Here is a 72,089-nt window from a genome sequence, read left to right as displayed (position 1 = left end):
TAGCTCTTCTCTAAATGTTTGATAGAATTCACCTGTGAAGCCATCTAGTCCTGGGCTTTTGCTTGTTGGAAGATTTTTAATCACAGTCTCAACTTCAGTGCTTGTGATTGGTCTGTTTATATTTTCTATTTCTTCCTCGTTCAGTCTCAGAAGGTTTTGCTTTTCCAAGAATTTGTCCATTTCTTCCAGGTTGTCCATTTTATTGGCATATAGTTGCTTGTAGTAATCTCTCATGATCCTTTGTATTTCTGCAGTGTCATTTGTTACTTCTCTGTTTTCATTTCTAATTCTACGTATTTGAATCTTTTCCAGTTTTTTCTTGATGAGTCTGGCTAATGATTTATCAATTTTGGTTATCTTCGTAAAGAACCAGCTTTTTGTTTTATTGATCTTTGCTATTGTTTCCTTCATTTCTTTTTTAATTGATTTCTGATCTGACCTTTATGATTTCTTTCCTTCTGCTGATTTTGGAGGTTTTTTTGTTCTTCTTTCTCTAATTGCTTTAGGTGTAAGCTTAGGTTGTTAATTTGAGATATTTCTTGTTTCCTGAGTTAGGATTGTATTGCTATAAACTTCCCTCTTAGAACTTCTTTTGCTGCATCCCATAGGTTTTGGGTCGTCGTGTTTTCATTGTCATTTTTTTCTCGGTATTTTTTGACTTCCCCTTTGATTTCCTCCATGATCTCTTGGTTATTAAGTAGTGTATTGTTTAGCCTCCATGTGTTGGTATTTTTTACAGACTTTTTCCTATAATTGATTTCTCGTCTCATAGCGTTGTGGCTGGAAAAGATACTTGATACGATTTCAATTTTCTTAAATTTGCCAAAGCTTGATTTGTGACCCAAGATATGATCTATCCTGGAGAATGTTCCATGAGCACTTGAGAAGAAAGTGTATTCTGTTGTTTTTGGATGGAATGTCCTATAAATATCAATTAAGTCCATCTTGTTTAATGTATCATTTAAAGCTTTTGTTTCCTTATTTACATTCATTTTCGATGATCTGTCCATTGGTGAAAGTGGGGTTTTAAAGTCCCCTACTATGATTGTGTTACTATCAATTTTCCCTTTTATGGCTGTTAGTATTTGCCTTATGTATTGAGGTGTTCCTATGTTGTGTAAATATTTACAATTGTTATATCTTCTTCTTGGATGGATCCCATGATCATTATGTAGTGTCCTTCTTTGTCTCTTGCAATAGTCTTTATTTTAAAGTCTATTTTGTCTGATATGAGAATTGCTACTCCAGCTTTCTTTTGATTTCCATTGGCGTGGAATATCTTCTTCCATCCTCTCACTTTCAGTCTGTATGTGTCCCTAGGTCTGAAGTGTGTCTCTTGTAGACAGCATATATTCAGGTCTTATTTTTTTATCCATTCAGCCAGTCTATGTCTTTTGGTTGGAGCATTTAATCCATTTACATTTAAGGTAGTTATCGATATGTATTCGTTCATTTTCGTAATAAGCATGTATTACTTTTTATTCCATTAAAATCTAGATATTTTGAAATATTCAGATAGATAGAAAACTACAAAACTTAATGAAACGGGCCCACCTTGTAAGTTGTATCCAGAATAGATGTTAACATTTTGACAAATCTGTTTCATCTCTGTCTCTTTCACTCTCTCTCAATGAAAATAAAAAAGTGATACAGCTAAAATCCCACTCCCCATTCTTTTCTGCTTTCTGCTTCCCAGAGGTAAGCACTACCCTCAAAGTTCATGTGTATCATTCCTGTGAACATATAATATTTTCTACATGTATATAGATCAGTATTATTTTATTTTAAATTTTCTCACAAATTATGTTATTATCATTATGTTCATAATCATCAACATCACCTTAGCTAAGCTTTATCAAGCAGCTTCACCATTATCAATTCATTTCATTATACTGTACTCTCCCCCTATATAAATGACTTGGATAAATTTTATATATGGTAGTGTTTAAGATGTATGTAATGCTACCCCAAATTGAATCTAATTTGCACTTTATTTAATTGCTCTTAACGCTAAGATGTTCTCTTTTGGTTAATTTATTATTATTTTGTGTGTTTGTTAATTCTCTGTTCACTTCTTTGACATATTCAATATATTACGCATATAATATATATATATATATATATATATATTCAATCTTACATCAGCAAAATATCTAGATAATTAACACCGTTTTCTTTTTACATTTGAATATATGGCATTGCGTAGATAGAGAAATAATGTCCTTCAGGTGTCACGGGTTTATAATTTTGCTCTGGGAGAAAAATTCTTATTGATGTTTGAGATTGAAATATTCATACCAAAGAAAGCTCTTATATGGCAGTGATCTTTATATATAATGTATATATATATATACATTATATATATAAAATTCATCGCCAGACAAATATTAAGTCACGAAACATCTCATGGTTTAAGTTGAGAAACTAGGTTTGATTCATAATGGCTTTCCAATGCTAAATGGTGGAATCTATTTAATAACCTAATAACAAAAACAAAATGAGAACTGTCCTTATCCTTCCATTTTCATTTCGACCCCAATCTCACCCCTATTCTTAGTAAAGTTTCAAGGCCCAATGTCACCTTCAATTCTTGTTGAATTTCTTATCGTTTTTGTTTCTTTCACCTATGGCATCACCTCTCAACCATACCTGTATCTACATGGCCTCTCAGATCTAGTCACCATGTGCCACTTAAAACCTTAAAAGAAGAGGATGGGTAGCAGTAAGCTGAGAGGAAAATGAAAGGTAATGGAGGGAATACTGATCCATTTGATCATTTTCACAGAAGTAGCCTGAGGATTGCTGGGTCTATATGAAATAATAACTTGCAAAAACTTCCATCAGATGTGAAGCTATTTAAACAAGAGAGTATTAATTCCTTAGTGACCTAATTTAAAGAAACCATACTTTAGACTCAGAAAAATAGGGAAAAGAGAATGTTTTTACCCTAACCTGAGGCACCTTAGGATTTAATAGCCTTTCCCTTCTTTTTATAGTTTTTGAAGAAGACAGACAAGGAATCTAATGTGGGAATTTGCTTTTAGACTTTATCAGCTATGATGTTATGTTCTAGCCAATTAGGAGAATCTTATAAAGAAATAAAATTTGTGTGTCTGCTGCTAGCCTAAAGTAGCAAAACGTTTAATCTTATTTAGTCATCAACAATCACGTTAGATAATTTGTAATGATGAGTTATCTATCACTTGCTGTTACGTGGCAAGACTAACATTTATACCTTTGGGGTCTAAAATTCTTTTATGTTAAAATAATTCATTCTGTGGAAAGGGATAGTTAAAGACTTTTATCTCACAGACTTTTCATTGTTCCAAGGAACATTATAAGCTATATTCTCAATATGTCTATTTCATATTTTTATTTTGAGTGGTACTTTTTTATAACAGTTAGTAGAAGTCTGAACTTCGGAAATGTGATTTCCCATTCCCATTTCTTCAGTACGTTTCAGTTTAGTGAATCTCAAATTATGAAATCTATGCTTTTTCAGTTGACTGAAGTCATCATCTTACAGAGGTTAGGAGAACAGGCATTGAAGCTGAATCACTGGTCTGCCTCTACGTTGTGTGACTTTGAAGAAGTTATTTAACCTCTCCTTGCCTCAGTATATGCGTCTGTAAAATGGAATTAATACCTACTTCTAGGGTTATTCAATGAGGATTAAATGAGTTAATAAGCATTAAGTATTTTGAACAGAATGTGGCATAGAATAAATTCTACATAAGTATTAGTACTAGGTTTATTCTTCATAGTACCATCTTGGTTTCTGACATTTCTTTACAGAAATCTTCAATTTGCAAGTTTGAGAGTATCTATTTAATAGAACAGAATCCTTTTAGGTACAGATTTTCTATAGTTTCAATAATTTTTCTTTTCTTATTTTATTTCTTTTCCTTTTTTTCTGTTTGTTTTGTTTTGTTATTTGATTTACTTGTAGGTCAGAATGATCAACAAGGTCGGGAAGTTTGTTGTTTGCTCCATTTTAATTTGAGGAATAAAATACGCATCAATTTTCTCCTGTGAGAAGAGTGTTATTAGTTGAATTTGTTAGCCAGAATGCTAGTCACTAAATTACCGTTTACATTGTTTATTTGCCCTTGCAAGTTTCTGGATTGTTTCTATTGCTATGTTTGTTTTCTTAGCCATGAATTTGCCTTCTTTCCAACACCCATGATTTCGTCCTGGCATTTAGTTCTTTTGGGATTTACTCATTGACAGCTGTCAGAATTTAATATCACTGTCAAAAACACAATGAAAATGTAATCTGCATAGCAGAAGGCTCAGAAATATGAGATGTTCAGGAAAAGTAGAGAAGTTCTTAACAACATATCTTCTTAACATATCTAAGCTTGATGCTCTTCTATTTAGATTGTGAAAGTCCACTTAAGATGGAGGGAAGGATAAGAACAAGCTGCCTACAAATATTAGAGGAATGCCTATAAAGTTAGATTTTTCATTTGCTTCTTACTCAATGATGAACACTTTCCTATTACTTATTAAATCTGGGAATATTGAGAAAAAGTTGGAGAAATAAGAAAAATCCCTTTCACCTGACCCCTTTTGATCCCTGAATATCTCCTGCTTTTGAAATTCAACTAAAATCATAATAATGTTATTGGCTATTTATTTATGCACATACAAGAAGGCAAGCACTGTGTTAGATAGACATTTTGCATACTTTAGAAATTTTATTCCCATTTTACAGAGGTCAAAATTGAGACTCTAGAGGTTAAATATCTTGCCCAAAGTCATGTAGCCTAGTTAAGTAACAGAACTGCAATTCCACAACTGGCTGTGTTCTTTCTGTTTCACTTAGTAATAGTGACATAGAGAAATTTGGAAAATATGACCTAGATCTCAGAGCATTGCATACCCACTGACATTTTCATCAGTTCTTCTCTCATGCACACAAAGACACAAATACTTACACATGCCTCAAATGAGTTTACTACTATTATTTTCCTACAGAAATATCTCTCTTCACTTAATCAAAAATTTTACTTTAAGCTTCAATCCATTATTTATATATTTTTCAAAATATAGTGATACTACAGTAAGACAGATTATTTAGAGACTATACATGTGTGTGTTTGTGTGTGCGTGTGTACACTTCCCACACACCCCCACTTCTGGTCTCCCACCAGAAGAAACAGAACACTAAACACTTCATTTTTCTCCTGGAAAGCAAGTGTGATTTTCTCTGTTTTAAGAAAACTAAGTAAAACAAGGTTGTAGAACTTTCCAAAGGCCAAACAATGATCAAACTAAATCTAAGAATCTTAATGCTGATGATAAGTCCAGTAACAAACCTTTATATACAAAACTTTACATCATCCACTTTTTCCACATATGATGCACTTTTTTTCCTTTTTTGCCTTAACAAAGAAAGATGTCTATAGTATAGCTGGAATATAATAAAAATGGTAATACAGGTTTGAACAAATATAAAATTACATATATCCATCATTATAATACGATACAGAGTATTCTCACTGCCCTAAAAATCCTCTGGGCTCTGCATATTTATCTCTCCTCCCTCTCCACCCCTGGCAACCACTGATCTTTTTATTGTCCCCATATTTTTGCCTTTTCCAGAATGTCATATAGTTGGAATCATACAGTATATAGCCTTCTAAGACTGGCTTCTTTCACTTAGTCATACGCATTTAAGTTTCCTCCATGTCTTTTCCTGGCTCGATAGCTCATTTCTTTTTAATAGTGAATAATATTCCATTGTCTGGATGTACCACTGTTTATGTATCCATTCACCTACTGAAGGACATCTTGGTTGCCTCCAAGAGTGTACAACACCAAGAATGAACCCTAAGACAAACTATGGACTTTGGGTGATTATAAAGTGTCAATGTAGGTTCATCCTTGGTGAAAAAAAAAAAAAAAAGTACCATTCTGGTGAGTGATGTTGATAATGGAGGAGGGTATGCATGTGTGAGGGCAGGAGGTTTACTGGGATTTCCCGTATACATCTGTACGTCCCTCTCACTTTTGTTGCAAACATAAAACTGCTCTAAAAATAAAGTCCTTTTTAAAAAAAGGTAATATCTTTGGGGAAGTAGATATACAATTAAGTTAATGTTGAACAGGAAAACGATTTAAAATATAAATAGCTACATAAAATAACATCTTTAAAATATTAATAACAGGTTGATTTCAAAGAAGCAAAAGTAATATCAAGATGTGAAAGATGGACAGAGGAAATTCAATATAAATTTAAACAGAAAAATATTTAATGTCTGAAACCAAAATGAGATCTATTTAATAACTAGTCAGCTGTGGCACATAAATTATTGCAACTAACAACTGGGGTAATTTATGCTCCCAACATTAATTTCAATTAGTATATATTCAGGTATAATGGTAGATCATAAGAGACAGAGAGAGACAGAGAGGGACTATGTTTTTGTTTTGCCTGTTGCAAGGGCAAGGGAGCAGGAGAGAAGAGTTCGAGAAATAGACATTGTTCCAGAAGCCTAAAGATAGTCAGTGAGCCATTTCAGGCTACCCACATACACATCTGGTAAGATAAGCAGATCTAGCAACAGTTCCCAACAGATCTCATTAGTGATTTTGAAAGGGATTAGATATTAATCATCACCTCTATCTGCTTCCTGCAGAACACAGTCTGCTTGATACAATCTGCATGACTCATAAAGGCATTTGAGTCAGGTAAAATATGAAAGAAAACACATTTATGTATGGAAGCTAAGCTCTCTTCAATGCATGTAGAAGGACTTTCAGTTTATAGCTCTCATTATCATTATCACTGTAGGGAGTTACTGCAAACACTTCCATTGACTGTCCAATGACATAACAATATATCATGTGTTTTGATTTAAGAAAACTAGGGCATATAAAGTTATTACAAATGAGATTTAATTCAAAACAATAAATCTTGTAAATGGATAGCTTTTAAATGCAAGCCAAATTTTCTGAGAAATTGATGTTTCCAATGATAGGCGACAAGCGGTTTATAACTTTGGTCCAGTCTGCAAATTTGGGGAAATATTTATTTTAGTGTAAGGAATCTGGGGCTATAGCTAAAGTAATCCCCACTCCTCAGTAGGCTGCCAAAGCTGCACAGACTTCTCACCATGCAGGGTTTATTTTCAGCACAGGAAAAGACTGAACCAACAACCCAGGCTGTCAGAAGGACAGCAGGGGAGGAACCATGAAGGAAACATTTTTAAAATCGTAAACACCCCCTACTCACTATACATTTGACAATAAACTGTCCCCTGCAGGGAACAAGATTATTTAAAGTGTGGTCCTCCAAAAAAAAAAAAAAAATGGGTAGAGATCATTCCCAGTTGTACTTCTAGTGTTCTAAAATTGATTGCAGCTGCCTACTTATTGGATAGAGACTGAATTTGGCAGTTGCAATCAAGGTTGCCAAACATCTTATAGAATATTAAATAGAAAAATGCAAGTCAAGAATTTTAAAACCAAGGAAAGGAAGGAAGGAAGGATGGATAGAAGGGAGGGAGGGAGGGAGAAAGGAAGGAAGGAAGGAAGGAAGGAAACCAGTCAAGAATATATGAGCTGCTTTTTGCTTTGTGTGATAAGGACAAGCTATTCAAATACTGTAAAAAGAAGAGGAATTGAGAAAATAAAACCTAAAAATGGTAAATACACAATGAATCATCTCAATTTATCAGCCAAATCAATTGTGCATTACTTGAACACTAAGAAACGAATCAGTAAAAATTCAGGAATTGTTGGATGAAAAGGCATAGTGGGGGACTTTTCTTGGAATTGCTTTTGCATAGTAAACACTCTCTTTACTTATATTGTATGTTCAATGTTGACCACTGCCACTTAATTGTATATTATGGATCAATAAAAATAACAAAGTTTTCTAAAGACACTTTTATTAACACTCAACATATGTTTGAAAAAAATGGCTCTACTCATTTCAAAGACAGTCCCAAGGGATAGCTGGGGAGGAGAATGTTAGCCAAAGTCTTTTCTACCCCAATCCACCTTTGATAAAATAACACAGATAAGATGAAAATAGTCAATTGTCAATTTTTCTATTGTTATAACTTTGCTGTCCTTTTGATCCAAGTTTGTTTTGCTGATTTAACAACATGGATATTCCTTAGGCTAATATAAGCATTATATATAAATATTATATACAATATATTGTGTATATATAGTCAGTTCTGCTACAATGCTATAACATAGTGTATGTGTTCCAAACATCACTGCACTATACAAATTGTGCAATAAAAACTGCAGGGCTCATGGGAAAATGGGGTTGGGATGAAGTCTTTAAGTGTTGTGTGCCTATTCCTATTTTCCCCATGAGCCTTATAGTTCTTACTGCATGATATATATAGTGCAGTAATTTCTTTTTATATATATATATAAATTTATTTATTTATTTATGTTTGGCTGCATTGGGTCTTCGTTGCTGTGCGTGGGCTTTTCTCTAGTTACGGAGACCGGGGGCAACTCTTTGTTGCTGTGCACAGGCCTTCCCACTGCGGTGGCTTCTCTTGTGGAGCACAGGCTCTAGGTGTGCAGGCTTCAGTAGTTGTGGCATGTGGGCTCAGTAGTTGTGGTTCGCTGTCTCTAGAGCACAGGCTTGGTAGCTGTGGCACACGGGCTTAGTTGCTCCGCAGCATGTGGAATCTTCCCGGACCAGGGCTCGAACCCGTGTCCCCTGCATTGGCGGGCGGATTCTTAACCACTGCGCCACAAGGGAAGTCCATATGGTGCAGTGATTTCTAGGAACACTTATGTATTGGAATAAATTCATATTTTCAAAACAAGCATTATAGCAAAAACTCCTGGATATGTATAGAATATATCCAACCCAGGAAAAAGGCCCTCCTTTCCCTACCCTAGGATTTCAAACCTAGCATGCTCGTTCATCCATCAATCTCTTTTATTGAAATAATAATCATCACAGTTTTGAGTAAACACTAAGGTCACTTCTTTCGTATAAGCAGAGTACCCAGAAGGCTAGTAAATAGACAGCATCTTTAAAGTAGAATGACCCAAACGTTTCTCTTCTGATTTATTACCAAGTAAATGATATTCTATTGATACAGAACGGTATATACCTTAATCCAAATTGCTCCACAGGGATGCTGAATAAAATGTAGATTTGTGAATGGTCAGTTCTTGTTTCATATACAGCTTTTTCTTAATATATAATTTCATTCCATCAGCTGGGCTTAAAATTGTACATGGATCTTGCATCATACTAAGCATATTTAGAATAAAATTAGCTTAAATCTAATACTCCAATTTTAGAGTCTCACAGGGGAAGGGAGGATGAAAGAACTGAGAGGAGTGTTAATGCACAAGATGCGAGCAAATGATAACATTAATTTTAAAAGCTTAAATTACACAGGGCGAGAGAAAAAAATTACCCATATCAACTTCCATAGTTTAAATGACAGGAGTTAATATAATTTGTTCAGTTTTATCTTTGCAGCTGTTTTCCCTAAAAGGGAGGATAGCTTCTTAGAAAAAGCTTTATGCTAATCAATGCTAAGAGGTAAAGCAACAGGAACCATCAGCTATTGCTAGTAGGTGTATACAATGATACAACCACTTTGGAAAACTGACTGGAAGCTTGTAATAAAATAAACATATATCTACCTTATGAACCAGCAATTCTACTCTTAGGTTTATATCCAAGAAAAGGGAAAAGATATGTCTGAAAAAAACAACACAAAACAAAACATTTCGTTCAAGAATTTTATGGGAGTTCCTTGGCGGTCCAGTGGTTAGGACTCAGCACTTTCACTGCCATGGCCCTGGTTTGATTCCTGGTCGGGGAACTAAGATCCCACAGGCCACATGGCACAGCCAAAAAAAAAAAAAATGTGTTCCAAATAACAAAAATTTTTTAAAAAGTATGTTTATAGCAGCTTTATTTACAATAGCTAAAAACTAAAGATAACCCAAATATCATGATATGGGAAAATGGGTAAAAACTATGATATAGTCATGTCATAAAATACTCCTCAGCAATAACGAGAAATGAACAACACAAAGCAAAGTGATGAATCTTGTAGATATTATGTTGAGCAAAATATGCCAGACACAAGAGTACATTTCATACGATTACATGGATATAAACTGAAGAACAGGTAAAACTAATCTACGGTGGTAGAAATTAGAATAGAGGTTGCTGCTGCTATGTGATAATAAATTACTATGACCTAGAAATCTATGAGACAAATGTAAGTATGTGATGTGAGGTTGAGAAAGGAGTCTATCAATTCATGAGAAGTTGAAGGCCTGAAAAGTGGTCAGAAATGATGTTTTCTACAAAAACTTAAGCCATGTGGTAAGGGAGAGATTGCATCTGGAGGAGAAAAGAAAGATGGCAACCTGGAGATGAAGTAGTTAAAGCATCCTTTATCTCTTCAAACAAAAAAAAGTCTCTGGGTGCTCTGTACTTGATTTCTGGGTTTCAGGGTAATTAAGGGAGGCCTTTGAATAACCTATTTGTCTAAGCAATCTCAGAAAGGCAAGAAGGAGATAACACATGAGGCTGAAGAGATAAATGGTTGAACACCAACAGGCCACACTCCAGAGATAATGCAATTACCCCGGAATGACAGCTCTTGTTTTTAGCCTTTGTGAGATGGAAGGCATTTAAAAGACAGGTATCTGGCAAGCTAGTGAAGAGGCCTTGCCAGCTTCATATACTAGCTACAGACATGATATGGTAATATATTACTTATGATGAGGTCTTTAAAGAGGTGATTAAGTTAAAATGAGCCCATTAGAGTGAGCCCTAACCAAATATGGCTGGGGGTTTTATAAAACAAGGAGACACAAGGGGTGTGTGTGTACAGAGGAACTACCATGTGAAGAGGCAGCAAGAGAGGGGCCATCTGTAAGCCAAGGAGAGAGTCCTCAGAGGAAACCAACCTTGCTGGTACCTTGACCTTGGACTTCCAGCCTCCATAAGTGTTAGAAAAAAAATTTCTTTGTTTAGGCCTCCAAGTCTGTGACATTTTGTTATGGCAGCCTTAGAAAACTAATGCAGATAATACATATATACAAGATATAAAAAATGATTGAGTACAACTCATCTTTTGAGATTGGAGATTAAAAAATTGGTACAGCCACTATGGAGAATAGTATGGAGGTTCAATTAAAAAACTAAAAATAGAACTACCATATGACCCAGCAATCCCACTCCTGGGCATATATCTGGAGAAAACCATAATTCAAAAAGATACATGCACCCCAATGTTCATTGCAGCACTATTTACAACAGCCAAGACATGGAAGCAACCTAAATGTCTATCAACAGATGAATGGTTAAAGAATATGTGGTACATAGATATAATGTAATATTACTCAGCCATAAAAAAGGATGAAATAATGCCATTTGCAGCGACATGGATGGACCTAGAGATTGCCATACTGAGTGAAGTAAATCAGACAGAGGAAGACAAACATCACATGATATCGCTTATACGTGGAATCTAAAAAAATGATACAAATGAACTTATTTACAAAACAGAAATTAAGTCACAGATGTAGAAAACAAACTTATGGGGACTCTCCTGGTGGTCCAGTGATTAAGAATCCTCCTTCCAATGCAGGGGACGTGGCTTCAATCCCTGGTCGGGGAACTAAGATCCCACATGCCACGGGGCAACTAAGCCCACACACCACAGCTAGAGAGCCCAAGCACCACAAGTACTGAGCCCACACACTCTGGAGCCCACACACCACAACTAGAGAGAAGCCCAAGCATCTCAACGAAGAGCCTGCATAGCACAACAAAAGATCCCGCATGCCACAACCAAGACCCAAAGCAGCCAATTAATTAATTAATTAATTAATTAATTAATTAAAATAAAATTTAAAAAAACACAAAACAAATTTATTGTTACCAAGGGGGAAAGGGGGGATATAAATTGGGAGATTGGGATTGACATATACACACTACTATATATAAAATATATAACTAATAAGAACCTACTGTATAGCACAGGGAACTCTTCTCAATACTCTGTAGTGACCTATATGGGAAAATAATCTAAAAAAGAGTGGATTTATGTATACGTATAACTGATTCACTTTGCTATACAGCAGAAACTAACACAACATTGTAAATCAACTATACTCCAATAAAAATTAATTAAAAAATAAATAAAATTTTAAAAAATTTAAAAAATTAGCCAAACTAAAAATAAATAAATAAGTAAAAGGTCCTTCAGTTGGGAGGTAAAATCAGAGGCCTTCTAAGAAGGAGAATATTATTTCTTCTGAAAGCAGCTTAAACAGGATTTAGAATATTGTATAATTTCAAATACAGAGAGCTCATTTCTTTCACAATGTTTGTTATTCAGACACCATCCCTTACAAATTGATAAATTGCAAGTTTACAAGTAAAATGAACATTTCTATAAATGATTAAATTTGAAACAAATAGCAATTCTAATCAGTCTTGAGCCCCTTAACTAAATAAACAAATAAGAAAAACTAGTTTGAAACAAATAGCTAATAAACTTTTAAAGTCAATACAAAGTTGCTATGCCTAACTCTGTGAGGATCCTTTTAAAGTAAAAATTACTAGACTGGGAAGAGAGAAAGTGAAGTTAAAGTGAGGAATTTTTTATAACTTCCCCAGAAGTCCTATGTGTCTAGAAACCCAGTAGGCGGACGGACGGGTTATTAGAAGTCCCAGAGAGAATTTTAAACCATGCAGGTTCACGGCAAATCCAGACACATTTTGGTTATTTCTAGCTGAAGGGTCAACCTGCCATGGTTGTTTCTTTGCAGGAGGGTCTAAGCATGAGCTTCACGGAAGGGAGAATACCTGGGCACATTGAAGCAGGAAGTTAGTCCCTCAAAACTGTGATCCTTAAACTCTTGGGAATAAAACCTCTCTGGCCACCCATCTTGTCTCCTTCACAGGGAATCTGGTTAAAAAATGAGCTGGCCCTGAGAGGAGAGGGTATTAGGGTACACAAACTTTATCTAAAACAATGGTTTTTGGATAATGAAAAAGTATAACAGCATATAAGAGTTTGTATTCTCCATTTACAAGGCCTTGTTGCTAGAGATTAGGGGATGTGGAGAGAGGTTTTAAGAAAACAATAGAAAAAAGTAGATCATCTGTGACCTAATAATATAAGAAAAACCTCCAATTAATAGCATGCATTTACCGAGCACCTACTGTGCACCAGGCATCTTGCAAGGTGCTGCATATACTAAGACCAAGAAGGCATAGTTCCTGAGTTTATTTCTTGAAACAGATCTAACATGACTTTCCCCAAGAGAAATTGAATAAAGATAACCATGAACTATTGACCCCCTTATAGTTTTCATCTATTGTCCTACCCTCTGGACACTTCAAGAAAAATCTGTTTTTAGCAGTAAAACAGTAAAGGAAGTAGGAAGCCAATGAAGTTTCAGAGATTTTTTAAAATATACATTCAAACTACAGTGATACTACATTCTTTACTTCATACCCTTTTAATACAAGCCACCTTTAGCACCCATTTATTCACTCAGGAATCATCTATTGAGATTCAATTGTGTGGTCAGGCATGGGGCTGGGCACTGAGTATATGATCAAGCACTTAATGGAGCTCATAGTCAAGATTAAAAGAAAAAGTCAATGGCAGCATGCCAAACCAAGACATCATTTATAGGTATATAAAAAGTAACCCTTGACCATTAGAAATTAAAATTCCAATTTATAAATTTTATTATATTCTCTAAATAGATTTTGTTTGAGTTATATTCTATGGAAATAGATGATTCCTTTAAAAAGAAACACTTAGTAGCTGAAATCAGAACTGTTAACTGAACCAGCTGTTAGATAATCAAATTGTTCACAACTATTCATTTCCCTCCTTGTAACAGAGTCATGCATTCCCATGCTCACCGTGTCACTTGCAAGGCCTACTTGAAGGTGAAGTGCACTTCCCCACCCAGTTATCAGGGGTGGCCATATGATTTGCTTTGGTCAGTGGAATGTGGGTAGACATGATATATGCCATGTCCTAGAAGAGGCTTTCAGTGGGATCATATGCTTGGCTCTGCCTCTCGCTATTGCCCTTGCCAACAGAATGACGTGTATAAGATAGTGGGTGTTCTTTTAACTAAGGTCTGAGAATTAGAAACAAATGCTGACCTCCAGCCAAAATATAACATGAAGAAGAAATAAGCCCCTGCAACTTGGGGACTGTTTATTACTACAGTAAAGCTGACTAACACCTGACTTTTACTTAAATTTCAGTTGACATAATCCAGGGTAGTTTCACAAGTTAATATGCTAAGGTAGAGGTAAAGAGGGGAGAAGTTCATCCTTCTTCAGAAAAGATCAGCAGACCAGAAAATCGAAATTTAAAATGGCTATGTGATCCATGCTAATCGAGACCGTTGAAAAATATTATTAATGGGAATAAGTAAATAGCTAGCTAATGATTTTTTAGCTTTCAAAATTATACCAACTCGTCTGTTTTCTTTAAATGCTTAGTATTTAGGTATTTTGTAATAAATGATGGAGGTCCAGTTTAAAAGTTTAATTTTACTAATTTAAGATTTAATATAGTTTTTAAATAAAATTAGTTTTATATCCATTATAGGGAGCCCCTAAATACATTGATTACAGCAGTGTTTCTCAGTGTGTGGTTGAAAGACCACCTGCATAGTAATCACTGGAGATGCTTACTAAAAATGCGACTTCACAGCCACCCCTCCCCTCAGCCTTTTTGAATCAGAATCTGGCAGTGAGTGGACAGAAAGCTCTTAAAACATTTTAAGAACCTCTCCAGTATTTCTGATGCAAACTTGAGTTTCAAAATCACTGTTTTAATTTTCCTATTATTGTTCAGATCAGTGTTAGTGAATTCAGCTATCCCCCAGCTTCGACCTAAGTGCAGTTTCAATTGTTTTGACTAGAAAACATCTTGAGTTGCATTAGCATAGATAATGTTGTAAAACATAAAGTTTTGCTTATAGATAAAAAATATGGTGCTTGTAATTGTTATTAATAATTATGCTAGGGGTGAAAAAAGGAAGAGTCTGGGAAGCTTCTCTTTGAATTGTTTGTGGAAAAGTGGAACCACTTAAATTACTTAGATGTCCAAGGAACGTCTTAACTCGTTTTAATAACCCAGCAAAAGTACACTATGAGCCCTGCCAAATGAAGTCCTCATTCCCTGAAAGTGTCTCCTTGTTGATTTGTGAGATATTTTCATTATTCCTTTAATGACTGAATATAATTCACTCCTCAAATGCACTGACCTCCTAAATTATAGTCAGGGACCTAGACTTGCAGAAATTTGAAGTTAGAAAGGACTTTAGAGATTACCTAGCTCAGTGAGCTCATCTAATAGATGAATAAACTGAGATTTGGAGAGATACAGGATAGCTTAACTGTAGACTAGCTACCAAATTATTCACTACAATAATACTGATAATATTTTTATAGCCACGCACTAGGAATAAAAGTCCAGTAACTCTAGACCACAGAATTCTAAAAAGCTTTATTCCTCAGGATAAAACCAGGAATCTGAATTTATTCAACAAACAAGTAATAAGCTTCTACTCTGTGCCAGGGACTTTGTTAATCCCTTAGCAGGCAAGGATAAATAAAAGATAATTCCTGCCCTCTGAGAAATGATAATTGGTTAGAGAATAACGGTTATTACTCAGTGCATGACAGGGACTGTTATTCTCTGTTTATAGATGGAGAAACTGAAGCACAGAGAGGTCATGCAACCTGCCTGAAGTCTCACAGCTAGCCTAGCAAGGGGTTGTGTTAGTTTACTAACACTGCCATAACAAAGTACCACAAACTGAGTGGCTTAGAACAATAAAAATGTATTGTCTCACAGTTCTGGAGGTTAGATTCTGAGATCAAGGTACCCGAAGGATTGGTTCCTCCTGAGAACTGTGAGGAAGAAGTTGGTTCCATGCCTCTCTCCTAGTATCTTGTGGTTTCATAATCTTTGGCCTTCCTTTACTTCTGCTGCAGCACCGCAGTTTCTGCCTTCATCTTCACACGGCGCTCTCGCTGTGTGTATGTCTATGTCCAAATTTCCCCATTTTTATAAATACACCAGTCATATTGGATTGGGGGCTGTTGGTTTGCAACCTCGGGAGTCCCCGGGTGAAATTTGAAACTGGTCCACAAACTTGGAGGACAAGAAGAGACTGAAGAAAGAGTTAGACCACCCCAGATTGGTAGGTGGCAGTTTTAATAAGCAAAGGAACTTACATATGGGGTTTGTCTTGGGCAGCCACAAGACAAGTAGATCTCTGCACCCACAAGCAAGAATCTTTTGTTTTTTAAGTATTTGCTTATTTATTTATTTATGGCTGTATTGGGTCTTCGTTTCTGTGCGAGGGCTTTCTCTAGTTGTGGCAAGCGGGGGCCACTCTTCATCGCAGTGCGCGGGCCTCTCACTATCACGGCCTCTCTTGTTGCGGAGCACAGGCTCCAGACGCACAGGCTCGGTAATTGTGGCTCACGGGCCCAGCTGCTCCGCAGCACGTGGGATCTTCCCAGACCAGGGCTTGAACCTGTGTCCCCTGCATTGGCAGGCAGACTCTCAACCACTGCGCCACCAGGGAAGCCCAAGAATCTTAAAAGTTTATATAGAGGCCTTAATGTGGTTGTCACATGCCCAGTCCAAATGGTCTCAACAATATCTTATTCTCTCAAGGCTGCATTCTTGAGATGGCTCCGAGCATGTGAATGGTGGGCTTAACATAGATTCCAAGGACAGGGGAGGGGATAAGGAGGCTCCAATTGTCCAGGTCCAACTCATGAGTCAACAAACAGTCACATCCTCTCGATGACCTCCTCCAACAGCGCCCCCCTTCAGTATGACCTCACCTTAACTAACTCCATCTGCAATAACTCTATTACCAATTAAGGTCACATTCTCAGGCACTGGGTGTTAGGACATCAACATATAAATTTGGGGGACATAATTTAACTCATAACAATCTACCCTTTAGCCTTCAAAAACTCATGTCCTTGTCACATGCAAAATACATTCACTACATTCCTACATCCCCAAAAGTCTTAACCAATTCCAGGATCAACCGGAAGTTGAAAAACTCATTCAAATATCATCTGCATCAGGTATGGCTGAGACTCAGGGTAAAATTCATCCTGAGGCAAAATTCCTCTCCATCTGTGAACCTGTAAAACCAGATAACAAGTTGTCTATTCCCAAAATACAGTAGTAGGACAGGCACAGGATAGACCTTCCCATTCCAAAATGGAGAAATCAGAAGGAAAATGAGGGTCACAAACCCCCAGCAAGTCAGAAAACTAGCTTGCAAATTCCGTTAGCACTTAAGGCTTAAGAATAATCATCTTTGGCTTGAAGCTCTGTCCTCTGGACCCACTAGGGTTTCATCCCTGCCTCCTCTGTGCCAGGTACAGACCTTGTATCCTCAGCCCTGGGTGGCAGCCTGCCCCATGGAACAAAGCTAGCCTCTGAACCACTTTTGGGGTCCTTTTGCTGAAGGATAACACAATTTTCAGCCAAATATCTTTATAGACCCATTTCCTTCCTATATAATCTCAGAAGTCCAGCAACTTTCCTTCATTTCCACCCCTCTGTCCCCTTCAGTCCAAGCTGGCAACATTTCTCCTGAGATGGTGATTGGATACAAAAGGCACATGCCTAGTCTCTTTAGCAAATAGTTGTCCGGTCACACCCTTAGTGTTCTTTCCACAGCACACTTTTTCATTTTTTTGGGTAATATGGATAGGTTGAGAATTTTCCAAACTTTCAAGTTCTGGTTCCTTCTTGTTTAATATTTTCTTCAATCTGTCTCTCTCCTCTCACATATACTACAAGTGGCAAGGAGAAATCAGGCAACACCTTCAACACTTTGCTTAGAAGTCTCATCAGCTAAATACCTAAGTTCATCACTTATAAGTTCTACTTTCCATCGAACAAAACACAATTCAGCCAAGTTCTCTGCAACTTTATAATAAGGATTGCTTTTCCTCCAGTTTCCAATAACATTTTCCTCATTTCTACCTAAGATCTCACCAAAAGTACCTTTAACATTCATTGTTCTAACAGCATTCTCCTCATGATGATATATGTATTCTCTAAGATGATAGGCGCTTTCTCTATAAATCTCTTTTCACTCTGAATCTTCATTAGAATCTCCTTTAACATCCATATTTCTATTAACAATCTCTTCAAGGAAATCTAGGCTCCCTCCATCAATAGCCTCAAAACACTTCTATCCTCTACCCATTACCCAGTTCCAAAGTCACTTCCACATTTTGAGATATTTGTTACAGCCGCACTCCACTGCAGCACCAAAATCTTAGTTCACTAGGGCTGCAGTAACAAAGTACCGCAAAGTGATCACTTAGAACAACAGAAAATTATATTCTCACAGTTCTGGAGGCTAGAAGTCTGAGATCAAGGTGTTGATAGGGCTGGTTCTTTCTAAGGGCTGTGAGAAAGAAATCTGTTCCATGCTGCTCTCCTAGCTTCTGGTGGTTTGCTGGCAATCTTTGGTATTCCTTGGTTTATAGAAGCATCATCCCAATCTTACCTTCGTCTTCATATGGTGTTGTCTATTTGAGCATGTCTTTGTCCAAATTTCCCCTTTTTCATAAGGTCATGAGTCATATTGGATTAGGGGCCCACCCTATTGCAGTATGACTTCATCTTAAGTAATTATTTCTACAATGACGTTATTCCCAAATAACATCATGATGTGGGCACTGGGGGGTCGGATTTCAACATATGAATTTTGAAGTGACACAATCCAACTCACAATAGGGGTAAAGGCAGGATTTCATTTCAAACAACCTAGCTCCAGAGTTTGTACATGTAACCATTCTGCTAGGTATGTGCTATAGTAAAAGTCATAAGAACTATATGGACCCAGATAACGAAGCAATTCCATCTAGCGAACAGTGGTTGGGGATTGGAGTATGCTTTCCAAAGAGGTAATGGTTGAGTTGAATTATGAATTATGAGTTAGAGTTCACCATACAGAAAGAAATGCATGAGCAAATGCACAAAAGTGAAAACGTACTTGGTACACCACCACCTCTCACTCATACTACTGCAACAGCCCACTAATTGGTCTCCTTGTTTCAGTTCTTGCCCCACTGTGGTCAATTATCCATCAGCAGCCAGAGTAATCTTTTTCACAAAGGCAAGTCAGATCATGTAATTTCCCTGCTCTCAACTCTCTAATAATTTCTCATCATACCTAGAACAATCCAAAGTATTCACCAGACCCTCAGGAGCTACTTGATCTGACATTTACCTACCTTCCCAACATCAGTTCCTACCACTCTTGACCTAGCTTTTTATGCCATAGTTATACTGACCTGTCCCCTGGCTGTTCCCAATTTCAGAATATTTTCCTCCCAGATTTTCACATGACAAGTTTCTCTTCATTATTCAGGGTTCAACTCAAATGTCATCTTCTCAAAGAGGTCTTCTCTGATCATCCAATCTAAGTAGACTTCTCCCAGTCATTCTCTATCTCATCTTACGTTATTTTTTTCCCTCGTGGCACTGGGCTGTGGCACATAAATAAATCATCCTGTATTTACTTGTTTATTGTCCGTCTCCCTCCTCCAGAATGTAAGCTTAGTGAAAGCAGGGACTTTGTCTTATTCATGGCTCTATCTCCAGCACCTAAATCATGCCTGACACTTTATAAATGTTAAATAAATGCCACTATTCAAGAACAATTTGACAGAGTTATACTGGCAGAAACCACAGTAGAATAAGAGGAGTAAATGAGAGTAAAGAAGTAGAGTAGTGAACACAGACCACTTTTGCAAGGAATCTATATGTTGAAGAAGAGAAATTGGCTAACAGCTAATAAGAGAAGTCAGGATTAGGGGAGATTTTATTTTTGGTTCTTGGTTGTAATTGTCATCACAGATAAGCACATACAGAAGCTGATTAGGAGAAAATGAAGAGAGAGAGAGAGGGAAAGGGGGGAAGGGAAAGGAAGGGGGAGGGAAGAGAAGAGGAAAAGAAGAGAGAGAAAAGAGAGAGAGGGAGAAAAGGAGAGAGAGAGGTTAGATACATAGGAAAAAGAGGATAATTGATTAAAGTCCTGGTGGAAATGGAGGGTATGAATTCAAGAGCACCATGGATAGGTTATCTTTGGAAGAGAGTAGGGGCACATCTTCCACTGAGACAAAATTAAATGAGTCAGATAGATGTGAAAGTAAGACATATTTGAAGGCTAAGGGAAGGGATGTTGAAAAATATCACTGAAGTAAGCTGCTAAACCCTCTGCTAAAATGAAGGGCTGAAAGGGCAGGGATCTTAATGAAATTGGTAAGGTTTTGCACAGCGATTGTGAGCTACAGGAAAGGGAACCAATTAGGAATGAGCAAAAGAGTTGTTTAGCTGTCTTGACAGCTGAAGTTGAGGATCATATATTTGTAATGGATCCAATTTAAAAAAATATGTGCTTTTTCTCCAGTAGGACTCTTTATCCCTGAAGAAAAAGAGGGAAAAAAATTGAATGTTGCAGAGTTGGTGATTAGCAGGACAAGGTCAACAGAAGAATAAGACAGCTGGAAAGAATATAGTTGAAGTATTTGACCATTTTAACTTGTTAGTGAAAGAAGTAGAGCTAGGAGAAAGCCAACGATCGAGATCTGTAAGGTGGTATACTAGAAGTAAGGGATTGGGAAAGACAGCGTGTTGTGGTCAGAGAATTGGAGGCTAAAGTTTAAAGAATGAAACAAATATGAGATGAGGGAAGGATGGATTTCAGAGGTAGTGAGAATTTGGGGGAAGATATTAGAAATGTTCTCTATCCTGATTGTGGTAGTGGTTTTATGGCTGTATACAACTGTCAAAACTCATCAATTTGTACATTTTAAATGGATGTGGTTTATTGTACGTGAGTTATTTCTCATTCTAGTTGATATGAGAAAAGTATTGTTTTTAATTGAAAAAAATTTAGGTAATGGCAAAGTTCGGGTTGTAGCCATGGTGCTAAAATGTAATGTTGGTGAAGGTCACTAGAAAATAAACTTAGAAATTGTAGGGCCAGGTACTGGCAGTTACCAAAGATGAATGGGGGTACTGTGTAAGCCAGATTTATAAATGCACAATGCCCGTCTAGTAACCTGGATGCAAGGTTGTTGAAGGAAGCATGTTCTCTTCTTTTCTTTATCTTTTATTTTTTTCTTCCAGTTTTGTTGAGCTATAATTGACAAACAGTACTGTGTAAGTTTAAGGTGTACAGCATAATAATTTGACTTACATGCATCAAGAAATGATTACCACAATAAGTTTAGTGAACATCCATCATTTCATATAAATGTAACATTAAGGAAATGGAACATTTTTTTCCTTGTGATAAGAACACTTAGGATTTACTCTCTTAAGAAAAACTTTCATATATAACATACAGCAGTGTTAATGATATTTATCATGTTGTACATTATATCCCTATTACTTATTTATCTTATAACTGGAAGTTTCTACCTTTTGACTGCCTTCATCCAATTCCCCCTACCCCCACTCCCCACCTCTGATAACCACAAATCTCTTTTTCTAAGAGTTTGTATGTTTTTCACATACAATTGACCTACACCACTATGTTGGTTCCTGGTACACAACATAGTGGTTTGATATTTCTATACATTTCAATATGTTCACCAGGATAAATTTAGTTGTCATTTGTTACCATGCAAAGATATCACATAATTATTGACTATATTCCCCACATTCTACATTTCATACCCATAACTCATTTATCTTGTAACTGAAAGTTTGTACCTCTTTATCATCCTCACCTATTTTTCTCCTCCTGCCACCACCTTCCCTGTGGCAATGATGTGTTCTCTGTATCTATAACTCTGTTTGTGTTTAGTTATGTTTGTTCATTTGTTTTGTTTTTTATGTTCCACAGATAAGTGAAATCATACAATATTTCTCTTTCTCTCTTTTGGAATTGGTGTTGCCCCACAGGTGCGCAGGGTGGAGTCTTGGGGTGGTTGGGGGCTCAGGGAGCCCTAAGGCAGCTAGACTGCTGGTAGGTGGGGCTGTGTACCTGCCCAGCTAGCTGCTTGGCCTGGGGCATCCAGGACTGGGGCTGACCAACTGGTGGGCGGGGCCAGATCCACTAATAAGCTAAAGAGAGGATTCCAAAATGGCGCTTGCCAGCACCAGTGTCTTCGAGGTGAGATGAGCTCTCAAAAATGGCTGCTGCCAGCATCTATGTCCCCAGGATGAGTCCCAGTTGCCACCTGCCTCTCTGGGAGACTCTCCAAGATCAACAGGTGAGTCTGATCCAACTCCTTTCAAATTACTGCTTCTGCCCTGGGTCCCAGAGCCCATGAGATTTTTGTGTGTGCTCCTTTCAAGAGTGGAGTCTCTATTTCCCACAGCCCTTTGGGTCTCCTGAAACTAAGTCCCACTGGCCTTTAAAGCCAAACGTTCTGAGGGCTCATCCTCCTGGTGCAAGACTCCTGGGCTGGGGATACTAATGTGCAGCTTGGACCCTTGGCTCCTTTGGGAGAACTTCTGCAATTGTAATTATCCTACCATTTGTGGGTTGCCTACACAGTAGTACAGGTCTTGACTATAATGTGTCTCTGTCCCTCCTACCCATCTCCTTCTGGTTCCTTCTTTATATCCTTAGTCTCAGAAGATCTTTTCTGCTATTCTTCTGTTCATTCTCACTGATATTTGCCCGTTGTAATTTTGGTGTGCCCGTTGGAGGATGTGAACTCAGGGTCTTCTTACTATGCCATCTTGGCCACTCCAATCACAAAATAATTAAAGGAAGCATTTTAATTGTTCACTTACTATATTATGTTTTTTTGTTAGGTGTTGGTTTAGTTCCAATTGGCAAATCCAGATTGTATAGGTGCAATACTGTCAAATTTATTTATAAGAATTGCAAACACAGGCAATAAAGGCTCAAATTAAAGGTGAAGTATTAAAATCAGGATTATTATCATGCCTTGAAAAGACGAAAACCATTCTATGGATCAATACAAAATACCATTTACCTGACTATATTCCTTGGAACAAAAGTTCTCTTTTTTGGGATGTTGCTGTTTCTAATCATGTTGCTATTTAAGTCTTACTTTTAATACCCATGTTCCTATCAAAACAAAAATTAAAATTCCACTCTTTCTCAGGACACTAGGCTTCCTCAAGTCATTCTCACAATGAATTCAAAAGAGAAAATGTGAAACTTGGAGTACAAAAAAAGAAGTAAATCAGTTGGCAAAAATAGAATTTCTCTCTTTTTTTTTTAACTCTAAGCATGTTTCTGACCAGAAAATACTAGATTTTTCATGCATTTCATTAAGATACCTCTCTTATAATTCACAATTCATTTGAAAAAAAATAGTATTTCCACCCAAGGAATAAAAATATAAAAGCTGCATTCCAAGTATAAAAATAAAATAACTTTATTTATTTATTTATTTATTTATTTATTTATTTATTTATTTATTTATTTATTTTAACATCTTTATTGGAGTATAATTGCTTTACAATGGTATGTTAGTTTCTGCTTTATAACAAAGTGAATCAGTTATACCTATACATATATCCCCATATCTCTTCCTCTTGCATCTCCCTCCCTCCCACCCTCCCTATCCCACCCGTCTAGGTGGTCACAAAGCACCGAGCTGATCTCCCTGTGCTATGCGGCTGCTTCCCACTAGCTCTCTATTTTACGTTTGGTGGTGTATATAGGTCCATGCCACTCCCTCACTTTGTCCCAGCTTACCGTTCCCCCTCCCCGTGTCCTCAAGTCCATTCTCTACATCTGCGTCTTTATTCCTATCCTACCCCTAGGTTCTTCAGAATCTTTTTTTGTTTTTTTTAGATTCCATATATATGGGTTAGCATACGGTATTCGTTTTTATCTTTCTGACATACTTCACTCTGTATGACAGTTTCCAGCTCCATCCACCTCAGTACAAATAACTCAATTTCGTTTCTTTTTATGGCTGAGTAATATTCCATTGTACATATGTGCCACATCTTCTTTATCCATTCATCTGTCGATGGACACTTAGGTTGCTTCCATGTCCTGGCTATTGTAAATTGAGCTGCAATGAACATTGTGGTACATGACTCTTTTTGAATTATGGTTTTCTCAGGGTATATGCCCACTAGTGGGATTGCTGGGTCGTATGGTAGTTCTATTTTTAGTTTTTTAAGGAACATCCATACTGTCCTCCATAGTAGCTGTATCAATTTACATTCCCACCAACAGTGCAAGAGGGTTCCCTTTTCTCCACACCCTCTCCAGCATTTATTGTTTCTAGATTTTTTGATGATGGCCATTCTGACTGGTGTGAGATGATATCTCATTGTAGTTTTGATTTGCATTTCTCTAATGATTAATGACGTTGAGCATTCTTTCATGTGTCTGTTGGCAATCTGTATATCTTCTTTGGAGAAATGTCTATTTAGGTCTTCTGCCCATTTTTGCATTGGGTTGTTTGTTTTTTTGATATTGAGCTGCATGAGCTAATTGTAAATTTTGGAGATTAATCCTTTGTCAGTTGCTTTATTTGCAAATATTTTCTCCCATTCTGAGGGTTGTCTTTTTGTCTTTTTTATGGTTTCCTTTGCTGCGCAAAAGCTTTTAAGTTTCATCGGGCCCCATTTGTTTTTTTTGTTTTTGTTTCATTTCTCTAGGAGGTGGGTCCAAAAGGATCTTGCTGTGATTTACGTCATAGAGTGTTCTGCCTATGTTTTCCTCTAAGAGTTTGATAGTGTCTGGCCTTACATTTAGGTCTTTTATCCATTTTGAGTTAATTTTTGTGTATGGTGTTAGGGAGTGTTCTGATTTCATTCCTTTACATGTAGCTTTCCAGTTTTCCCAGCCCCACTTATTGAAGAGGCTGTCTGTTCTCCACTGTATATTTTTGCCTCCTTTATCAAAGATAAGGTGACCATATGTGCGTGGCTTTGTCTCTGCGCTTTCTATCCTGTTCCACTGATCTATATTTCTGTTTTTGTGCCAGTACCATACTGTCTTGATTACTGTAGCTTTGTAGTATAGTCTGAAGTCAGTGAGCCTGAATCCTCCGGCTCCATTATTCTTTCACAAGATTGCTTTGGCTATTCGGGGTCTTTTGTGTTTCCACACAAATTGTGAAATTTTTTGTTCTAGTTCTGTGAAAATTGCCAGTGGTAGTTTGTTAGGGATTGCATTGAATCTGTAGATTGCTTTGGGTAGTAGAGTCATTTTCACAATGTTGATTCTTCCAATCCAAGAACATGGTATATCTCTCCGTCTGTGTGTATCATCTTTAATTTCTTTCATCAGTGTCTTATAAATTTCTGCATACAGGTCTTTTGTCTCCTTAGGTAGGTTTATTCCTAGATATTTTATTCTTTTTGTTGCAATGGTAAACGGGAGTGTTTTCTTAAATTCACTTTCATATTTTTCATCATTAGTGTATAGGAATGCAAGAGATTTCTGTGCATTAATTTTGTATCCTGCTACTTTACCAAATTCATTGATTAGCTCTAGTTGTTTTCTGGTAGCATCTTTAGGATTCCCTATGTATAGTATCATGTCATCTGCAAACAGTGACAGCTTTACTTCTTCTTTTCTGATTTGGATTCCTTTTATTGCTTTTTCTTCTCTGATTGCTGTGGCTAAAACTTCCAAAACTGTGTTGAATAATAGTGGTGAGAGTGGGCAACCTTGTCTTGTTCCTGATCTTAGTGGAAATGGTTTCTTTTTTTCACCATTGAGGACGATGTTGGCTGTGGGTTTGTCATATATGGCCTTTATTATGTTGAGGAAAGTTCCCTCTATGCCTACTTTCTGGAGGGTTTTTATCATAAATGGGTGTTGAATTTTGTCGAAAGTTTTCTCTGCATCTATTGAGATTATCATACGGTTTTTCTCCTTCAATTTGTTAATATGGTGTATCACATTGATTGATTTGCATACATTGAAGAATCCTTGCATTCCTGGAATAAACCCCACTTGATAATGGTGTATGATTCTTTTAATGTGCTGTTGGATTCTGTTTGCTAGTATTTTGGTGAGGATTTTTACATCTATGTTCATCAGTGATATTGGCCTGTAGTTTTCTTTCTTTGTGACATTTTTGTCTGGTTTTGGTATCAGGGTGATAATGGCCTTGTAGAATGAGTTTGGGAGTGTTCCTCCCTCTGCTATATTTTGGAAGAGTTTGAGAAGGATGGGTGTTAGCTCTTCTCTAAATGTTTGATAGAATTCACCTGTGAAACCATCTGGTCCTGGGCTTTTGTTTGTTGGAAGATTTTTAATCACAGTTTCAATTTCAGTGCTTGTGATTGGTCTGTTCATATTTTCTATTTCTTCCAGGTTCAATCTCGGAAGGTTGTGCATTTCTAAGAATGTGTCCATTTCTTCCAGGTTGTCCATTTTATTGGCATATATTTGCTTGTAGTAATCTCTAATGATCCTTTGTGTTTCTGCAGTGTCAGTTGTTACTTCTCCTTTTTCATTTCTAATTCTATTCATTTGAGTCTTCTCCCTTTTTTTCTTGATGAGTCTGGCTAATGGTTTATCAATTTTGTGTATCTTCGCAAAGAACCAGCTCTTAGTTTTATTGATCTTTGCTATTGTTTTCTTCATTTTGTTTTCATTTATTTCTGATCTGATCTTTATGATTTCTTTCCTTCTGCTAACTTTGGAGTTTTTTTGTTCTTCTTTCTCTAGTTGCTTTATGTGTAAGGTTAGGTTGTTTATTTGAGATGTTTCTTGTTTCTTAAGGTAGGATTTTATTGCTATAAACTTCCCTCTTAGAGCTGCTTTTGCTGCATCCCATAGGTTTTGGGTCGTCGTGTTTTCATTGTCATTTTTTTCTAGGTATTTTTTGATTTCCTCTTTGATTTCTTCAGTGATCTCTTGGGTATTAAGTAGCGTATTGTTTAGCTTCCATGTGTTGGTATTTTTTACAGATTTTTTCCTGTAATTGATATCTAGCCTCATAGCGTTGTGGTCGGAAAAGATACTTGATACGATTTCAATTTTCTTAAATTTACCAAGGCTTGATTTGTGACCCAAGATATGATCTATCCTGGAGAATGTTCCATGAGCACTTGAGAAGAATGTGTATTCTGTTTTTTTTTGGATGGAATACCCTATAAATATCAATTAAGTCCATCTTTTTCAATGTATCGTTTAAAGCTTGTGTTTCCTTATTTATTTTCATTGTGGATGATCTGTCCATTGGTGAAAGTAGGATGTTAAAGTCCCCTACTGTGATTGTGTTACTGTTGATTTCCCCTTTTATGGCTGTTAGTATTTGGCTTATGTATTGAGGTGCTCCTATATTGGGTGCATAAATATTTACAACTGTTATATCTTCATCTTCGATTGATCCCTTGATCATTATGTAGTGTCCTTCATGTCTCTTGTAATAGTCTTCTTTTAAAGTCTATTTTGTCTGATATGAGAATTGCTACTCCAGCTTTCTTTTGATTTCCATTTGCATGGAATATCTTTTTCCATCCCCTCACTTTCAGTCTGTATGTGTCCCTAGGTCTGAGGTGGGTCTCATGTAGACAGCATATATACGGGTCTTGTTTTTGTATCCATTCAGCCAGTCTATGTATTTTGGTTGGAGCATTTAATCCATTTACATTTAAGGTAGTTATTGATATGTATGTTCATATTACGATTTTCTTAACTGTTTTTGGTTTGTTTTTTAGGTCTTTTCCTTCTCTTGTGTTTCCTGCCTAGAGAAGTTCCTTTAGCATTTGTTGTAAAGCTGGTTTGGTTTGGTGGTGCTGAATTCCCCTAGCTTTTGCTTGTCTGTAAAGGTTTTAATTTCTCCGTGAAACCTGAATGAGATCCTTGCTGGGCAGATTAATCTTGGTTGTAGGTTTTTCCCCTTCATCACTTTAAATATGTCCTGCCACTCCCTTCTGGCTTGCAGAGTTTCTGGTGAAAGATCAGCTGTTAACCTTATGGGGATTCCCTTGTGTGTTATTTGTTGTTATTCCCTTGCTGCTTTTAATATTTTTTCTTTGTATTTAATTTTTGATAGTTTGATTAATATGTGTCTTGGCGTGTTTCTCCTTGGATTTATCCTGTATAGTACTCTCTGTGCTTCCTGGACTTGATTAGCTATTTCCTTTCCCATATTAGGGAAGTTTTCAAATATTTTCTCAGTACCTTTCTTTTTCTCTTCTTCTTCTAGGACCCCTATAATTCAAATGTTGGTGCATTTAATGTTGTCCCAGAGGAAGTTACTTTATTTTTAGTAAAATGTACACACACATAAATACACACACACACATTCCACATAAAGAAATATCAGATACAGTATATGAAGGAAAATGAAGAGATCATTTCATAATGTTTATTAAAAATTTGAAGAAGAACCTCATTCTATTGTCAATTTTATTGTGTATCACGAGGTCTGAATAATTACCTACACGATTTCCCCCTCTTCCTGAACACACAATTGCACACACACACACACACACACCCACACAAACATATTTTTCACCAAATTTCTCTTAAAGCAAAGAGTCCATCTAGGCAAAAACACCTAGACATAAAAACTGCACTAAACTAGAGTGTATCTTCATACTGTACATATTTGCTTTACATTATCTATGTGAACAGAAAGAGAAAAAAATGACAAGATAGAAAGATAAGGAATTGAAACTTACTGGGATCATCTAAATTCTCTTGGAGCAGTTGTTAAAGTCAGCCAGTTTTAACATAAAATATAATATTTTAGAAACCACATATTTATTGGTAGCTAAGATGTCAGGTAAAATTCTGAAACAATCAAGAAAAAATTAAGTAAACATCACTAAAATAAGGTACAGTTTCCTATACCAACACTGAATTATATAAAAATATCATACTTTGAAGTTTCATTGTAATCTAAGATAAAAATATGGCTCAGTGGTAAAACTGGCCTTAATAATCATACGTGCATCCATTCACTCACTAATCTATCAATTCATTCATCAGACACTTATTAAGCATCTACCATATGCTTCCAGTGATAGACTGTGCATCTACAGAGATGAATAAACCAAGTTCAAAATGCAGTAGGGTGACAAGTCAAGAAAAGAAACAATTGTAAATGTGATATGCAAAAACAATTGTGAAGTTTTTACACACTGAAAATTCTGATTATCTCTTTCTAAGGCAAAGAAAAAAGAACGTTAATGAATTTTGAATACTATATTCTGATTTCAAAATTAATTTTTAAAATTAAGACACAATGACAAAACATCAGCTATAATACCATGATCCAGAGATAATCAATGTTTACATTCTGTGTATATATACTTCCTTTCATTCAGTGGGTATAGATACATATACATATGTATTAAATAAAGTTTATATGTGTTCATATACATATATATGTATTATACAAAATTTGAATCACACCATATATAGTTTTTACAATTTTCTTTTTAAATTATTTGTATATTGTAAATATCTCCCATTGTTAAATGTTTTCTTAAAACATTTTTTTTAAATGACTGCATAAGATTTTATAATATGCATGTATTATAAGCTATTTAGCCATTCCCTATGTTAGGCATGTAAGTCCTTTCCGATTTTCATCTAGCATAAACAAGACTTAGAGAAATATCCATCTACATCTTTGTGCACAGCTCTGATTATTTATTCACAATAATTTTCTAGAAGTACAAATTAGGGGACAAAGCAATAAGGAAGATTTTTTTCATTTTTTTTATATTGAAGTATAGTTGATTTACAATATTAGTTTCAGGTGTACAACATAGTGATTCAATATTTTTATAGATTATACTCCATTTAAAGTGATTAAAAATAATGTCTATATTTCCCTGTACTGTGCAATATAGCTTTGTTGCTTATCTTATACATAGTAGCTGTTTCTCTTAATCCCATACTCTGATCTCTCCCCTCACACCTTCCCCCTCCGCACTGGTAACCACTAGTATATTATCGATATCTGTGAGTCTGCTTCTGTTTTGTTATATATATTCATTTTTTAAATTTTTTAGATTCCACATATAAGTGATAACGTACAGTATTTGTCTTTCTCTGATTTATTTCACTAAGCATAATACTCTCTAGGTCCATCCACATTGTTGCAAATGGCAGAATATAATTCATTTTATTACTAATATTCCATTGTGTATATATATATATATATATATATATATATATATACACAACATCTTCTTTACTCATTCATCTGTTTTTTATTTATTTATTTATTTATGGCTGTGTTGGGTCTTCATTTCTGTGCGAGGGCTCTCTCTAGTTGCGGCAAGTGGGGGCCACTCTTCATCGCGGTGCGCGGGCCTCTCACTGTCGTGGCCTCTCTTGTTGCGGAGCACAGGCTCCAGACACGCAGGCTCAGTAATTGTGGCTCACGGGCCTACTTGCTCCACGGCATGTGGGATCCTCCCAGACCAGGGCTCGAGCCCGTGTCCCCTGCATTGGCAGGCAGACTCTCAACCACTGCGCCACCAGGGAAGCCCCATTCATCTGTTTTTGATGGTCAGCTATGTTGCTACCATATCTTGGCTATTGTAAATAATGATGCTATGAACATTAGGGTGCATGTATCTTTTCGAATTAGTGTATTCATTTTCTTCGGATATATACCCAATAGTGGAAATGCTGGATCATATGGTTGTTCTATTTTTAGTTTTTTGAGGAACCTCCATGTTGTGTTCCATAGTGGCTGCACCAATTTACAATCCCAACAACAGTGTACTAGGGTTCCCTTTTTCCACATCCTCGCCAACATTTGTAATTCGCAGACTTCTTGATGAAAGCCATTTTCACAGGTGTGAGGTGATGCCTCACTGCAGTTTTATTTGCCCTTCTCCCATGATTAGCTATGTTCAGCATTTTTTTCATGTGCCTGTTGGCCATCAGTATGTCTTCTTTGGAGAAATGTCTGTCTATTTAGGTCTTCTGCCCATTTTTTAATCAGATTGTTTGGTTTTTTTGATGTTAAGTTGTATGAGCTGTGTATATATGTTGGATATTAATTCCTTATCGGTCATATAATTTGAAAATATTTTCTCCCATTCAGTAGGTTGTCTTTTTGTGTTGTTTTATCTCTTTTATTCCTCACAATTATTTTGGTTACATAATGCTATTATTTCATTTTTGGCAAAAGAAAAACCTAGCATGACCAACCATCTTAGTTTGTTCATGACTGTTCCAATTTTAGCACTTAAAATCCAGAATCCCTGGATACCTCTCAGTCACCAGTAAATTGGGATGATTGGTCACCCTAGAATTGAAGGTTGGAGCACTTATGTGATTCACTCAAAGTAGCACACCAGGTAATTGGTGGAGCTGAGATTTAAATCCAGTTCAGACTCCAAAGCCCATATTTTAACTTTGGATACATTCATATGAGCAATGTGGTAATATAAATTACTACAGGAAAACATGCTGGAATAGCTGGCTGACCACGGACAAAATAAAATTAGATCAATACCTAACCCTTTACACTAGAATAAATTATTGATCAATAAACAATTTAAATGTAAACTCTGGATGAAAACATAGATGAATACATGTGTAATCTTGGAGTAAATATGGACATTCTAAACATGACACAAATGCTAGAAACCAGAAATGAAAGAATGAATAAATATGATTGCATTAAAAATACCTATCTATAACTTAAAACATCCAACAAAAATTTTTTTAAAAAAAGGATAAACGGGGAAAATATTTGCAACATAGATGGTAAATGATTAATGACCTAAATATATAAAAAAACCTCAAAAATTAATAGGAAATATCTAAACTCCATAACAGAAAAATGGACAAAAGATGTTAATAAGCACTTCAAAAAAGAAGTACAAATGGCTAAAAACTCATGAGTAAAACGTCATACCTTTAGTAGTGACAAAATTATGCAAAATAATACAAAATACTATTTTTCCTGAAGCAGATTAACAAAGATTAAAAATAATTAATAATACCTAGTGTTGATGATTGTATGGGGAAAATGGGCCCTCTCATACAAACATGGTAGAAGTATAAAAATAGCAAAACATGTAAAAGCATTTTGACAATACAAATCAGAAGCCTTAAAATGCATATTTTTAATCCAAAAAAAATCCCTTTTCAAGACGCTATCATAGGGAAATAATTTGACAAATATACAAAACTATATGGACAAAATGCTCATTCTAGCACTGTTTATAATAGCATATAACTTAAAACGACTTAATATCTATCCATTGGTATTAGTTACACAAATTATGGCACATCCTTGTAATGCAATACTATGTAACCATTAAAAATCATTCATTCAATCATCCATTCATCAAATATTTATTGAATGGCAGGCATATTACTAGTTGCTGGGGATACAGTTTTAAAAAAGGCTATATATTTATCCTCCTATATCTACTATCTATGCAGAAAGTAAACAGAAAATAGACAAAAGAACTGTAACCTGCAATAAGAACTTAATGGAGATAAACAAGAGGCTGGGAGAAGTTAGCAGAAGGACTTAGATCCATATTTATTTATATGCAGGGCTTAACTTCCCCCAAGTAGACACGTGTCAAGGATTCAACTACATGGAATATTCAACTTTGTTTCAAGACATATTTAATATGTGCTATAATCAATCAAGCTCCTTATGATCTCTCTTACAGTCTAGAGAGCAGAGCACACATGCCAGTTAAAAAGTGTCTTTCCAAAAGGGTGGTGAATTCAGAGTCTCTATCCTATAATCAACAGAGATATCACCACCAAACTCTGCCCGAATAGTCAGACCATGTGAACTCTGCTCTCATACAGCTCTCTCTGGACTTCAACATTGACCACCTGCTCAGATTCTTCACCTTTTCTCTCCCTTTATGTTGATCTCTGATTACTTGCAGGGCATCTCCTTCTAGTATATTGAAACATATGAAATTACTGATATTTATCCATTTTGGACCAACCGAAATGACAATTTCATATGATCAACTTCCTGTTAAAAAAAAAATCCTCCATGTCAAAATCCTGAAATACTTTTTTTTTGGACTCACCAAGACAAATGTCTTGCTCCTCTGCTGCCCACACTGCAGTTGCTACAAATGAGCCATGAGCTGACGTCAGTAATGGACTCCACTTACAACACTAATGTCTCAACTATGTATTTTCTCCTAAATTCTGACATTTAGAATAACATGCTATAATTTTATACTTTATTTCCATCATATCACTTATCTGTTTAGCCATCCTACAAGAGAAGAAGATGGGAGGAAAGGGTATTCAGTTGAATATTATTCAAGAAAGCTCTATCTCTTTCAGCCATTTTTGAGGGGAATACTAGCAAACTTTAATTGTGTGAACTTAAAAGATATTTGCATGACCTCTGCAACAATCTAGAAAATGAAGAAGGTGTTCATCAAATTTATTGTACAAACTGTAATATTTATAGAGACTTCAGTATAGCTAGCCACTATTGCTACAAACCTTGGAGTCTGACAAGTTCAAATCCATGAACAAATTTTTGAGTTAGTGTCCTCACTTGTAAAGTAAGGGTAAGAATAGGACCTGCCTCATAGGATTATTAGGATAATTAAATGAGATAATACATATAAAATGTACTTAATACAGGCAGACACATAATGAATGCTCAACTAAAAGTAGTTTTCTAGCCTCTTAAAAAAACATTTTTTATTCTTTAGCCTAATTCCCTAATTATAAGATAGAACCTAGACACCAGAATTGCAAAATGGGCAGCATTTTGCAATTTGGGGTGGGAAAAAAAGCATAGAAAATTCTTTGCTCTAAATTCTCCATGAAGGGGCCCAGTGATTCCGCATTTGGCCAATGCTTCTACTTGCTTTTCAATCCTAGTGAAAGTGAATTACACAGCCAATTTAAGTAAAGACTGAATGACAGAGCAGAAGAGAGTTTCCCCACCCCCAACTGCATTATTTTCTCTGGGCAAAGGAGAAACATTTAGCGTTATTCTTAGTGAACTATATATCACAGTTTATAAATTGACCTTGTAAGATTTTTAAAAGTGCACCCTCCCCATTAGGTCTTGAAAATATAGAGTGGATATACCTATAATTTAAGCCACTACACTTGGGCTTACCACAGCTCAAGTAACTTTTCCTGGCTAGCAGGTAAAACAGCTACTGAATGTCAGGGGCCAGAGATTCAGGCTTGGGTCATCCTCAGCTAAGGTGAAGCAGATGCCCAGCGGCTGTCTAAAGCAGCTCAGTAGCCAAATGAGGGTGAACCAGCATAGCAAACAAAGGACAAAACTTGAAGTTTTCTAAGATTCCAAGATGTCAATCTCTAAGCCAGGTCAGCAAACTCTCTGAACTCTGGGAAGTTTTTCCTTGAAAAGACTCTCAAGCATTTGTTCCAAAGTTTTAAGGGCCGGCATAGCCAGTGGCACCTGCAACTGGCAAGGACCCATCCTTCAAGGTGTGCCAAAGGCCTACTCTGAACACTTTGGGCACCAGAATGTTAACTGCAATTATCATGTTAGAAACCTCTTTCTTAATATTGGATTGACTTCTTCAAAAAGACAGAAAAATTATATTTGCCTAAGTCTAGATCCTGTCAAGATTCTACTTTTCTTTTCTCAACTAATTCTGAAATTATTCCCCCATGCAGACAACAAGTCAATAAAGCCCAGTAGAAAAGATACTATGCCTCGGAGATCAGATCCCAGTTCAGCACTTACAAGGCATAAGACATTGGGCAAGTTGCCTTAGTTAAAAAAATCTGTAAAGTAAATATAATAACATACCTACTTCGTAGGGTTATTGTGACCATTAATATGTAACTTGATAGAGTGCTTAGCCTATACAACTCTGCTTAAAAAATATTGGTTCTTTTATTATTTTTAAATTACGTTTTATTATACTTGATCCCAACCAGATCCTCTCTTCTGTTAACCAGCTCCGCATCATTCCTTGTTGTTTTTTGGCTGAATCCTACTACAGTCCATGTTGGTTACAATCAGCAGAGAACTCTATGCACAGCTGCTCAAAGGATAGGGTCTTCATTAACTGTTTCCACCACTCTGGCCATTTATGTCCTCATTAGCTATTGCACAGATTCATATATTGCTGGAACTTAAGGTGGGGATGTGGCTCCCTTCCAATCAGCACTCTGAAAAAAAAAAAAAAGCCAGCTGCTATTCAGAAAAACCTTTTCTCTCTCTCATCTCCAGGCTAAATGGAAAGAGGAGTTTAATAGTTTGCCCTGTCTTTGGCTGTATGCCACCCAAAAGCATTCAACCATTACTAAATTAAAAATGACTTCATGGTGCTCATTTCAGCAGCATATACACTGTAATTGGAATGATTCAGAGATTATTAACATGGCCTCTGCACAAGGATGACATACCAACTCATGAAGCATTTCATAATTTTAAAACAGGCACTTTCATATATTGTGCTGAAAGTGAAAATGATAAAACCCCTATAACAGTGAATCCAGCAATATCTCCCCAAAATTGCAAATGTATTTACCCCTTGATCCAGCAATCCTGAGTTTAGAAATCTATCCTTCACATACATGAAATGATGTATTTACATTGCAGACAGAACAAATTAGGATGTTCTCTATACATTGATATAGAGAAATATTCAAAATATGTAATAAAAAATACTGTTTCGAGATATGGAACAGATTAACTTTTGTATAAGAAAGGGGCCTGAGAATATATATTTACGTTTGCTTGTACTTGCATAAAGAAACAGAATAAACTAATAAAAATAATTACCTATAGTATGGATAGAAAATTATAGCCAGCAGGACTGCTGCCTATTTTTAGAAATAAAATTTTGTTGGAACACAGCCATACCATTTGTTTCTGTATTGTCTATGGCTGCTTTTGCACTGCAATGGCAGAACTGAGTAATTGCAACAGAGTCCACATGGCTTGCAAGCCTAAAATATTTATTACTTGAGCCTTTACAGAAAAAGTTTGCCAACTCCTGACTATAGGGTAGTGGGAATGGATAGGAACAGGGATGGAGGTAAGGCTTCTCAATGTACACACTCTTTTATATGTCTTTGGTTTTTGAACTTTTGAATGAATGTATTGCCTTTTTATAAAAATAAAATAAAAACAAAACCAATGAAATCTTGTTTGAATGTTCTGGGTAGGAAACAGACAACAATAAACCTAGAGCAGGGATTTGTGTTTGGGCTTTGAGCAGCCCAAACAAATTTCTTAACAAATATTTGTGAAATTAAAAAATAATCAACTTAGAAAAGTCATTTAAAATGAAAAAGTTACATTATGGTTACTCCCTGTGTTGCACTCTCAAAAATCACCCACGTATACAATAGCCTGAAGTGTTCTTGTTTGGCTACTTCATACACATATATGGAGCCTACTAAGAGCCAGGCACTGTGCTAGGCAGGTAGTGAGAATTATATTTGTTGATATTATGATTAGACGCTCTTAATCTAATATATATTGAGCTCTTATTCTGTGTTACATGCTGTTTTCAGTGCTTTATATACATCATCTCATTTAATCCTCACACAATCCCAAATTTATAACTTCAGCCCAGTCTTCTTTCCTGAACTCCAGACTCACATAGCCAACTGCCTACTCAGCTTCTCCATTTGGCTGTCTAATAGACATCTCAGACTCAATTCCCCCAAAAGCGAACTGGATATTTCTTCCCACAATGCAACTGCTCCATCCACAGCTTTCTATATCTCATTGGACGGCAATTTCATCCTTCCGGTTGCTCAAGCTGAAACACTCAGAGTCTTCCTTTAACCTCTCTCTTCCTCTCATATGACACATCTCATTCTCCACCTCTAAAATTATCTAGAATCTGACAACATCTCATCATATCCACTACCATCACCCTGTTCTGATGCTCTGGGCCATCATCATCTCACACCCAGCCTTGTCACTGATTTCCTTGTTTCTCCTCTTGCCCCTTTACAATCCATGTCCAACATAGCAGCCAGACTTATCCCTTTAAATGTAAGGTTAGTCATATCACTCCTCTTCTCAGTACCTGATAATGTCTCCCTTTTTCATTCCCAGTAGAGGCCATTATCCAAGCCTCTATTCATCTGAGGCCTACTCTGACCATACTCTTTAAAAGAAAAATTCTGTCCTCTCAATTCCTACCCCGACTACTCCTCCCCTTACTGTGTTCTATAATTTATTTTTCTGTATCATTTTTCCTCTTTTAACCCTATATCATTTCTTTATGTATGTCTTTTTGTTTATTGTCTGTCTTTGTGGTAAAAAGTAGACTCTCGAATACTTGTTGAATTAATAAACAATTTCTTGGGATGTAGGGATTATTTCTTCCTCCATTGTACAGAAGAGGAAAAAAGGCTCAGACAGGTTAACTGATTTGCTCAGAAAATTCATCAGGGACAGGGCAAGGAATGAAACCCAGATACCTCAGACCCTAAAGTTCATAGTCTTAACCACGCAACAACTTCCTGCAATTTATGGTTTAATGCAGGCTATGCCCACCTGTGTGTATATTGCTCAGGCACAAGGGTACCTGCAAAGCAAGATCAGCAGTTGTCATGGAACTGGAATATAGCTCTCCAGAGAATAAAGCAAGCAAATGAGAAAAACACATGGGTGATAAAATGGTGCCATTCACGTTGACAGCTTCTGATATGGCCTTACCTGGATAATGGCAAAGAGCCATACTTGAAGGGTTTTACCATCAACCTACATTTTCTTCTTCACTTACTCTGCACAATCGTGTTAATGATACTTAGGCCAAGTCAAATAAAACATTTCCAACTGCCTGAGTTACAGAGTCATTTCATGAGTAAATATCCATTAACGTTTCATGCCAAGGCATGGTAGGATTGTTTAGGCAGAGTCCTTTGGGTGAAAGAGCCCCAGGAAGTAGAAACCTTTGTCAAAATGTGAATTGTGACTAAGCCTTCAGTATCTCCTCTTCAGGTGGGCTTCAACTTCTAATGCAGCCTAAGGGGCAGAGAGTGTACTGAAAGAATTCACAAATTTTCCACAGAATTCCTGTGACCTAGTAATTCTGCTCTCTTACAAATGCCTACTAAATGTTTTATTTTGCTTAGTGAAAGCATTTAGAGGATGGTGGCACTCAGAATATGCTTATAGCCCAGTTCCTCCTGGGATAGGGGGATGGTGGGCTCTGGGGGAATTTGCCTTTCCCAGTTCCATGTAATTTGTCATTGTCTGCTCAATGCCCAGTGGGAGTAAACTAGGTCAGAGCCTTTTAAACTGGGCCCTAGGGCCCCTAAGAAGCTTACTAAATTCCGCGTAATATTTTACAGGTAAACTTTAGACCTCAGATCCTTTCGTAAAAGTGCTGATTTTTTAAAATAACTTTTTGTGATTGCTGATTCTGTATCCAGTTGTTCCCTTTTCTCAAAATTATAGTCTTTTCTTTTCTCTGTAGTGTAAGAAAGAGAATACAGTGGCTTAGAAAACTGATTCTAGAGCCAGAATGCTCAGATTCAAATCCTGACTCAGTCATTCACTATGAGTTCTTAGGCTTGTTAGTTAACCTCATTAATCTGTTCACTCATTGGTAAAATGGGCTATTTTGAGAAATCAATGGGATCAAATTTGCAATGAATATTGTAATGTATGCAAATGTTTAGTATGATACTGACATATAGTACTCTTCTTTTTATATGCTCCCAAGTATGAGATTATATAAAGGACTCAGAGTCTGCAAGACTGGTTCTGGAAACCCAGCTTTGCCATGGACCACTGTAGAACTTTAAGTTAAGCAACTTTATTTCCTCCCACCAAATTTTTTTCATCATGAAATGAAAGGATTGAATTAAGTAATCTGAAGTTTCTTCTAGTTCTAACACTGAATAATGTTCTATAATATTCTATAATAAGGACCAATCCAGAAAAATGTTATAAGGTAGTTTTCAATTCTAGGCCTAAAATACTTAACTTCATAAGTAATAATGTGAAAAGAAAATTTTCATTATAAAACACGTAAGATCTATTCCTAATTTTACTCCCTTAATATTTGCCTTCTTATTGCAGATTACACCCCCCCCAGAAATGTCTCATTTTTGCAAACTAGCATGTATTTTGTTTCATGACAATTTGCTTCCTATAAAGAAATTACATTATCAAACTTTACCACTCATAGTTCAACGCATTTTCCTCTTTAATATAAAGGTTATTTTACTTCAGAAAAGTACAAATCTTTTAATTAGAAAACAATTGAATGATGTCTTATATTGTCTCATGGGGATAAAGAATTTCCCATTTATCAAGTACTTGGGGAGAAATCACAGTTGGGTTGAGGCAGTGCTCATTTCACTTAGTGAAAGTAACCTGATCCAACTAGAAACAGAAATGGGGAGAAGACTGTCCTTCTACGTAGATCTAAATGTCCAAACGATTCAGAACTGGTCAGCTTAAAGAATGAAAATCTGTGTATTACTTAGTTTTGCTGTGGTAACAAATGACTCAAGAATCTCAGTGGTTTGTAATGGCAAAGGTTTATTTCTTGCTTGTGTTACATGTTAGTTGCAGGTTGGCGGCAATGCTGTGCTGCCTCATGTGACTTATTCCAGGATCCAGGCTGAGGAGTAGCTCCCAATCTGGACCTACTACTCTCTGGCAGGGGGAAGGCAAGAGAGCTTATAAAACCACCTGATGGCTCTTGGAGCTTTTCCTTAGGACTGGCATACTGTCTGTTGTGATCATATTTGTTTAGCCAAAACAAATCATATGGCCAAACCTGAAGTCAACAGGACAAGGACATATACTTCCTGCACAGAAAGGTATTGCAAGTCACATGGAAAGGAGTGAGGATACAAACTCCTCTTACAAGGAAAGGGCCAGGGAGTAATTAGGAATAATGATACTATCACCATCTGCTTTCTGAGTCAGAAATGTTTATTTTTCTTTCTTCTACATGCAATATAGACTGGTAAATCTGGTTCATGTTTCTCTTTGCTAGCTTGGTAAACTCCATGAGGACAAGGCTATGTCTACCTTACTAATGTATCCTTAGCGTTGTGCTTGAAACATAGTAGCTGCTCAAAAATATTGTTTAATTAATGAACGAAGGAATAAACTGAAATAGCCTGAATGAATAGCATATTTCCTTTTTGTGTGGAAGGGGACAGGGAAAGTACCCATGAATTGATGACAGGCTCCATAAAGCTGAAGCAGGGCTCAGAAGTAGATTTAATGACCTGGGCCTATGAAAGACACTAGGTTTTTCTCTGAGCTGACACGACTGTGTTCTGTAGAACTGGGGAGAAATCAATTTGATTAAAATGAAGCTTATGGTTTGTAGTGCTATTTAGAGCTGATTAATGATGAACTCCTCTCATCGGAAATGTAATACCCTGACGTTCTTTCCTGCTTTGCAAATAAGTTTCCATGTAGCCGGCTGACATCTCCTTAACAAACCCAGAAGACAGAAAGCTTTCTTGGCCAACTTGCCCCTCATTAAACTTCAGTACCCACCCACTCACAAAGAAATCTTTGAAATTAGTACATGAGAGTTTTCTATTTTGATGGCTTGATGCTATTCGGGAGAAAAATAAGATTTTATCCACAAGATGAAAAGAAACTGCCATTATTTCAAGAGAAACACTGTCTTTGTGATACCTTGAATTTTAAGGCATTTTCCTCCCACTTTTTTCTGAGCTTTTGAATATGTATGAATCATCAATATATCCAGGGAGGCAGGAATCACCATCGCCTTTGTAATGATGATAATGCCAAGGGAGACAAAATGACTTGCTGATGGCAGAGTGAGTCAGCAGCGAGTCAGCAGCTGAGTCAGAAGCAAAGCCCTGGTTTCCTAATTAGCAGGCTGGCGGTCTTAATGCCCAGGCTTCTGTCTTCATCTCATGTCCCCTGGCACTGCTGGGGCAGCTTGGAAGGGTGATATTATTATTCTGCTTTGTTGCAGCTCTGGTGGGTTCCTTCTGCCTCAATGTATTTGCTAACAAAAATTACACATTAGTAATCCTGAAAACTAGCAAAAGAGAGGGTGGGAATGAAGTAATGCAGATGCATATTCATATATCATTTGCCATGTCATTATAGCTCCTTTGAGTACACAAATTCTGACGGCAGCACATAGCCAGAGCACGTACTCTGCAAATGCCATGTAGCCTGAAAAGTCAGTGTGTGAGGGCAAGAGAAACAGAGAGCTCCGAAATGTTAGTTCATTTCCTTCCCACTTTTTTTAAAAACTTCTCTCTCTCTTTATACGTGAGGACAGTTGAAACACAAAGAAGGTTTGCTGCTGGCCACTTTGACCAAGCCAGAAATGCACTTCTCCTATTATTATGCTATAATAATTAGTTCATTCCCATTACACCCCTTGGCTGTTCAATCCTGAATGAAGGAAGGAAAATTTGTAGTGGAAAATAGGAGGCTCTTTTTGCATTCTTATTACAGAGCAGGAAAATGAGTGTCATGTTTCCTCCATCATCAATTTCTTTCTCTCTACTGGATCTTTCCTGCCAATAATTAAACATGTGTTATTTCAAAAGAAGGAAGGAAGGAACTAATGAACGAACGATCTTGACCCCACTTCCTACTCCAACTATGCCTAATTTTTCTCTTTCATTTTACAGCAAAACTCCTCAAAAGTGTGAGCTATACCAGCTGTTTCCAGTTTCTTCTCATTTTATCTTGAGCCCATTTCAAGCAGGCTTTGCTAAGATCTGTTCGTTAAATTGACTGTGTCACAGTTACTAATAAGCTCCATATTGCTAAATTCAGTGAGTGATCAGTATTCAGTGTTTGGTCATCTTAATTGACCTTTCTGCAGCATTTGACACAGTTGGTGGTCCTTCTTCCTCTAAATACTGTTTTTCGATTTGTTTCCAGGATGTCTTACACTTTTAGTTTTCTTCCTACCTCATTGCCCACTCCTTCTCAGTCTCCTTTGCTTACTTTTCCTTATCACCCAGATATTAAAACACTGACACGCTAAAGGGTTCAGTACTTGGTCTTCTTCTCCCTTCTAAACTCATATCTTTAAAAATGTTCCATATTGAATAACTCCCAAATGAGTTACCTCCAGCCCAGACATCTCCTCTGAAATTCAGGCTAATATTGTTAATTGCAATGCCATTCTTCTAGTTTCTTAGACCAAATCCTTAGAGTGATTTTTACTCTGTTTCTTTCACACACTAAATCCAAATCCATCAGCAAGCAAATCCTTTCAGCTCTACCTTCAAAATATAGCATATCCGGAATCTTACCATCTTTCATCACCTCCACACTGCCAGTACTCTGGTCCTTCATTATTGATATAGCATCCTAACTGATCTTCCTGCTTCCACCTTTGTTTTCTTTCAGTCTCTTCTCAGCACAGCAGTGAGAATAACCCTGTCAAGACTGAAGCCAGCTCATGTCATGGCCCTGCTTCAGAGTCTTCCAGTGAAAGGGGGGAAATTTTTTAAACGTTTCGAAAGGCTTCTAATATTACTCCAAGTAAAAGCCAAGGTAAATTGATACAGGGTCTAGCCTCCCATTACCTAACATCATCTCTTACTACTCTTCCCACTGCTCACTCTACTCCAACTGTTCCCAAAAATGTGCACCCGATATGGATCTGCCTAATGGCTTTGCACTTATCATTTTCTCTACCTGGGAAACTCTTCATCCAAATATCTACATGATTCACCCCCATACTACATCTGTGTCTTTATTCAACAGTTAACTTCTCACAATGGAATATTACTACTATCAAAAAGAATGAAATACTGCCATTTGCAGCAACATGGGTGGACCTAGAGATTATCATACTAGGTGAAGTCAGACAGAGAAAGACAAATATTATATATCGCTTATATGTAGAATCTAAAACATAATACAAATGAATCTATATACAAAACAGAAACAAACTCACAGACATAGAAAACAAACTTATGCTTATCAAAGGAGAAAGGGAGGGAGTGGAGGGATAAATTAGGAGTATGGGATTAACAGATACAAACAACTATACATAAAGTAGATAAGCAACAAGAGTTTACTGTATATCACAGGGAACTATACTCAATATCTTATAATAATCTATAACAGAAAATAATCTGAAAGAAAAAAATATATGTATATATAAAACCGAATCACTTTGCTGTATACCTGAAACTAACACAATATTGTAAGTAAACTATAATTCAACTGAAAAAAAAAACTTCTCCGTGAGGCCTTCTCTGGCTACCTGATATAAAATTTTTTAATTTCCTTTTTCTCTTTGTACTTATTACCACCTAGAATATTATATGTTTTATTTTTATGTTATTTTCTGTCTTTCTCCACTAGTCTCAGAGAGATAGAGATATTGCTTTTGTTTTGTTTCCTGCTGGCACATAAAACTTTATTCACGCTAGTGAACGAGTGACTGGATGAATGAATGAATTTGGTGGTAATAACTAATATTTTATGTAGGTAGCAATTAGCTCCTACTGAATAATTAACTATCCCCAAATTTAGTGATTTAAAACAACAACTATCTGGCTCATGATTTTATGGATTAATAATTTTGTCTGAACTCAAACTAGACAGTTCTTCTGGTCTTGGCTGGTCTAACTAATGCATTTTAGTCAGCTGCAAGTCAGCTAAGGAGTTTTCCTTCTTAGACTTAGCTCGCTGTCAGCAAAGAAAACATTGGCAACTAAGCCACATGCCTGTCATCATTGAGAAGGCTAGTCCGAACTGTTCACCTGGGACCCAGACAGGGTTCTGAGAGAGAGCAGAAGTGTGCAAGGTCTCTTAAGACCTAGGCTAGGAACAGCCACAACATCGTTTCAGCCACATTCTATTGATCGAAGAAAGTACAAGAATAGCCCAGATTCAAGGAGTGGGTAAATAAAATCCTCCTTTTAATGGAAGGAGTTACAAAATCACGTTGCAAAGAGACATGGATACGGGGAGGGGGGTGATTTCAGCCATTTTTGCAAACAATCTAAAACTGTAGGCTACCAAGAGAAGATCAGAAATCCTGTCCAGAGAGCTTTCTGAAACAGAAACAGATGACCAACTCGACTGAGTGGTTCAGCCTAAAACAAGAATTAAGAATCTCTCAGTATCCATGTATCTTTCAACAAGATCAACCTTTCTATTTAAGTAATCTATCTTCCACTTTTTACGTCATTTACGACTCAGGATCGATATTGTGAAACAGCGTAATAGAAAAGAATAAGAACAGTGATTTTTAACACTGAGTATTCCATTTTTAGATTCATTTCTTTCTGTACACATTTATGTGGGAGACAATTCTCCATGGGTCTCTCATGTTTCTACAAGTCTTCTGAGCACTGTAAGTTTTCATTCTGGACCATCTTTTCAAGTACATTTATATAGCAAATGGCTTTGGAAGATAAAGATACTCCTTCCAGAGCAAAGAGCAGGTTTGTTTACTCTCCAGTGTAATAAAGATATTATCTCCTTCTAGGAGATATTGGAGATATTATCTCCTTCAGTCAGGTTTGTTTACAGCCCACTGTAAAAGATTCTGGTTCCCTGAACTCAGTGTTCTTCAACTGTGACATAAACACACTACATGTACAGAATTCACCTAGGACCACTCCATATTGCCCCCATGGAACTTGAGGGCAAGAGGAACTGACGCGAGCATGAAGATCATACTGGCTACTGTGCTGTGAAAAATAAAGTCCTTTGAATCTGACCCAGTAGTCTTTTTGTTTTCTGCCAGTATTATGAAATGTAGCAAGCTAACTGGTTAGCTTGCAAGTATGGTAAAAAAAAAAAAAATCCCAGAACTTTCACAGTTCTTAATTTTTAAAAAATAATTTGCATTCTTTAAATAATTATACATTTAAATCATATGGGCACACACCAGGTTGTTTACAAATATGGTGAACATAAAAACATCATCACTTTTCTTTGAGTCTCTACAGTATAATCTATTATGGTTTGGCTACTTACGGGAACAGATATCTTACATGAAAGTGAACTGTTCTAGATTTTTTCTGCATGTAGTTTACTCTCCAAAATAATGTGCACTTTTTAAAATCACAAAGTTCCACAAAAGTAAAACTTCTTGTTTAAAAAAAAATGCCATTTTCACTTCAGCAGTACACATACTAAAGTTAATATGATACAAAGAAGATTATCAAGGTTTGTACTCAAGGATGATATGCAAATTTATGAAATGTTTCATATTTGGAGGAAGAAAATGAATAAAAGAATGTCTTGATAATATAAATAAATATATAAAATAATATACAATATAAAATAATAAATATATAATATAATATAAAAGAATAAAAAGAAAAAGGAAGATTAAACAGTTGGGTTAAATATAAAACTAATAATAAGGTGGTAGATAAAAGCCAAATATATCAATAATCATTTTAAATGCAACTGATGTCCTAATTAAAAGACTAAAATTGTCAAAGTGGATTAAAAATTATATGTTTTTTGGGCTTCCCTGGTGGTGCAGTGGTTGAGAATCTGCCTGCCAATTCAGGGGACACAGGTTCGAGCCCTGGTATGGGAAGATCCCACATGCCGCGGAGCAACTAGGCCCTTGAGCCACAACTACTGAGCCTACGCGTCTGGAGCCTGTGCTCCACAACAAGAGAGGCCGCGATAGTGAGAGGCCTGCGCACCGCGATGAAGAGTGGCCCCCACTTGCTGCAACTAGAGAAAGCCCTTGCACAGAAACGAAGACCCAACACAGCCAAAAATAAATAAATAAATAAATAAATAATAAAAATAAAGGAATTCCTTAAAAAAAATTATATGTTTTTTAAGTGGAAATCAAGGGGCACTTATATTAAATAAAAGGACACAGATGTTTAAAAGTAAAAAAGATGATGAAAGACATACCATTTAAGTAGTAATCAAAAGAAAACTGGTATAGCTATAATATGATGATGAAAAAAAGACTTTATGGTAAGAAATATTACTGGAGAAATATATGTGCATCACATAATAATAAAAAGTCAGTCCAAAACCCCACCTGAGGGACATTCTGCAAATACCTGACCAGTACTCTTCAGAACTGTTAAGTTCATCAAAAACAAGAAAAGTCTGAGAGACTGTCATAGCCAAAAGGAGTCTAAGGAGACATGATAAGCAAATGTAATGTGGTATCCTGGATGAGATACTGGAACAGAGAAAGTACATCAGAGGAAAACTAAGGAAATATGAATAAAGTACGGTGTTTAGTCAATAATAATGAATCAATATAGGTTCGTGAATTATAACAAATGTACCATTCTATTATAAGATTTTAATAAGAGGGCATCCTGGATGGGATAAGTTCTCGGTGCTTATCTTCCCAATTTTTCTATTAATTTAAAAGTATTCTAAAATGAAAATTTCATTGAAAAAATATATAACATAGATAATTTATATCTAGTATTTAAAAAAACTAAAAATCCATAAAAAGAAGACAATCCAAAAGAAAAATGAACAAAATACTTGAATATATACTTACAAACAGAGTATCCAAGTGGGGAAAAAAATAAGAAAACTTGCCCTATCTCGTTAGCCCTTCAGGTTATGTAAATCAAAATCACAGTATAATATCACTATCCACCCATGAGAATGATTAAAATGAAAAAGACAAAAGCAAGTAGCTGTTCCCAAGGGTTAGAGCAACTGGAACTTTCATACGTTGCTGCAGGAGTGTTATTGGCATAACACTTGAAAAAGTGTTTACTAAAACTGAATATACACATACTGTATGATGCAGTAATTCCACTCCTCCAGTATATACCATCAAAATGCTTACATATACTCACCAAAAGACACATATGTGAATGTTCATAACAGCACTACTTGTAATAACCCCAGTTGGAAGCAAACTTTTGATTCTGATTTTCAGAGCACTCAACTTTGATTAGAGAATCTGCCCAACTTATTTTGCTCCTGATATTACTTCCTGTTTGCGATCTCCACTTAACCCTGGATTTTCATTAGTGTCTCTGAATCCAGCCTAAGAACTTTCCCTTAACTGAAATGAACAGTTCTTCAAAGGTTAATCAGGGGATTCCTTTGGGTTAAATCAGAGGAATAAAAGGAGTTAGCTTGAGGTACTGCTGTAAGAAATAGGCTCATGAGATTTCTTCAACTAAGTAGAAAACCAGCACCATGGATGATGTCAGAAGTAAAGACAAAACAATTACAAATCTTGTTTGCTTTAAAGAACCTTTGTGCAAGGCTGAGAACATAAGCTGATCAGTTGCTGTCACGCTTTCTTTAGGTACTGTTTCAAACAGAGCAACAAAAATAATAAAAATCTAACACCACATAATGGAATAATATAGTCATGTGTTCACTTCATATACATTTGGCTATAATTCACTCGAGTAACACATTATGAATGCAAATGAATCATTTTAATTTGTAATGAAGTGGTAAACAGTAAAGAGCACATTTATGGTCATACTTTGTGGGACTTAACATGGGTAAAAAATGGAAAGAGGAAAAAGTTCTCCAGTGCTTACTACAGTGTCTGGCACAGAGTAGGTGATTTAAAAATATATGTTGACAACTGGAAGAATCCTCTAACGGTTTGTAAAAGGAGAGAAGAGGCAGCGTCTGATGAAAGAGTTCTTTTTTAATGAACATACTACTCATACTGCTCACAGTAACTGATGGCTAGTCTCTGCAAAGTACATTCTTTTGAATAGATGAATCAAATATTTGTAAAATGGCATCCTGCTTATTCTCTCTAAAGGATAATTAAAAACAAACCCCCTCTTTTCAAGGTGTAATTATGTACAAATGTCAAAAACTTTTGCAAATATAATTTATAACTCACATTTAAATTTTCATGTTAAATTAGTGGAAGTTGCTACTTAAAAAGAAATAGCAAAAAAGTTTGTTAGGGCTTTGAATAAATTTCTCCCTCCTTAGAAAATGTGTCATTGGAAAAAGGTCAAATTTAATATTGACCAGTAAATTAGTTTGTTTTATTTTTTTACCAGAGCTGCTTTTTTATTTTTATTTCTTAAATTTATTTTTTAAAATTAATTACTTAATTTGTTTTTAACATCTTTATTGGAGTATAATTGCTTTACAATGGTGTGTTAGTTTCTGCTTTATAACAAAGTGAATCAGTTATACATGTACATATGTTCCCATATCTCTTCCCTCTTGCGTCTCCCTCCCTCCCACCCTCCCTATCCCACCCCTCTAGGTGGTCACAAAGCACCAAGCTGATCTCCCTGTGCTATGCGACTACTTCCCACTAGCTATCTATTTTACGTTTGGTAGTGTATATGTGTCCATGCCACTCTCTCACTTTGTCACTGCTTACCCTTCCCCCTCCCCATATCCTCAAGTCCATTCTCTAGTAGGTCTGTGTCTTTATTCCCGTCTTGCCCCTAGGTTCTTCATGACCTTTTTATTTTTTCTTAGATTCCATATATATGTGTTAGCATATGGTATTTTATTTTTCTCTTTCTGACTTCACTCTGTATGACAGACTCTAGGTCCATCCACCTCACTACAAATAACTCAATTTCGTTTCTTTTTATGGCTGAGTAATATTCCATTGTATATATGTGCCACATCTTCTTTATCCATTCATCTGTCGATGGACACTTAGGTTGTTTCCATGTCCTGGCTATTGTAAATAGAGCTGCAATGAGCATTTTGGTGCATGACTATTTTTGAATTATGGTTTTCTCAGGGTATATGCCCACTAGTGGGATGGCTGGGTCGTATGGTAGTTCTATTTTTAGTTTTCTAAGGAACCTCCATACTGTTCTCTATAGTGGCTGTATCAATTTACATTCCCACCAACAGTGCAAGAGGGTTCCCTTTTCTCCACACCCTCTCCAGCATTTATTGTTTCTAGATTTTTTGATGATGGCCATTCTGACCAGTATGAGATGATATCTCATTGTAGTTTTGATTTGCATTTCTCTAATGATTAATGATGTTGAGCATTCTTTCATGTGTTTGTTGGCAATCTGTATATCTTCTTTGGAGAAATGCCTATTTAGGTCTTCTGCCCTTTTTTGGATTGGGTTGTTTGTTTTTTTGATATTGAGCTGCATGAGCTGCTTGTAAATTTTGGAGATTAATCCTTTGTCAGTTGCTTCATTTGCAAATATTTTCTCCCATTCTGAGGGTTGTCTTTTGGTCTTGTTTATGGTTTCCTTTGCTATGCAAAAGCTTTGAAGTTTCATTAGGTCCCATTTGTTTATTTTTGTTTTTATTTCCATTTCTCTAGGAGGTGGGTCAAAAAAAGATCTTGCTGTGATTTATGTCATAGAGTGTTCTGCCTATGTTTTCCTCTAAGAGTTTGATAGTGTCTGGCCTTACGTTCAGGTCTTTAATCCATTTTGAGTTTATTTTTGTGTATGGTGTTAGAGAGTGTTCTGATTTCATACTTTTACATGTACTTGTCCAGTTTTCCCAGCACCACTTATCGAAGAGGCTGTCTTTTCTCCACTGTATATTCTTGCCTCCTTTATCAAAGATAAGGTGACCATATGTGCGTGGGTTTATCTCTGGGCTTTCTATCCTGTTCCATTCATCTATATTTCTGTTTTTGTGCCAGTACCATACTGTCTTGATTACTGGAGCTTTGTAGTATAGTCTGAAGTCAGGGAGCCTGATTCCTCCAGCTCCGTTTTTTGTTCTCAAGATTGCTTTGGCTATTCGGGGTCTTTTGTGTTTCCATACAAATTGTGAAATTTTTTGTTCTAGTTCTGTGAAAAATGCCAGTGGTCGTTTGATAGGGATTGCATTGAATCTGTAGATTGCTTTGGGTAGTAGAGTCATTTTCACAATGTTGATTCTTCCAATCCAAGAACATGGTATATCTCTCCATCTATTTGTATCATCTTTAATTTCTTTCATCAGTGTCTTATAATTTTCTGCATACAGGGCTTTTGTCTCCTTAGGTAGGTTTATTCCTAGATATTTTATTCTTTTTGTTGCAATGGTAAATGGGAGTGTTTTCTTAATTTCACTTTCAGATTTTTCATCATTAGTGTATAGGAATGCCAGAGATTTCTGTGCATTAATTTTGTATCCTGCTACTTTACCAAATTTATTGATTAACTCTAGTAGTTTTCTGGTAGCATCTTTAGGATTCTCTATGTATAGTATCATGTCATCTGCAAACAGTGACAGCTTTACTTCTTCTTTTCCAATTTGGATTCCTTTTATTAAATTAGTTTTCTTTTGCTTTTAGAGACTATAACAATGGATTTATCTGAAAATATAGATTGAGACGGTGTTAACTACATCCTTTTTAGATCCATAGAATAATTTTGGGGGAGAATTACTCATTTTCTTCTTAGTAGTATTACCAGATTAATTAATCATCTGAAAAATCAGTGTGCTTATTTGTTCCTGTGGTTGACCATATTCTTTAGAAATATCCATGCCAAAAGGAATTTTCTTCTAGAAAGCATATTTATATTGGACTCAGTGATACAGTGTTTAGCTGGTGATTTTATTTTATGTATGTATTGTTCTTTAACTGCAACTCAAATGTGCATTATACCCATTGTCAATAGGTAACAATTACTTGTCTGGCAAGTTTATTGTAGAAGCATCTAAAATGCAAAAGAGATTAAATCATAAATTCATCTGTTTTCCTAGAACCCAGTGAACCATAAAAATAATGCAAAGTTTGCTGAAAGTCTGCCACACATCAACATTTAGAATTAAGCTCAACATTTCTGTCCTTTACTCATTAAACTTCTGGCCATGCACTTCATATGGTATATACAGTGGGTCATTGTGAAGTATCAAGCCAAGTGTAAAATGTGTAATAGTCTTCTGAAGTGAAGAAAATTCAGTCTCCCATGGAAAATAATAAAATGGGATGCCCCAAAAATAGATAATAAGGGACTTCCCTGGTGGTGCAGTGGTTAAGAGTCCACCTGCCAATGCAGGGGACATGGGTTCGAGCCCTGGTCTGGGAAGATCCCACACGCTGCAGAGCAACTAAGCCCGTGCGCCACAACTACTGAGCCTGCGTTCACAACTACTGAAGCCCATACGCCTAGAGCCCGTGCTCTGCAACAAGAGAAGCCACCTCAATGAGAAGCCCGTGCACCACAACGAAGAGTAGCCCCCGCTCACTGCAACTAGAGAAAGCCCGTGCGCAGCAACGAAGACCCTACACAGCCAAAAATTTAAAATAAATAAATAATTTTTTTTTAAAGAAAAAGAGCCCACAATACATATTATAATTAATTTGGAGCTCTTCCAAATTCAGTGAAAGAATTGATAGGAAAATATCAAAAATCCCAAAATAAAGATAAGATTGGGCTTTATTCTAAAAGATATGTTGAGTAACTTAGCTTCAAAAGAAAAAAAAATGTATGGATTAAGGATCCAAATTGCAATTCTATCTTTTTATCATTAACTCTTTTTTTTTGTGGAATAAATAATAATTGGGAAGGAAAGATATATTATTGGAATTAAATCTAATATTCACATTAAGAAAGTTCTTTATATTTAAATTATTTATTAGTTTCTTTCTATATTAACATAGGATTTTTCCTCTCAAAATCCACGTTTACTTGGTTGTGCTAGGATCATTAATGATCAAAAAAAAAAAAAAGTGAATGTGCTGGAGATACTGCTTTGGGGAAAATCCCTGGTGTTCTCCTTACTTGCTGCAAGTAGTAAATCCTTCTTTCTTCCACTCAAAAAAAAAAAAAAGTAAACATGCTTAATAATTGAATATGTTAGAAAGCACTTTTTTTCCTAGGTTGGAATCTATTGTTGATGTAATTAAATGTCATAGACTGAACTAATGTCAACCACTTGACAATCTTGTGAGGAAAATAAGCTTAATTTTGAATCAAACTTTCCTCTGGCAAAGAAACTGTTCTTTTGTGTGAGGTAAGAATTAAAAAAATAAATGTGAGTTTATTTCCATTCCCTTTGCCTAAAATAGTCGTAGAAACTACCATAACTACCATCACTACCACTACAGAAATAAAAAAGGTAAGTAGAGGTTGATCCTTCTACTGTGGCTAAGGTTGGTGTTATGTGCTTACTTTGGTGTTATGTGCTTACTTGTACATTTCCTAGATTTGGAAGATTGTCTCCATGTAGAAACACACACAAAGGGTTTGGGAAGGCCCTCCAGTAGGTCACTATGAAAGTGCAGCTCTTATGGGGAACCATATGTAATTTTCATTTCCCCAGCTTAAGCATAAGCTTTAGTGAAGATATGCAAATGGAAATGTCTAGTGAAGGAAGTTTCTGCTTTGGAAAAGTGTGTCATCCAGTGACAAGGAACAAGATAAATTTACTATACTAGAAGAGGAAGAAGGAGAAGGAGAAGGAGAAGGAGAAGGAGAAGGAGAAGGAGAAGGAGAAGGAGAAGGAGAAGGAGAAGGAGAAGAAGAAGAAGAAGAAGAAGAAGAAGAAGAAGAAGAAGAAGAAGAAGAAGAAGAAGAAGAAGAAGAAGAAGAAGAAGGAGAGGAAGAAGAAGGAGAGGAAGAAGAAGAAGAAGGAGAGGAAGAAGAAGGAGAGGAAGAAGAAGAAGGAGAGGAAGAAGAAGGAGAGGAAGAAGGAGAAAAGTAGTATAACATCTGATTTACAGCAACTTTTAGACTTCTATTGTTAAATGAATGCAGTCTAGCCTATATTTTAAAGCTCCATCTGTGGCAAATAATGAAAGATGAAAGATACAGAATGACAGAATGAAGGAGAACAGTGATCTTGAGCTGTAGCACCAAAACATGCCTAATAAATCAATAGTCTTTTTTTTCTTATGCATCCTCTCAAATTGCACACTGAGTCATAGCAGCTGGGCTATGATCCAAATCAGATAGTCAGACAGCCCAAAACACCAGATCAACAGATTTCTGAACCAGTATTATTCATCATATAGACATAGTCATTAGACCAATGAGACATGAAGCTTGTATTTACAGAATGAAAAAGTTCCAGATGAAAGCTGGAAGAATTTGATGTGACTCACAGATGTTTTGCTTATTTGACACACATCTGGATATTTGGAAACATCCAAATGATTAACTAGATTCTTTAGTTTCCTTGCAACTGTTCTGTGCATATGAACAGTCTTCAGGCCTTCCTTAAGTTCAGACATTCCCTATAATTCACAAATATTATGCATGCATATATATGCATACATATAACACAGCAAAACAGGGAGCAATACCTTCCCAGGGGACATTTGGCAATGTCTAGAGATGTTTTAATTGTCATACATGGAGTATGCTTCTGGCTTCGAGTAGAGGAGGCCAGGGATTCTGCTAAATATCCTACAATGCACAAGACAGCCCCCCACAACAAAGAATATTAGCTGAGGAGCTAGTTATTTTAAATTAATTTGTCATTCTGTGTCCAGATGTTTTCAGATTATAAATCAAAGTGCCAACAATGGAGAGCAAACTTTACTGTAGACTGTTGTTTGGTAACCCCAGTATTAAACTAAACAATTAGAAAGAACCAGATGAATCAAAGGTCAAGTTGTGCCTAGATTAGGATGAGTGGTGTGCTGGAGTCAACTGGTACTGGCTTGTACTGTTAAATTTTCAGGAATTTTGCAAGCCAAATGTATCACATTGATATCCTGAAATTGTCCATGTTGAGAGTATTTACATGGGGGAAATCAGCAAACACTACAACCAGGATTTTTCCACACCCCCCAGGGAGGCAGTTGTCAATCATTTGCCAGCACACCAACTGGTTAGGATACAGAGCATGAGTGATGCCATAATATTATTGACCATCTACTTAATTGTATGAAAAACCATTTTTGCAAGGCTAATTTAAAATATTATTTATCAGTATTTTTAGAATAATCTCTTCTAATCATGCTTTATACTTATAAAATATCAGTGTATTCCCACTGACAATGCCAACCTCCAATTATACCATAAATCCTAACAGAAGCTTTAATTGACCACTTTCTGCAAAATAAGGCTAATGAAAATATTCTGCACTTTATTTGCCAAAGGCTAATTGTATAAATGCATACCATTAACTGACATGACCGGAGTCTTAGAAAAGTGAAGTGTATTTTAGTTAAGAAAAAGAGATTATTCTTAAAAAGCTCAAAGTTGACAGATTCAAGAAATAAATGAGGCTTTGATGTAGCTAAATTAACTTTCTCCCTAAAGGAAAGGTCAGCAGCATTAGAATGTCAATTTTACTCAAAAAATTAAAGCTCCAGTTATCTTGGTTGGGAGATGAATAGAGGAGAGTTATAATTTTTCTCCTGATTTGCCATATTAGCTTCTTTTGTTTCAGGCAGATATTAATTTCCAAATCTCATAACACATCTGTGAAATACCAAGGCATCATGATTTAAAGAGATTTTGTTAGTTTTGGATAGCTTTTTGAGAACTTGTTGCAGAGCAGTCACTTGATCAGATAGCCCATTTTTGAGCTGAAAATATTTTGTTTTTTTCTGATTAACTTGGCACTTCGAGATGGAAAGAGCAGTTGTCTAATCACCTTCATTATTCTAATAGAATGTGAAATAAAAAGGATTATCTTCAACAGCTTAACTTTTCATTCCTCAAGATTAAGTGTGAATTGAAAAAATCTTATTTTTAAATGAATTTCAAAATGTCAGTTGAAAGAATTAAGGAGCTACATAGCTTCTAAACTGAGTAATTTTAACCCTCACCACCACTCATGAAACATGGAACAACCCACTGACCCACTTGTGTATATCAGTCCTTAAAATGTGATAAACAACTACATCAGCAACTTCTGACAATCTTAGTGACAATATAGCATATCCACTTTATTCTGTGGATTTCCTTCTATTAGCACTCACAATCAATCTCAATATAGCTAAGAGATGTCTTGGATCCTACAGTGAATTCTCTGTACAAAAGGTCAAAGGTTGATCCAATTAGGTTACTGAGACCACAGATGCTCAATGGTAATTCTGAGGAGGTAGGCAGAAAGGTTAAGTATTTCTGCATTTCTCTACAACTGAAGCTCAACTGTAGTTAATTCTATTGCCTACCGTAAAGGAAGGGTAACTGATAACAAAATTAGAAATCAAGCAAGAATATGATCAGCAGTATAGCATAGTGGTTAGGAGTCTGGATTTGCATATTACATCTGCATGATTTTGAATACTATATTTACCTCATATCTAAGATACCACCCATTACAAGATGCTTCATTATTTTATGTACCACTAAGATAGAAAGAAATAAAATGGGCAGTTATACTTGTTGGAGCCAAAGACTTTAAAGATGTACCCCAAGTTCAGAGATGTTAAAATGTGTTTTTAAAATGTATCTTGGAGGGGAGATCAATTAAGATGTTGGAGTAGGAGGTCGTGGAACTCACCTCCCCTCACAAACACATCAAAAATACATCTACATGTGAAACAGTCCTCACTGAAAACTAACTAGAAACTGGCAGAAAGACTCCTGTATGGCCAAGGTTGTAAGAAAGATACACATGTAATCTGGTAGGAAGGGAAGTAAAGCAATCAGATCAGGACCTGTGCCCCTTCTTGGCCTAATCTCCTCTAAGCTAATCTTACAGTAGTTATAACAACACTTCCAATACTGAGGCAAAAGCCATCATGCCAGAAGTAGACCTCTAGCCGAATGCAGAATATGGAGACATTCTATAGCTACTTGGGCCAATTATTGGCATTTCTAAAGTCTTTCACTGATCTAGTCTTACAAAATTGATTTTCCACAACTGGAAACCTGCCTATTACCCCATTTCTCTTGTGGAACTACTATACTTCTGTAAGCTGAACATATTTTCAGATCTCCAGGCTATCAAGTAGCTCATTTTCTTTGTTTTATATAAAGTAGTCCGTTTTAACTTGTTGTAGATTTCTTCCATTCAATGTGTTTTGTAAGAAAATATGGAGCTTTAGATGAAGAACCTTGTAGTTAGGTATTTTAAGAGAAGTGTTTCCCTGTAAACATTTTAAAGAAATATTCATTCCACATTAGATCAGGTTTAGAAATATCCTCCAACTTTATCTTTCAATCTAGGTTTAGATGACTTAATTAGCTAGTGAATATAATTATTTCAGTAAGCATTAAACAATTGATAAATATTTGCCTAAATGCAAATCTAACATTTGGTCAAATGCAGATGCAAAAATGCTTTGTTTTTGTTTATTGGTTGGTTACTTAGTTGGGGTTTTTTACAGAAATTCCTGAAATTGAATTTCCATATGAAAGTTGTTCATTATAGCACTATTTGTAATAGCAAAAGACTGTAAATAACTCAAATATTTCTCAACTGAGTGGGGATTAAAGAAACTATGCTAAATCACAGAACAGAGCACTATGCAGCTGTAAAAAGTAGTGAAGAATATCTCAATATACACTTATGGCGCAATCTCCAGGATATAATGTTGTATTTTTATTTTTATTTATTTATTTATTTATTTTAAATGAGTATAGTTGATTTACAATATTGTGTTGATTTCAGGTGTACAGCAAAGTGACTCAGTTATGCATACACACACACACACACACACACACACACACACACATATTCTTTTTCAGATTCTTTTCCATTATAGATTATTACAAGATACTGAAAGTGCTATACAGTAAGTCCTTGCTGTTTATCTATATTATATTATATATAGTAGTGTGTATCTGTTAATCCTAAACTCCTAATTTACCCCCCCCCCCTTTCCCCTTTGGTAACCATAAGTTTGTTTTCTATGTCTACAACTCCGTTTCTGTCTTGTAAATAAGTTCATTTGTATCATTTTTTTAGATTCCACATATAAGTGATATCATATAATATTTGTCTTTCTCTGTCTGACTTACTTCAGTCAGTATGATAATCTCTAGGCCCATCCATGTTGCTGCAAAAGGCAATATTTCATTCTTTTTTATGGCTGAGTAATATTCATTTGTGTATATATATATATATATATATATACACATATATATATATATACACACACATATATATATGTGTGTGTGTATATATATATATATATATATGCCACATCTTCTTTATCCATTCATCAGTTGATGGACACTTAGGTTGCTTCCATGTCTTGGCTATTGTAAGTAGTGCTGCTATGAACATTGGGGTGCACATACCTTTTTAAATTAGAGTTTTTGACTTTTCCAAGTATATGCCCAGGAGTGGGATTGCAGGATCACATGGCAACTTTAGTTTTTTGTGGACCCTCCGTACTGTTTTCCATAGTGGCTGCACCAATTTACATTCCCACCAACAGTGTAGGAGTGTTTCCTTTTCTCCACACCCTCTCTGGCATTTCTGATTTGTAGACTTTTTGATTATAGCCATTCTGACCAGTGTGAGGTGATACCCCCATTGTAGTTTTGATTTGCATTTTTCTAATAATTAGCAATGTTTATCATCTTTTCATGTGTCTGTTAGCCATCTATATGTCTTCTTTGGAGAAATGTCTATTTAAGTCTTCTGCCCATCTTTTGATTGAGTTGTTTGGGATTTTTTGATATTGAACTGTATGAACTGTTTGTATATTTTGAAGATTAATCCCTTGTCAGTCGCATTATTTCCTAATATTTTCTCCCAGTCTGTGGGTTGTCTTTTTGTTTTGTTTATGGTTTCTTTTGCTGTGCAAAAGCTTATACGATTGATTAGGTCTCATTTGTTTATTTTTGGTTTTATTTCTTTTGCTTTGGGAGAGTGATCTAAAAGAATATTGCTACGATTTATGTCAGAGAATGTTTTGCCTAATTCTCTTCTAGGAGTTTTATAGTGTCACGTCTTATATTTAAGTCATTTTGAGTTTATTTTTGTGTAGGCTGTTAAGAGAGTGTTCTAACTTCATTGATTTACATAAAGGTTGTATTTTTATATAAATTCACTACATATAGCATGCCAATGATTCCCAAAATATCCTTAGATTCCACACAGAATATTCCACATTCTTGCTATTGCCATCTCTTCCTTCTTTTGCATACATTTTGTTGTTGTTACTTTTGTTTTGTTTTGGTATTGGCAGAGAATCACATCACACCCCACACCACTTTTTAGTCCTCCAACAACTTTCCTCTTAGATTATGATCATGTCACAATAATGAATTGATAAAATAAAGTATAAATAATGTTGACCAACAGGTATGGTCTACCATGTGCTAGACAATGTGCTATATCCTGGAAAAGAGAGAAACATAACAGACTCTGCATCAAGAAACTTATAACTCAGTAGGGGAGGCAGTCACGTTATCCAATAAATTGTCTTTGTTAGTGTAATATGTACAATAGAGATGGTAGACACAAGTTTCAGAAATAGTTCAAAATAGGGACTAGTTAAATTCTGATGGTGAAAGGGAGTTAGAATAATTATCAAAGTCCTGCTAGATATGACGTTTGAGTTATAATTTAAAGGATGAATACAGTGATGTGCTGGTAAATGTTTAACAACTGACTTGGTGCAGGGAGGGGAGGGAACACAACAAACAAATAAATATGACTTGTACTATTTGCTAATTTCTGTTGTATAAATATTGCCACCATGGCTGATTTCTAGCTACCACTGTGAAGTCACTGAGAGGGGATGTGCGCAATTGGCTCTGGTGAGCCAGTGCAAACCAACTCTAGTAGACCCCTGGATGAATTAGGATTTTCCTGGCCAACTAGTGGGTAAGGTCATTCCAGAAAAAGGGAATGTGGAGAAATAACAGGAACTGGAGTGTATAGTATGGAGAAGCAATGGTAAGTGAGGCTGAAGAGTTAGTCTAGTAATCAGTCCATGAGTTGCTCGAGAGTTTGGACTTTTTCTTCCAGAAGTAGTGGAGAGTGAGTGAAGAATATCAGATAGGTCAGAGACAAGCTTAGACTTTTTTTTTTTTTACAAAGATAAACAATAGAGAAAACAGTTTAAAAAGATTAATAGCTGGTAAATTAATTAAGATGTTATATAATAGTGTAGGAAAGAGATGTAGAAAGTCACATCTAAGAGAATAGTAGTGGGAATGGAGAAGAGAAAACAAATTTGAGAAATATTTAGAAGGCAGATTTAAAAGAAAGTTTTATCCCTACGGATGTGGCAATGAGGGAGAGAAAGGAGTTAAGGATAACTCTCCAGTTTGTGAGTTGATAATTGCTTGTAATTTTTAAATACTGTAGTAATTATTTGATTTAGCTTCATCTGATATGACCCAGTTAATTTGACTCAATTTAATATATCTTTACTCGATTGTTCCTATAAACAGGAATCATTATGTAGAAGGTGACTAGTTTGTTATTGTTCATTCACCTTTGAACCAGAAGAGATTTCTCAATAATTGGTAGTTGCCTATAGAATATACCAACATTCATGGGCAGGGTAAAAGAGCATGAAAAGGAGTACACAGAGAGGTAAAGGGAGAACCAGAAGAGAACAAAGTTGTGAAAATCAGCTGATGAAGAGAGAGTTTCAAGGAGCAAGGAGTAGTCATGTAGGTCAAAAGCTGTATTTGTTCAAGTAAATTAAGGAGTGGAAAGTTCTTGATTTTGGTTCAGAATTGAGGAATCATAGTAACTGTAGTAAGAGTAGTTGTAATGGCATGAGAAAGACAGAAGTTGCATTGTGCTGAGTTTGGAAGAGAATAGATGAAAAAGAGACAGATGAGTTCTGATATTAATAACTTTATAGGGGGATAAAAGTAAATTAAGTGGGTTTGGGAACTTTGATAAATTTTCTCCCAACCCCTACTATTTGACATTTTAATTGCCTGATACTTTCATAATGGCTTCATGGTTTTCCTTTGTTCCTATCAATTAAGGTAAAATGCCTGCATTAGACGATGTAAAAATATTTGCTTAGAGTAAGTTATAGCACCTATAACCCCACCAACACAACACACACACACACACACACACACACACACACACACACACAGAGAACACTATAATTGGGGGAAGTGAAGAATAAGAATTTTCATCTATTTGGTACATAATATTGTGGTGATGGTTGTAGTTTGCTTCATCCTGGGGCACTAAGGAATCTGGTCACAGCCTACTTCTGTTATCTAAGGATGAGGCATGGCAGAGATCCATTAAAACTAAAGGTGAGGTCCTCTATAGCAAGGGCCTAATTTATTATTCATCTCAAATGTTTCAGAGCCTTGATGTCAGTGTCTGAATGCAGGAATGGGCCAGCATGTGAGAGAGAACAAATGTCTGAAGCAATAACACCAAGGGAGTTGTTGACAAGAAAATCCTAATAAAATGAAGTGATAATATCAGCATAAATCTATTTTCTATTATTTCAGCCGTGTGGTTGACAGGATCTTGGTGCTCTGGCCGGGTGTCAGGCCTGAGCCTCTGAGGTGGGAGAGCCGAGTTCAGGACATTGGTCCACCAGAGACCTCCCAGGCCCACGTAATATCAATCGGTGAGAGCTCTCCCAGAGATCTCCATCTCAATGCTAAGACCCAGCTTCACTCAATGACCAGAAAGCTCCAGTGCTAGACAACCCATGCCAAACAACTAGCAAGGCAGGAACACAACCCCACCCATTAGCACAGAGGCTGCCTAAAATCATAATAAGGCCACAGACACCCCAAAAACACACGATCGGATGTGGTCCTGCCCACCAGAAAGACAAGATCCAGCCTCATCCACCAGAACACAGGCACCAATCCTCTCCAGAAGGAAACCTACACAACGCACTGAACCAACCTTACCCACTGAGGGCAGACACCAAAAACAATGGGAACTATGAACCTGAAGCCTGTGAAAAGGAGACCCCACACAGTCAATTAAACAAAAAGAGAAGACAGAGAAATACGCAGCAGATGAAGGAGCAAGGTAAAAACCCACCAGACCAAACAAATGAAGAGGAAATAGGCAGTCTACCTGAAAAAGAATTCAGAGTAATGATAGTAAAGATGATCCAAAATCTTGGAAACAGCATGGAGAAAATACAAGAAACGTTTAACAAGGACCTAGAAGAACTAAAGAGCAAACAAACAGTGATGAACAACACAATAAATGAAATTAAAAATTCTCCAGAAGGGATCAATAGAAGAATAACTGAGACAGAAGAACGGATACGTGACGTGGAAGACAAAAGAGTGGAAATGACTACCACAGAGCAGAATAAAGAAAAAAAAAAAGAAAAGAATTGAGGACAGTCTCAGAGACCTCTGGGACAACATTAAATGCACCAACATTCGAATTATAGGGGTCCCAGAAGAAGAAGAGAAAAAGAAAGGGACTGAGAAAATATTTGAAGAGATTATAGTTGAAAACTTTCCTAATATGGGAAAGTAAAATGTTAATCAAGTCCAGGAAGTGCAGAGAGTCCCATACAGGATAAATCCAAGGAGAAACACACCAAGACACATATTAATTGAACTATCAAAAATTAAATACAAAGAAAAAATATTAAAAGCAGCAAGGGAAAAGCAACAAATAACATACAAGGGAAACCTCATAAGGATAACAGCTAATCTTTCAGCAGAAACTCTGCAAGCCAGAAGGGTGTGGCAGGACATATTTAAAGTGATGAAAGGGAAAAAAGCTACAACCAAGATTACTCCACCCAGCAAGGATCTCATTCAGATTCGATGAAGAAATTAAAACCTTTACAGACAAGCAAAAGCTAAGAGAATTCAGCACCACCAAACCAGCTGTACAACAAATGCTAAAGGAACTTCTCCAGGGAGGAAACAAACACAAGAGAAGGAAAAGACCTACAATAACAAACCCAAACAATTAAGAAAATGCTAATACGAACATACATATTGATAATTACCTTAAATGTAAATGGATTAAATGCTCCCACCAAAAGACATACACTGGCTGAGTGGGTACAAAAACAAGACCCATATATATGCTGTCTACAAGAGACCCACTTCAGACCTAGGGACACATACAGACTGAAAGTGAGGGGATGGAAAAAGATATTGCATACAAACGGAAATCAAAAGACAGCTGTAATAGCAATACTCAAATCAGACAAAATAGATTTTAAAATAAAGAGTACTACAAGAGACAAAGAAGGACATTACATAATGATCAAGGGTTCAATCCAAGAAGAGGATATAACAATTGTAAATATTTATGCACCCAACATAGGAGCACCTCAATACATAAGGCAAATGCTGACAGCCATAAAAGGGGAAATCGACAGTAACACAATCATAGTAGGGGACTTTAAAACCCCACTTTCACCAATGGACAGATCATCCAAAATGAAAATAAATAAGGAAACACAAGCTTTGAATGATATATTAAACAAGATGGACTTAAGTGTTATTTATAGGACATTCCACTCAAAAACAACAGAATACACTTTCTTCTCAAGTGCTCATGGAACATTCTCCAGGATAGATCATATCTTGGGTCACAAATCAAGCATTGGTAAACTTAAGAAAATTGAAATCGTATCAACTATCTTTTCCGACCACAATGTTATGAGACTAGATATCAATTACAGAAAAAAAATCTGTAAAAAATACAAACACATGGAGGCTAAACATTACACTCCTGAATAACCGAAAGATCACGGAGGAAATCAAAGAGGAAATCAAAACATACCTAGAAACAAATGACAATGAAAACACGACGACCCAAAACCTATGGGATGTAGCAAAAGCAGTTCTAAGAGGGAAGTTTATAGCAATACAATCCTACCTCAAGAAACAAGAAACATCGCAAATAAATAACCTAAACTTTCACCTAAAGCAATTAGAGAAAGAAGAACAAAAAAAAGCCAAAGTAAGCAGAAGGAAAGAAATCATAAAGATCAGATCAGAAATAAATGAAAAAGAAATGAAGGAAACAATAGCAAAGATCAATAAAACTAAAAGCTGGTTCTTTGAGAAGATAACCAAAATTGATAAATCATTAGCCAGACTCATCAAGAAAAAAGGGAGATTACTCAAATCAATAGAATTAGAAATGAAAAAGGAGAAGTAACAACTGACACTGCAGAAATACAAAGGATCATGAGAGATTACTACAAGCAACTATATGCCAATAAAACGGACAACCTGGAAGAAATGGACACATTCTTAGAAAAACACAACCTTCTGTGACTGAACCAGGAAGAAATAGGAAATATCAACAGACCAATCACAAGCACTGAAATTGAAACTGTCATTAAAAATCTTCCAACAAACAAAAGCCCAGGACCAGATCGATTCACAGGCGAATCCTATCAAACATTTAGAGAAGAGTTAACACCTATCCTTCTCAAACTCTTCCAAAATATTGCAGAGGGAGGAACACTCCCCAACTCCCTCTATGAGGCCACCATCACCCTGATACCAAAACCAGACAAAGATGTCACAAAGAAAGAAAACCACAGGCCAATATCACTGATGAACATAGATGCAAAAATCCTCAACAAAATACTAGCAAACAGAATCCAACAGCACATTAAAAGGATCATACACCGTGATCAAGTGAGGTTTATCCCAGGAATGCAAGGATTCTTCAATATACGCAAATCAATCAATGTGATAAACCGTATTAACAAATTGAAGGAGAAAAACCATATGATCATCTCAGTAGATGCAGAAAACGTTTTCAACAAAATTCAACACCCATTTGTGATAAAAACCCACCAGAAAGTAGGCATAGAGGGAACTTTCCTCAACATAATAAAGGCCATATATGACAAACCCACAGCCAACATCGTTCTCAATGGTGAAAAACTGAAACCATTTCCTCTAAGATCAGGAACAAGACAAGGTTGTCCACTCTCACGACTATTATTCAACATAATTTTGGAAGTGTTAGCCACAGCAATCAGAGAAGAAAAAGAAATAAAAGGAATCCAAATCGGAAAAGAAGAAGTAAAGCTGTCACTGTTTGCAGATGACATGATACTATATCTAGAGAATCCTAAAGATGCTACCAGAAAACTACTAGAGCTAATCAATGAATTTGGTAAAGTAGCAGGATACACAATTAATGCACAGAAATCTCTTGCATTCCTATACACTAATGATGAACATCTGAAAGAGAAATTAAGGTAACACTCCCATTTGCCATTGCAACAAAAATAATAAAATACCTAGAAATAAACCTACCTAAGGAGACAAAAGACCTGTATGCAGAAAACTATAAGACACTGATGAAAGAAATTAAAAAAAAAAAAGTGAAGATGAATATGTAGTATAATAAATTTAATATTTTTCAGTCCTGGGAGGTTTTTGGTTTTTATTAACCTAGCATTCTTAATTACAACAGGGCAAACCTTGTATTGAAGTTATTATAATTATTGGTGTTTTTACGTAATGGGCTTAAAATCGTTAAATGTAGCATGATGGCAATCTCTGACATACTTTTTAAAATAAATTTGTTTATTTTAGGCTGTGTTGGGTCTTCGTTGCTACGCACGGGCCTTCTCTAGTTGTGGCAAGTGGAGGCTACTCTTCATTGCGGAGCGTGGGCTTCCCATTGCGGTGGCTTTTCTTGCTGCGGAGCATGGGCTCTAGGCACGTGAGCTTCAGTAGTTGTGGCATTTGGGCTCAGTAGTTGTGGCTTGCGGGCTCTAGAGCACAGCCTCAGTAGTTGTGGCACACAGGCTTAATTGCTCCACGGCATGTGGGATCTTCCTGGACCAGGGCTGAAACCCGTGTCCCCTGCATTGGCAGGTGGATTCTTAACTACTGCACCACCAGGGAAGCCCCTCTCTGGCATATTTTTAAATCCATAAAAAATTTAGATATTTGCACTGAAACTGAAATAACTGCAACTTTTTAAATTTCCAGTGTTACTTTTATTCAGAAAAACTGGAACTAAACCAAAGATGGCTTGGAGTGAATAAAGGAATGGAGACAGGAGTGTCTATGGAACTACAAATTGGATTCCCTGTAATTAGCAAGATATAGCACAGAAACTGCCTTAAAATGAGCAGTGAGGATCAGGAAAGAAAATATATAGGAGAAGAAAATAAATTCAAATGATGGGGTTCAAACTGATGAGCTTAGGTTTAGAATTTGGTCTCGAGAAAAGAATCTTAGGACTTCATACAAAAGCTCAAAAGCCAATAAAGTAAAAATTTATGAGGGCTCTGTGTGATTCTGTGAGCCTAAGCTGTACAATGACTTGAAATTTCCTAGTATTGTCCTACAACAAAGTGGGCTGTTTCTTCCAGGCACTCAGTGTTGAGTTGAGATGAAGTACGTGATGATGCATCTAGACCCAGTTCTAGAAAATACTGGCCAATAATCATGAAGTAGCAATGTGAGGTCACTACACTGTCCCTGAGTTCTGCCCTTTCTATGAACTATTGTCAATTATAAAACATGCTAGTAACTAGTACATTAGTCTTCACTGAAACATCAAGTAGTGTTGTAGTGTTGGAGGATAATTAACACAAGAAAATAGGTGGACTTTAGTGTAAAGGCCATCTGTTAGTAAAGATGAGTAAGGACATCACCAATACTTAGAAGCTTTATAATAATTATAAATAGTTTTGAGCCAACTTATTCTAACCCCTATTCCCTAATATTTAAGACAGAATGGGATCAAATGCCCAGGCATCTGTATAATGGGATGTCCTTTGCTCCTTTCATTTACAGTAAGAAGGTTACTTGTGTTATGTTCTGGAGAATGGGGAAGCATTTGCTTAGGACCCATTACAACCCCCATCTACATCCTCCAACACACACATACACACAGGAACACAGAGGATATAAATGTGAGAATTTTGAGATTTGGCCCAAGGCACCCAGGAATCTGGTTATAAACAATTTGGAAAATCCAAGAATGAGTCAAGACTAAAAAAAACATAGAACGTTGAACCTCCCAGGACAAAGGGCATAGGTCGCAGCAACAAGCTCCTTTATTCTATTTCTTCTCCTAAATGTCCCTTTACTGCCTCCTCTGCAGGTGGTTAAGATGTAGTATTGTGTGAGTGGGAGGAATTGGGAAGAAATTTTGGAAGTTATTATATAGAGAGAGCTCTGTATAATGGCTAGTGAAAGTGTTTTTTCTCTGCAGCTGACATGAACCAGAACATTGCTGGATTTTTGTGGCTTATGGTTTGCCCAATGCCAACAAAATTTCCTCAGGTTCTGCCAGGCAAACTGTCTCTGTCTTAAATCACCCTAGTAGATAAGGAAAGGGAAAGAGCTGAATGACTCAAATGGCTTGAGGCAGCATAGTGTAGAGATAAAATGATTATAATAACAATACGTACCTAGTGTTTAGAGTAATCCCTGACACCTAAAAAGTACTATGTATGTGTTTGATAAATAAAAATCATACTTAACGGAGATCTTAAGTATAGACTATTATTTCTAGAACTATAGCAAGGAAGAGAGAGAGATAGGTTTGAAGGGAGGGTAGGGGTAGGGGAATTTACAGGAATTGTTTTATTCTTTGTTTGATTTTGTTTCAAGATTGGATATATAAATATGTTTATAAGCTGGACTGAATAAGTCAGTGGACAGATGTATGGATTCCTAGGCCCTACTCAGAGAAAATAAATTTTGAAATTCTGAAGACAGGTCCACAATTCATATATAGGATTCTGATGACGTAATAAGGCCTACACTGACTGCATTGCTCTTCCAGCACACTCTCAACCACTTCTGTCCTCTTTTCTTTTCTTTTTTTTTTAAATTTTTGAGAAAGACAGACTGCCATATGTAGCACCCATTTGGATGTATCTGGAGTCTTGGAAGCTTGATTGTCCTATGTTCTCCTACAAATGGTACTTGAGAGCTTATCTGGAGGTTCTAGCAGGGGAATGCAGCTACTCATATGCCCTCGCCCGAAGAACAGCCTTCCTCTATTGGGAAGGTTGCCCTCTTCGACCTAGCATGCAGCTTTGGGAGGGGCACACATGGAGAGGTGAAGAAAGAAGAGGACACCTGCCTAGCCAGTCAGATCAGCCAAATCAACCCTGGAGATCAGTGGAGTGACAGATGTAGCCAGCTCACCCTCACATTCCTCTTCTTTTCATTTTTAACATAGAACTTATCACTTTCTAACATATTGCTATGGACTGAATGTTTGTGTCCCCCCCCAAATGCATATGTTGAAGCCTAATCCCTAGTGTGATGGTATTTGGAGGTGGGACATTTGGGAGGTAATTAGGTCTTGAGGATGGAGCCCTCATTTATGGGATGGTGCCCTTGTAAGATGAGACAGAAGAGAGCTCTCTCTCTCTCTCTCTCTCTCTGCCATGTGAAGATTGGCCATTTCTGAACCAGAAGGAGGGCTCTCACCAAGAACCCAACCTTACTAGCACCCTGATCTTGTACTTCCAGCCTCCAGTACTGTGAGAAGTAAACTTCTATTGTTTAAGCCACCCATCTATCATATTTTAGTTATAGCAGCCCAAGCTGAGACACATAACAAGTAGTTTATTAATTTATTGCTTTTAGTTTATTATCTTCATCCTCTCACTAGTAGGTAAGCACCATGAAGGCATGTTTTTTTTTTTTCAATGCTGCGTCCTCTACACCTAGAATAGTATCTAGCTATAGTAGGTGTTCAATAAATATTTGTTAATATTTATTCCCACATTTGGTAGGTGTGGGAACCACCGTCACAATGGATATAGAAAGACAGAAACCTAAAATGGTGCTAGGGAGGAGGGAATGGTAAGCAAAACTCTGGCCATTTCAGAAATGGTCACTGTGTCACAGAGAACTGGCTGCCTAGTCTTCTGGTCAATGGATCAACTCTCGGTCTAGACTGGCAATGGGAGGGAAGCAAAGTCTTTTAACTTCTTTTTGCCTTAATGTGTTATTCTGCTTCCAAATGTGGAGGGGCCTTTTTTTTCTCAATTCAACCCCATTTACCATATTAACCTCCTTCCTCATATTTTTTCTTCCTGTCATTATTTTCATTAAGTGTTTCATGTTTTGGTGTCTTTGCATATCCACTTCAGTATTTAAGTGGAGAGTGGAGGAAGCATATCTGGCACTGATACCATGGTACAAAATTCATTTGGAAATATGAGGGCCTAATTAAAAGGAATACAAGTTTTATGAGTACAAATATTTGCAAGCCCATTTAGGATTCTCAAAGATACCTTCATTGATTTAAGTAATTTAATCTACATTACATGTTACCATTTTATCCAAATTGCATCTAATGCAACTGTGTGAGATTTCAAAAAATGGTAAAAAATTGTAAACTGGTTAAAAACAAATTACCTGCATCAAACCAGAATGAGCAAATGAAAGCAAAACAGTAATCAAATCTCAATGAGGTCATCTGGGCAAAACAAACAATATTATGAAGATTGATAAACCACTTACCATATGTCATAAACAAGAAAAAAATAGTTTGTACCTTTTCCTATACTGCTGAAAATTTAGACACGACACCTAAGTAAGGTAACTTACTGGATGCATAGAGACAGTGGAAATAGAGGCATGGATAAATTGGCCTGTGTATTTAAAGAACAGATCCATGAACAGTGCAATTAATGTTTAAAATTAACCTATTTTGAAATAGAGCCTTTACTGAATATTGTCCAGCCATTGTGGAGTATTATTATAACAGGAAGAGGTCTGTGATGGTTAATTTTATTTTTCAAGTTGGCTAGCTTATGGTGACCAGTTGTTTGGTCAAACACTAGTCTAAATGTTGTTGTAAAGGTATTCTTAGATGTGATTCATATATACATCAGCTGACCTTAAGTAAAGCAGATTACCCTCCATAATGTGGGTGAGCCTCATCCAATCAGCTGAAGGGCTTAAGAACAAAGGTTTCCCAAAGAAGAAGGAATTCTGCCTCCATTCTGCGATATAGAAATTCTACCTGAGTTTCCAGCCTTTGGACTCAAGACTATCACATCAACTCTTATCTGAATTTCCAGCCTTTTGGGTTGCCCTACAGATTTCACTCTTGCCAGCTCCCAAAATTATGTGAACCAGTTCCTTAAAATCTCTTTCTCTCTCATTATATATATATGTATAATATATTTATATATCAATTAATACAATAACAGTAATATTAATATATTAACATTATATAATAACTAATATATTGATATATGTTGTTGATTTTATGTAATGTATTAATGTACACAGAGAGAGAGAGAGAGAGAGAAAGAGACAGAGAGAACAGGAGAAAACCCTGACTAATACAGCATTTTAATATAATTTGACTGGAAAAATACAAAACTTTGTTGGACATGACTGCATACCAAATACTGTGCTATATACTTGGGATGTAGTGATGATAAATAAAAATACAAGTTCCATGGTGATAGGGATTTTGGCCTGTTTTGTCCCCTGATGTATCCCTAGTTCCTACAATAGTACACAGGACACAGTAGTCACTCAATATAGATTTGTTCAAAATATAAATATAGTTCTTGCCTTCAAGGTGCTAGAAATAACTTCAGAAACAGAGAGGTAAACAAATAATCATATTGTACCATATGTGCAACATATAGTTACAGTATAATTCTGCTTTTCTATTAAAAACAAACCCATACTTATTTATAGACTGTGTCTGGAAGAAACCATGACAGCACTTGCTCCTAGGGGAAGGAACTAGATGACTAGGCATTAGGGGTGGGAAGGAAACTTTTTAATGAACATCTTTTTGTAAACTTTGACCACAGCAAAACTTTTGCAAAAATATTTTTGAATTGTAGATGCAATTGTTCAAGATTAAGGTTTTCTGTAGCAATATATTACAAAGACAAGACATGAAAATAAATAATGTAACTATATACAACCAGAGGAACTTATAATAGCTGAAAGTAAAGGTGCTTTATTAATATATTCCTTAAATTAAAATTTGTTCAGTTAGATACCACACAATCTCAGAGGCTATGTGGATCAAAATTCTTTTGCCAATAGTTTTTCTACTCACTTTGAAGGGAAAAGCAGAAAGAAGCTTAACAGCTATAGTCATTTACGCCTAGTTGTTTTTCAGTATTTCAAACAAATCTAATTCCCATGTTGAGATTTTGGCATGAGTTTTAATCAGTTGGAATGTGTAAAAAGAGCACAGCTACTTTTAAAGTATCACCCTACATTACTTACTAATCTTGGAAAATTAAAACTAAATACACTGCATTTCCGAATAGAAATTAATTGGCAATATCAATGCTGCCTCAGTTTTGTCATAGACTAAAACTATCAAGCTGAATACTGTATTGTTTCCTTCCACTCAGGCAATCACTTTTGTTCACTAAGTATTTATGCAAATGTTCAGTAGAAGTTATCACATTAAATAAGCAGAATTTTATACTCCATATTAACATTTCACTTTTTCAATGTCATTGAAAAAAAGCTGGGTGCAAATTGGCAGTGATAACTGGCGGTCTTTAATTATTCTTCAGCAATAGTTAGGATCAGAATTATTTTCACAGGATTGAATAACTTCAGCTTTTTATGATAACCCATGAAAAAAGAGGTTAATGATTTGGGAAATTCAAGATAGAATTAAGCAGATCAGATGGAGGAAAATGTACTATCAATGTTAAGTCACTAATAATGATATTTAATTGCCTTCTTTGGGCTCCCAGGGAATTCAGTATTCTGAATCATTGTGTATGAATGATTCGTTGTCCAATATAAGCTTACACTAATTTTGTGAGATGTCAAAGGGTAAGAAGTAAATGAGCCTTCAAAGTGAGGGAGCAGTAGATCACGCAGAATTTGGACTACTGTTTTAAGGTTATTTCCTGCCAAGAGTCCAAGCATTCTAATCTCCTAAATGAAGATTCTTTGGATAGCCTATATAAAGGGTCTTATTTTTAACAAATGTAAAATTGAAATCCTTTTCCATTTGGGCATGAATTTTAACCATACCCAGATTTTAACAATATTTGGTTTCAATATTCCTCTGCTACCTCAGAAAAGAGTCCTCTAATAGCAGGTGGCTTGTTGCCTGGTTTTTACTGGTTGGTATAGCTTTAGTGTCCCTGAGATGGGCGGAAGAGATGCAGAAGACCAAAGCTTGGCCCTTAAATCATCTACTTCCAGAGTAGTTATGTTCTTCTTGTTCAGAAATCATTACTTTTAAATAATATGAAAAAGTGTGAACTCAGTTATAATCAAGTAAATATCCATCGAACTAAAAACAGACACTAGATCTATCAAATTAGTATACTTTTTAAATAAAAAGCTATTTAGTGCTGACACGGATGTGAAGAGATAGTCACTCTCATTTACAGCTGGTAAGAGTGGACAATTAGACACCTTTCCTGGAAAGCAATTTCTAAAATATATTTTCTTACAAATATTCATTTTCTCTGACCCAATAAACTCTCTTCTGGAAAATTTAAAGAAGTAATCACAGATGATCTGAAACATTTAGGACAAAAGATGTTCATAATAATGCTATCAGTCATAGGAAAGAAAAATGTTTTCTTTTTTTTCTGATTTACATTTGCTGTCTTTTCCAAATGTCATACAATAAGTAAATATTACATTGAAATTTGTGGAAAGTAAACATATGAGCAACAAAAGTCTTTCAGGTTCAAGAAAAGTCTTCACTGGAAAAAAAGATTTTAAAAGAGGGTGGATATAGTGATACTGAAATAGAGAAAGTACAAACACATCCCCATGCTAGTCACCCACAAGGCCATCACATTCTCAGTGAAAGGGTATGTTGGACTGAAACAAAGCATACTTTTCAAAAGAGCCTGCTTTTCTCACATTCAATTATTTTATAACTTACGTATTTTATTGAATACATAAGAGACTCATGTACTCTACTTGGCCAATAATATCATGGACTAATTTTGTTCCCACACTGACACAGCTACCCACGAATCACCTTTGTCATATCCAATCCTCCTCCATATTACTAGGTGATTGTTTTCTATCCACTGCATACATACGTATTAAAGGTTCTCAGAAGTCCTGCAGTAAGGAAACGTTTCAAACTGTTTAATACAGCAGTTACCAAACTTTATAATACCAAACCTTTTGATGCTGTGACAAATAGATGATTCACAGCTCTCCACAAACATATATTGCCATGGAATTCAAACAAAAACAAGAAAAAGTAAACATTACAGTTTATTCTAGACCTACTTTCAATCTCACTACACCTGCCTTGATTTCTTTTTGGCTCTGAGCTGTGATTATTTCCATGACTCACACAGTAGCTTCTCTAATTCAGACTATTGGGAGCCATTAATAAATGCTGCTGACATGAAGGTACCACAAGACAAAGAATATGTTGTCATTCCTTGTTGCTTAGCTACAGCACAAAATAATCTGATGTGGTAGTGGATAATACAGTCCCTCCCTTCCTCCCTTCCTTCCTTCCTTTTGTTCCTTCCTTCCAT

General features: G+C 36.2%; 2 non-coding genes across 2 annotated transcripts; both read left to right on the top strand.

The window, feature by feature from the left end:
* The first annotated feature begins 35,265 nt into the window (after window positions 1-35,265).
* On the top strand, window positions 35,266-35,372 carry LOC137757491 (U6 spliceosomal RNA). The gene has a single exon (XR_011072345.1). It is a non-coding gene; the product is annotated as a U6 spliceosomal RNA (small nuclear RNA).
* A 9,647-nt stretch (window positions 35,373-45,019) lies between these two features.
* On the top strand, window positions 45,020-45,122 carry LOC137757506 (U6 spliceosomal RNA). Its single transcript, XR_011072353.1, has one exon. It is a non-coding gene; the product is annotated as a U6 spliceosomal RNA (small nuclear RNA).
* Window positions 45,123-72,089: the final 26,967 nt, after the last annotated feature.

This window comes from Eschrichtius robustus, chromosome X, assembly GCF_028021215.1.
Source record: "Eschrichtius robustus isolate mEscRob2 chromosome X, mEscRob2.pri, whole genome shotgun sequence".
In the NCBI taxonomy this organism is placed as follows: domain Eukaryota; kingdom Metazoa; phylum Chordata; class Mammalia; order Artiodactyla; family Eschrichtiidae; genus Eschrichtius; species Eschrichtius robustus.
This window is presented reverse-complemented; position numbering and strand designations above follow the sequence as displayed.